The following is a 72,089-nucleotide window of genomic DNA, read 5'->3' as shown; positions in this document are numbered from 1 at the left end:
CAGGCAACTAAGGTTGCTGCAATCTGCTTTAATATCTTACGTTGGTTGCAGAAGATCATATGGATGTTGCCTGAGTCTACACGAAGAACTGTCGTTCAGGCCCTTGTGATGTCCCGTATCGACTATGGCAATGTGCTTTATCTAGGGGCTGATAAAGCTACAATGAATACACTCCAGGTTGTACAGAACTCAGCTGCCCGCCTTTTGTGCAATGTTCCACGGAGAACGTCTGCAACGCAAGCCTTGCGTGACCTTCACTGGTTAAAAATCTCTGATAGTGTGGTTTTTAAGACCTTGTGTCTCCTGTTTAAGATTCGTCAGGGTTCTGCCCCTATTTACCTGCGTAATCTCGTCCAGCCATATCAGCCTAGTCGCTTTCTCAGGTCATCAAACAAAGCCAATTTTGTAGTTCCAAGAATTCGACTGGCAAAAATGGGAGGCCGCTCATTCGCACATTTGGGACCGAAGTTGTGGAATGCTCTCCCGTTAGCGCTAAAAACAGAAACCAACCTTTTGGTTTTCCGCAAAAAATTTAAAACTTTTCTGTTCTAGTTTGGTTTCTGTCCTTTTTCTTCTCCTTTTCAGCAATTGCTTGTTTTCTTTTTTAGTCTGTCCCTGGCGCCGGGAAACCCATTACGGGTAGCTGTGCGCAATACAAATTTAATAAAATAAAATTTTTTTTTTTTAAAAATACCCCAACATGTCCTTGATATGTGATAGAATTTCGGTCCAGAAAGGCCTAATGACAGGACAGTCCCACCAGATGTGGCGAAAATCACCCAATAAGCCACAGCCCCGCCAGCAGCGATCCGAAGTCGCCGGAAAGATGCGGTGAAGTTTTGAGGGGTAGAGATACCAATCAAACATGGTTTTGAGATGGGCATCTCTCAGGTCTGCCGAGTGGTTATGGGTCTTAATGTCCCTCCAGAGACTCCTCCATTCAGTCTCCGCTATGTCCCTACCCAGCTGACCTTCCCAGTGGTCCATATAGCGGGACGCGGGGAGAGCACTGTGTCAAGCAGAAGCTTATATAAAAAGGAGATCGTTCCCTTCATCGTGGCAGTTCGTAAAAGGAAAGCCTCGAACGGCGAGGGTGGTCTGGTAGCCGCCTCTCTCAGACCGGGCGAGGTCGCCCAATGGATCAGCTGGGCATATCGGTATCGTTCCGTGGGTGGTAGGTCGTAGTCCCGCATGCAATTAGAGAAGGTAAGGGGCTCTGCACCATGGAAAAGATGCGTAAGGGCCCTACAACCACCCTCTCTCCAAAGGCGAAAGGGTCCCTCCTGTAATGCCGGCGGGAAAGCCGGATTAAAGTGTAGCGGAGTAAAGGGGGAGGGGAACGACGTCCAGCGCTCGTCCCCTGATACCGTGTCCCACAACTTCAAGACAGTGCCCGTGGGGGTGCTGATGTAAGCATTCCTAGGTCTATCTGACTTGGGTTTCCAGGCTAGGTCCCAAATCGACCTCCCAGCCACACTCCTATCCATGTGCAGCCAGTGATTTTCTGATTCTTGCTGCGACCACTCCACTAAGACTAGCAATTGTGCGGCCTTATAGTACAGGTGCAGGTCCGGGAGGCCCACTCCTCCCCCCTCCTTCGGTCGCCTCAGAGACGCATAGGAGAGGCGTGCTCGTCCACCCTGCCAGATGAATTTCAGGAGGAGGGACTTCATCCGCCGGAAGAAATCAATCTCCATCGGTATGGGGAGGGTTTGGAAAAGGTACAGGAATTTCGGAAGGAGGACCATCTTAATGGCATGGATCCTACCCAGCCAAGAAATGTATTTCGGCTTCCACTTGTCCAATTCCCTCCGCACAGCCAATAACATAGGTGGAAAGTTTGCTGCAAACAAGAAGCCAACAGAAGGTGTTAGTCGGACCCCTAAATAGAGCAGGGAGGCCGGTGCCCACGCCAATTGCGTAAGCGACCGCAATCGCTCCACTTCAGTCGGCGGGAGTGTTAGGTTCAAGACATAAGATTTATCAAAGTTAACCTTACACCCGGCCACATCTTCAAAGCTGGACAGCAGATTTTGTATATGTGGTAGAGATTGCGCCGGATCCCCCACCGAGAGGAGTACATCGTCCGCAAAAAGGGAGATCTTATGTTGTTCACCCGAAAAGGGGAGCCCCTTGATCAGCTCGTGTTCGCGCAGCCCGATGGCCAGGGGTTCAATGCTCAGGGCAAAAAGCAAAGGCGAGAGAGGACAGCCCTGTCTCGTGCCCCTGGTGTGAGCAAAACCGGCGGAGCGATGACCATTAACCGTCACCCTGGAGCATGGAGTATTGTAGTTCGCGCGGATCATGGTGAGGAATCGTGGCGCGAATCCAAAGGCCTCCAGGGTGCGAAACATGAAGTTCCAGTCCACCCGATCAAAAGCCTTTTCAGCATCCAACCCCACCAGCACCGCCGGGAGGCGCATCTTTGAGGCCTTCTCAATGAGGTGAATCACCCTCCTCAGGTTATCATGCGTTTGGCGTCCCTTAATAAACCCTGACTGATCCGGGTGGATGATGGCCGGCATCAGATCCCGAAGTCTATGTGCCAGAATCGCGGAATATAGCTTGGCATCTACGTTAAGTAAAGCTATCGGGCGGTAGGATGAACAGTGGGACGGGTCTTTCCCCGGTTTAGGAATCACGGAGATTCTGGCCTCAGCCATGGATCCCGTGGTGCAACCCGTGTCCGCCATTTCGTTAAAGAGGGGCACCAAAAATTCGCAGAGCTCCGTAGCAAAGGATTTATAAAATAGGGCCGTGTAGCCATCCGGGCCGGGAGCCTTGTGAAGCTTAAGGTCCCTGATATCTTTCAACACCTCCTCCCTAGAAATAGGGGCCACCAGTAGCTCGTTCCTATCTTTCGATACCTTTGGGATGGGAAGAGCAGCCAAAAAGCGATCCTGGGCTGCTTGATCTCGGGGGTCATTCCTGTAAAGTGCCTCGTAAAACCGGCCAAAGAGACTAGCCTTATCCGCATCGCCGTGGCGAAGCGTTCCTGTAGAGTCCAGGATGCCCCCTATATATTCCCTTTCCCGTTTCTCTCACAGTTGGCGTGCCAGATGTCTACCTATCTTGTTTCCCTGGGAATAGGAGGCGCGCCGAAGTCGGAGCAGGGTGAACTCCGCACGGTTGGCATAGTGGGCCTTCAACTTACCCCTTACTGCAGTCAATGGTCTCAGGGTAAGCCTAGACGGGTTATCTTTGTGGGCCTGCTCCAAGGCAGCCAGCTCCGCTTCCAGCTCCTCCCGGTCCTTCCGCCGCAACCGATTGAGGTTGGCGTTGAGGTGAAGGCATGTGCCCCTTATAGAGGCCTTGCACGCGTCCCAGGTGTTAAAGAGGGAGGTATCCGACGCCGGATTGAGAGTCCGAAACTCCCCTATAGCCTTGCGCAGGGCCTTGCAAGAGGTATCGTTCCTGACCAGTGCCGGTGGAAAATACCAAGTTTTCACGCCATCCCCTCCGGACGGCCATCGCAGCCCTAGTACCAGTAAGCTGTAGTCTGAGACAGACAGGGGAAAAATGCTAGCATCCCTTATATCCCCTCGGAGTGCCTGGCTTACAAAAATATGGTCAAGCCTGGAGTAGGAGTGGTGGACATGGGAGAAGAATGTGTAATCGCGCGACTGGGGGTGCAGAAATTTTCAGCTGTCAATCAAACCAAAGTCCCCAATCGTACCCTGGGTCTCAGCAGAAAACACTCCCGCTCCTGCCCTCTGGGCCCGTGAGCTGTCCTGATCCCCATCCCAGACCATGTTAAAATCACCCATCAGTACCACAAGGCCCTCCGCAAAGTCCCCCGCCCTGTCCAACAGGTCACGTAGAAAAGCATTCTGCCCCGAATTGGGGACATACACCACCACAAACGTACATGACACTCCACCAAGCACCCCCTTGACCATAAGCCACCGCCCTTCCTTGTCACCGCTAATCCCCAGGGGTTGAAAGTGCAGAGACGCTCGAAAGAGAAGCGCTACCCCTCTATGTTTGGTGGAGGCAGAGGCCCTGTAAATCAATGGGAAGTGCCTATGGCGTAGCCGGAGCTCGTCCCTACGCGCCAGGTGGGGCTCCTGGAGTCCCACAATATCTAGATGCTGATCAATCAGGTATTTCCACACTTTTTGGCGCTTCTGCGGGGAGTTAAGACCTTTGACATTCCATGTCCCAACATTAAGCGGCATAAGGGAACTCCAGCACCCACCCCAGGCCAATCAATGCAGGTACCACCCCGCCCCCCACTTCTTAGTAACCAAAGTTGCTGGGTCCGACCGACCCCTCACCACCAAGACCCCACAACGCCCCACATCATGTTTAGAATCCTGTAACTCAGGACCGAAAACAGCAATCATCCAATCATGAATCTCCCCGGAAGGCCCGACAAGCAAGAGCCCCAGGAATCTAGCCTCAGAGAGAGAAAGCACACCATACATCCATACCAGGCACCACCACTCCCCAACCCACCCAACCCCTTCCCCACAGGCCCCCACAACACCCTCTGAGTCCCTCCCCCCCACAACGAAACCCCAAGTCAAGAACAAACAGAAATACTTAGCAGTCTCAACGAATAGTCCCAGATTAGTGCAGCGCACCGTGTAGTCACTGGCAAGGGGACGGGAGACTCCATCTGGGACTCCCAGGGCCTCGGTCCGGGGTGTCTTCTCACAAAGTACTTGCATACCCACGGAACCTGTGAACAGGAGCCCCCTCTGACGCCCTCAGCCGCAGCTCACAAGTCTGGCCGCCCCGGAGCTCTGCTGCGACGCTGTCAGTGTCGCCGATGCAACGGAGGCCACCGCATCCCCCCTTTCCTGTAAGCTGGCCGCCCGGTCGGGCCGTCCGCGACTTGATGCTGACCCCACTCTGTGCCAGGAGGAGGATCGATGTCGTCATCTCGGAGATGGGCTGCCCGCCCTCGAAGTTGGAGACTCATCCTCGATGCCCAGGAGGTCCTTTGCCACTTGAAGCGAGCGTATCTGCACCAGCCTATTCTCCCAACGAAAAACTATGCGGAATGGATGACCCCACGAGTAAGTAATGTTACGGTTCCGCAAAAACGCCGTCACTGGTCTAAACTCCCGCCGTTTTTGAAGGGTCGTTGCCGCCAAGTCCTGATACAGTTGCGGGCGGTGTTCACGGAATTGCAGAGTAGGAGTTTCTCGCGCCTTCCTAAGGATTCGCTCCTTGAGCTGAAAGTCATGGACACACACTAGAATATCAGGGGGTGGACCTCCACCCCTCCGCGGCAGACCAACTCTGTGGACCCGATCCATCCGAATTTCCCGGACATCCTCCTCATCCAGGATCTGAGGGGCCCCTCGACCGGTGCCCCTCCGCTACCAGAGGGAATCCTATCAAGGCACCTGCTATCCTCCCCTGGCTCTCGCCCAGATCACCAGAGGTAGCCCCAGTTCGATTCGACAGAGTGGGTAGATCCGGTCCAGCAGAGGCTGCCTCCGCAGCCTCCGTTCCCACCCTAACAGCCTGGGATGAAGCGGCGGCCCAGTCGCAATACAGCCGGGCAGGCCAAAGGCCAGGGGAGCAGCTGACCCTCACGATCCTCCCCTCTAGAAGGCTTCTCAGGTAGTCAAATCGCAGTACTCTGGGGCCCTCTCGGCTCCATTCGGCAGTCCGATCCCCCTTGTCTTTATGCTGCAGCAAGAGTCCTGATCCCGTGTTGGGGGTAGGAGGGGGGAGGGGAACCCAGCTCGCAGCGCCTGCCACCGGTATAGCGCCAAATGGGTCCCCCCGCAGCAATTGTCCTGTCGCCCGACTCTTCGATCCCCCAAAAGCTGTGGCGAAGGCCGCGCTCACCTGTGGCCCGCACCGGCACTCCCCTGCAGCGTCGCGTCTCCTCGAGGGTCAGGCCGCCACTCTGCAGACCTCCACGCGCTCAGGGGACCAGCCAAGGATCGTCACTTTTGCCGCCTTACTCCAGCTGGTTTGCCGCAAAAGCCCGCGGGGCCCGCCTGCACCTCTCCAAATGCCAGAGCCCAGACCCACCTCAAGTCAGGGGCCAAATTCCGCCAGTCGTGTGGGCCTCGGGGTCTGCGCCAACCGCCCCCGGCGCTAGGCCGCAGACCGCGACCTCAAGTTGACAGCTCGCCGTGCCCTGGCTCTGGGCTCCGCGGATGATAGGCTCTGCCCCCACCCGGGGATCCGGGAATGCAGCACCGGTCAGGCGTCCCCTCGGCGGCAACGGCTCCCTGCTGCTCCGCACCACAGCGCCCAGGCAGACTCGCCGGCCGCCGCCGACAGCTTCACTGCAGGCTTTCTAGGTCTGCTCTCGTACGTCCCACCGGCCCCAGGCACCTCCGCCGGTCTTGGAACCGCGAAGACGGCTCCTGCTTCGTCGAGGGTCGCACCACTGCCGGCCCCCGCCGTGCTCGGTCTCCGGAGCAATCAGCAGCCCGAAGGGACTCCGGGGGCCCCCGCTAATCAATGCTGTGTAGGGCCTGGCGCCGGAGGGGACAAAAGGCACGTCCTACTCCGCCGCCATCTTGGCCACGCCCCCAGTCAACTGTTTTTAAGGCAGCTAAGAGGTCCAGCAATATCAGGAGGCAAGGGTAATCTTCCTTTGCGGTGATGAGGACATCACTTATGTTGAGTAAGGTGGTGGTCTCAATGCTACAGAGTGATTTGAAGCTATACTGTTATTCATGTATAAGATGGTTAGCACTAATGTAATTGTGCAGTTGAATATAGACCGCTTTTTCAAAGCCTGTATGCTGAATGGTAGATGAGTGGTTGGCTAGTAGTTTGCTGAGGTGATCAAGGTCCTGTATATGTTTCTTTAAAAGGGGAAGCATCTGCCCAGTCTTTAGAGACTCTGGCAAGAGAACCCTTGAGTAACGGAGACATTGGCAGGGGCAGGTAGGTTTAAGAGAGCATCCCTAGAGAGAGGATTTATGATGGGCAAGAGTAAGAAATCACCTTCATAAAAAGTGCATTTGAAGGACTTAAGTATGTTACACAGATTTGGGAGGGATAGGGCTTTGAAGACTGATCATTTAGGGGGTTCCACAGTACGGGTTGGGTGTGAGAGGTGAAGCAGGCTTGATATAATCAATACTATTGGATCTTTTGCATTTAATTCAAGACGATGTTTATAGTATTGCATTTTTCTGTGGAGTGAAAAATATAAGCTTCTGGCAGGGGGTTGATCCTGTGCTATTTTGTATTGAATAGTGTTTTGCTTCATTAGATGGCTCAATTGATGGTGATAATCTTATAGTTTGTTTTAGTGGATGTGATGGGCTGTCTCTGAGTTGCAGGGAGGGCCATCAGTATCAAGAGGTCCTCTAGTGTTCTGTTTTTCTTCCACTTTCTTTCATGTCTCTGAATGAATCATTTATTTTCAGCAAGATATTTAGAATAGCAAGGTTCTGAAGACTTTGGCTCTTACTTGTGTTTTGTAACTGGGTATGGATGCTCGCATAGATTTCCCAAAAATTGTTGAAGTTGTTTAGGAGGGTGCGGGCATCGGATGTGGAGTTGATGTGGGAGTAATATTTATAGCATTAGGTTGTCTATGGAGAAGTCTTTGAAGGATCTAAAGGTTTCATCTTTTCTTTTGGGTTGACCTTGGTTGGTTGGTAGTACGCCAAGCAGAGAGATAGCGATGGAAGAGTTGTCAGTCCGGTCCAAGTGCATAAGAGGATTGCATTGGATCTCTGGTGATGCTGAGGAGACAAGATTGACAATGTGGGCTTTGGAGTGTGTTGGTTGTGTGACATGCTTTATGACATAGAGTCTGTATCAATGAAGTTGATGATGGTGTCTCTTGTTTTTTTAGCTTGCATTTTCTGGGAGGTTAAAGCCATCTAAGAGGGTGGTGTAGGCATGTTGGGCGGATGAGTTAATGAGCATATCTCAAAATTCTTTGTTCTGCTTTGGAGGTCTATAGATGAGATGGAATGTTGCAGTCAGAGATGCGGAGAGAGGGAAATGACATGTCAGGAGCTCCATTGAAGTGAGAGGTATCTGTTTACCTAGTGTGCAGGCCCAGGATGAATTATGTTTGATAGCGAAGTCTCTTCCTTTCTCTGTGTGCAGTCCACATGATGGTTGCTTTATCCTGTGGCAATAAGGACATCAAGGATGTGCAAAGACGTGGCGGTAAACCATGTTTCTGTGATGAATAAAGCTTCAGGCTTGTGATAGGTGATGAGAACTGCAATTTCTGGTGTGTGGCGTAGTGCAGAGTGAGCATTAATGAGTGTTAGAACTGAGATTTCTGATTGGCTATGGCTGACGCCAAAGACAGGCAGAAACCACCATTCTAGTCAGGGCAAGGGGGTCACACGCCAAGATAACCCCTGCTCACCCCCTTGGTAGCTTGGCACGAGCAGACAGGCTTATCCCGGAGGCAATGTGTAAAGCATTTGCGCACGCACACAACAGCAACAACATCCTAGGCACACCACAAAAGGAACTCCACACAAGGTTATATAAAAATAACTTTTGTATTGCAAAAACACATCAGATAGTAGTCACACATGTACATTGTGCCAACCGGCACGGGCAATATTCACAAGGGATTATTTACAGGACAGGGCCACATGGGCCACTGTCAGAATCAGCACTTAGCAGAACTACTGTTAGAAATAGCACTTTGTAGAACTGAGAATAAGTGTAGCACAAAAGAACAATTATAGGTAAGAACACATTACACATGATGCATCACAACATTCAGAGGTGTAGGGAAGGAAAACACATGATGCATAAACATACATTCAGCGTTGTAGGTCAAGGCACATTATGCAACAAAACACATTCAGAGGTGTCACAGGCATAATGGCATAGCACATTACGCATAACTCACATTTGGGCCTAACCAGTATAATAACAGTAGGCAATCTCCTCACTAGTCTAAACACATTAGACCCTGCCTCCTAAGAATAAATCATATTTAGGGGCGTAACTCACATAGTGAAAACATCTCACTAGCATAAACCTACATAGGTAAAATAAACTCATAATCACATTGCGCAAACATCACCTTAGGCAATTATTATCATAAACATAGCAAAATCACATTGCGCAAAAATAAAATCACATACCAGCCCCCCTGGCCAAGTGGCCATGTAATAAAGGGACTTAAAAAGCCCTGTGTCCAGAATGTCAGGGCGCGCTGCCAATGCAGCGCCAGTCAGGGGTGCGCTACCGGCGCAAACCTAAACGTTGCAGCTGCCCACTAATTGCTAGGCAGCTGGGAACAATCACAAGGGCCTAAACGTTGCAGCTGGCACTAAGTGCTGCGCAGCTGTAGAAGGCCTGGCACCTCTGTGCCATCTCTGTCCCACACAGGGACTCTCTCTCCCTCACATTGCGCCTAAACGGTGCAGCTGCCCACTACTTGCTGGGCAGCTGTGAAGCAGAACTGCGACAGGGCTCTCACTAGCCCTCAGGGACCAAAACGGCGACAACTGGGAGCCTTCTAGGCTCTGCACATACATATGGGGGCCCCCTTGGCTTTTTAATACATATAGGCCAGTCAGAGCCACACAGGTTCTCTAGCCAACTAAAAGTGCCCCCGAACTGGAGCCACGAATAGGCTCTAGACATCCAACATATGCACACTGGCTCAATAAACAATCATGCCCTTCATCAACCAGGCATCGGCACCACTGGCCGTGGGGACCTCCACTGGGGCTCTTAACCAAAAATGTGTCCCAACGTTGGAGCCCCGCTCGGGGGACTTGAATAATGAAAATGCCCCCAGAGCCCTTGTGGACTGTACTATAAATCAAAAATGCGTCCCTGCACCGGGGAGCGGCCTTCTGCCAGACGGGGCCGCTCTACGCTTCTCCTTGGAGACCCCCACCCGAGACGCCCGCACTCACCGGTTGCCTGCTGTGAGGCGGCGTCTTCACTGGGCTTCTTTCGGCGGGGGAGCAGCGCATCTCCTCTCTCGCTGCGGCATCTCCGCTGCGTGTCACCGGACCCGGCGATCCTCGGCCCCAGCCCCGGCGGGCTCAAGCACTTGCGGTTTGCTTCCCTGCAGGCCACCAATGGCAGTGCGGCCCTTCTGTCGAGCCTCCCACGGGTGAGCCAATGGCAGCTGCGGCAATTCTTCTTTGGACTGCAATTGGCAGCGCGGCACTACAGATGAGCCTCCTGGCTCCGGTCGCGCTGCGGAGACCAACGCGGTAATCTCCTCACTCAAAGCACGGGGTGGGCTCCCGTTAGATACCGGCTCAAACCTACTGCCAAATCGCGGGTCACATGCAGGGTGGGCACCTGCTCCTTCAACGACCAAGGGGCTCATAACACAGCGTTCCCCTAGGGCCCAAAAAGCGCATAAACAAAAATAGAAGCGGAAGCGCTCCTAGGCGCTTTAGGGGCAAGGTCCCAGACTACAGTGCTCCAAAACGCTAGGGAAAGAAAATAAAGCGCCCTCAAGCGCTAGGGACCCAATAAAGCGCTTCTCAAGCACTAGGGGCACAAAAGCCCAGCAACAGGTCCTTCAGGAGTCCAGGGGCTGGGCAGGGCCCAGGGAGGCAAGCCTTCCCCTGGGTCCAAGCAGCAGCACGCCCCTGGCAGGATTCAAGTTAAGAACGAGAAAAGTTTGTAAGGGGACACAGCCCCTTTTTATACAGTGAATTCCTTTGTCTAAAGGTGCAGGGTGGGGGGAAAACCAGGCGCAGCTGGGTTGGGAGCCCCCTTGATGAGCTCAGCCACCCCTCCCATTCACTAGTCAGGCTAGGGTCATCAGTCGCACCACAGGGGGCGGAGCCAGCATTGTGTGGGGAAAGCCCAGTCCTATTCAGGACCCAGGTGCACCCCTCCCCTCACATCAGCATGCTAATATCAACACTCACCACTGGGCAGACCCATCCAGACTCCTGGAGCCAAGCTCCAGCCAATCACGTGCCAGCACACTCACTACACACGCACACCCATGTCTAGAAGTGGCACTTCCACACTAGACACATTCATGCCACATACATCATTACGCAGCATTCAATCTCACGAGTTCGCACATACCAAACTCGACCCTGCACTCCCCACACATCAGGAACTACCATGGTCACGTATATTCCCCATGCATTCCTATGGGAGGGCAGGTCACTCTCACACATACACAGAGAGCCCATGCACTTTACACAGTACCACAGTGGAAAAAGTGCGCAGAGGCTTAAAATCACCAACACCAGGTCACAGAAACAGGCTAGGAAAAAGCAAAAAGTTTCGGGGTGAACCTGCCAAAAGGGCCAGGTCCAACAATGAGCATGAGTTAAAATGTGTGTACTTTAGTTTGAAGGTGTGCAGTAGTTAGTAGGATGTGTAGGAAGTTGAGTCTGTGCATTGTGTAAAAGCTATGTGACTGTCTAGGTTGTCTACGTCTCTGTGTGATTGATTGGCTTTTGCAGTATGGGCGGCTGAGTGAGTCGCATGATTATAACCTTAACTTGTAGGCTTCAACGGAACAGAGAACCTAACGCATTGCCCTTTCAGTTTGCTGGGGACGTTCTGTTAATGGGATACCCTAAAGAGTTGAGTGAAGTAGGGAGAAAGGAAGAACTAATGTCACTTCCTGTGTAGTTGGATGATGGGAAATCCATTAATGTCACTTCCTGAGAAGATGGATGATTGGAAATTCAGTGATACCTGCTGAACAAAGGGCAGCTTTTGTACTGACTTTTTTCACTTGGAGAAAGCAAGGAGGGCTTCCCCTATTCATTCCAAGAAAGATAAGCAGGCACTAGACACAGTAGAGCAAGTTCTGACCCTGTCAGGTGGGAGCATGGGACATTTACATTGGAGAGTGGCTCAGGAGCTGAAGACAGGCCTATCGGCCATCTTGAAATTTAGGCTAATTGGTAATTTTACAGTAAGGTAAAGAGGAAGTGCTACAAAAGGAGGCAGAGTGACTGCAGGAAAATTGCTTAGATTGTGTGGTAGAATTTCTCCAATTACTGGCTAGTGCAGAGGATACATCTGACACTTTCACCACCACTTCCTCTGAATGTTTCTTGACCTGAGAAGACTCCACCTGAAGAAGGAGGTCCTACTACAAGAAGAATTCTGATGGATAACTCCTGGTTCCTGTTAAAAGAAGAGGCCTTACACGAGGACAAAAAGACTCCGGAATCCTCCATGGACTTCTCTCCAAGGGTCAAGTGATAGATCTCGTTATTACCTCCCTTATGGACACAAATGGTAGAAGGACTCCTGAATCAAAGGGATCCCAGATGACTAAAGAAGACAGGACACTGCAGGAGACCTGGCTGGGAAGAAACCTGGTGCCCATAAGAAGTAAATAGCTAGAGGATGAAGGAATTACCAAAATAAACGTTTCCAGCAATTGGTGACTAAGGGCCAGGTTTTTATAACTGTGGGAGCCTTGTTTCTCAGCCAGGATGATAGAGTAAATTACTTCATTGTCCTGCTGAAGATGCTGCTCACAAGATTTATAAATGACCACCAAATAGGCTGTCATTTCTAAAGCATTGCCAAGAAAAGCTGTCATGTGGTTCCTGTCAATGCTTTTTGGAGGTTGGTGTAGTGCTCTGTCAAAATGTTGAAGCCTTGCACCAAACTCGTTTCTTTTTATCTTCAAAAAGAAAATCCTGAAGTGGGATTTTCTTTTTGAAAATAAAAAACATAATGCCTCCTTTATGACGGGTGTACCTGGCAGTGTCAGACAGTAAAAAGTGTCTATATGTCTGCCCATCCTAATTGGGTGGATGGACATATAGGTAATTTCCGATGACCCTGCATTCAGCAGGCTTGAGCTGTCACTGCCATAGCCATACTTATGGTCCACCCACACTTGAATCAGATGGATGGACCACTGTGTTGGCGGGGAGGGTTTCCTCTCCACCAACATCTAAATTGGGTCCTAGGTCTGAAAATAAAACCTTTGACTGGAGCAAACCCTGTGCTTATCTGATCTCTGCCCAATAGTGGTCAGCATCAAATTGCACTTAGGACCTGGTGCATTGCAGACGGTGTAACTCTTATTTAATGTATTTCAAATATTTGTGGTTCTCAGTCAAGAACTAAATCAAATAAACTTAAACTTGAACTTGTATTTTACATGGTACTTAACTTTGTATATGCTATATTTGCGTTAAAATGTTAGAAATTCATATGTCTTGTTCCCCTTAACCTACTTTGATGATCTTGGTGTCTGTGACCATTATCATCTATTTTTCTATTTGGGTTTGAGAATTTTATTGTGTTCTTTACTTTGAGTTGGGGGCATTGCTTGAACTTATCACACATATCTCTGCTAATTTTGTGCTGCTTGTGCCAGGGTTTGATCAGAGGTTATCTCAGAATTGTGTTTTGATGTAACTACAGTGTGTGTATTGAGTTGGTATGGGCATCACCTTCCCAAATTATTAGCCCCTTTTCTGACAGTGTTCACAGGGAGAGTGCAGATCAGTTGGCGGCTGCTTCTGGTTGGAATGTTTTTGTGTGAGCGAATTCAGACTGATAGGTCAGCTGATGGTTAGTATAATGGTGGAAGCCATCTTCAACTGTAAAGGTTGTTTTGTTGTCTAAAATCATGGTTTGAAGTGGGTTTGAGAATGCAGAGGTTACAACTGATTATAAAGTCTTTCTCTGATCTTGTAAACTCTTGAAGGAATGATATCAGTGTAGGACCAGTGAAATGGGTTCATTGGACATATGGCTCGGGGACTCAACCAACTAGGGAGCTGAAGGTAAGTCAAAGATGCTGTTGTGTTATCCATTAGCTATTACTTGTTTATTGTGGAATCTGCCGCTCTGTTTCAGAAGAGGCAAGAAGAGATTGATGCTCAAATACTGGGAAGTGCCACTTGGTGTTTCAATGATGAGTCCGTAAAGTATATGCACCAATGATTTGCCTTATGTAGTTGGTCTCTTAAATAATTAAGTAATTGGAGAAGCTTTGTGGGCTAACAAAAATAGTCACCAATTGCCACAGTCACTGCTTTTATAGTACTTAATGATGAGGATATTTTTTAAAGAACTTTGGCCCAGATTTACTAAGATTTGATGCAACGCAAAGCTGCAAGACATCTTCCTGTCCAACTCAGCATCAAATGGAGAGAGCAGGAATTTGCCATGTTTACTAATATATGGCATATTTTGCTCTCTCTCTGCTCTGGTGCATTATGACCTGCCTAGCACCAATGCAGTCACACTTGTACCATGGTGAAAAGGTGACAGCGTCACTTGCCAGTTTGCTTTTGTGCAGAAAGCGACACTTTCATGCACAAAAACAATCCTCAAAGACATTTAAACTTGTTCTATATGTGCTGCAGAATGGAAAAAGAGGAAATAACGAGGAGTAATAAACACATTTCTCCACATTACACCTCTGTTGGGAGGGCATACCATTTTAAAACATTCCCAAGTTTAATAGTCTTAGTAAATCCAGAAATAATCCAAAATCATGGGCGGATGCATGCACCAACCATGGAATGGCTTTCCAATGCAGAGCAATGCAAAGCAGCGACAAGGTGGCTTTGCGTGGTTTATTAAATCTGACTTAAGGGCTTCTGATGCGTTGCTTGGCACAACCCCAATGCAATTGCTTAAATCATGGCTTATGGGTCCTGAGGGTGGTGTTCCAGCCTAAGTCAGGAATGCCTGCTAGTTGTAATGTCGTTTTTTGTGGTTGGCCAGTCATGTGATGTGGAGTCATGTAGTCGACTGCTCTTCCTTTTTTACAGGTCGCTCATATCTCATACCAGTATATTCAACCACCACATGGGTACTGTTGAAAGTTCGGGTTCCCCTTTTTTTTTGTAAAATGAACCCTTGTTTCAGCATCCAATTTCTTTGGGGCACATTTATGAGCCCCTTGCACTGCTGTAGCATCAATTTCTGTGATGCTCCAATGGCACAAATCATATCTATGAGGCCAGGTGAAACCACTACGTGTGGCTTTTAACCCCTTCCGTGCGGGGCACGTTCAGCGGACGTCGCGTGCACTACCTCGGTAGTGCTGCGCACGTCCGCTGAACGTTCCGGCCGCGCCCGCGCAATAGAACGTTCCGCACCAGCGCGGAACATTTGGCGCAGCGGAGGGGTTAAAGGCCTCATTGATATGGTGTAAGGCAAGGCAACGCAACGCAAATTGCTCTGTTGCCACAGAAGGTGCTACAAGGGCATTGCAGTGGGTTTTCCCACACAACATCCATGGAATTTGATTTAAATGATCTTGTAAACCTAGGGAACCCACAAATCCTTACACCTCCAGGTGTGGTTTAACAAGCAGAAATATCTTTATTTCTCCTCACACTCGTAGAAAGTAGAAAACACCTCTCAGGATTGTTGTTGTGCAGGAGGTGCCCCTTGATGCACACAAATATTCCTGCATGCAAAGGAGGCACCCTTCCAACATGGTGCAAGGGTGCCTACATTGGCGCCAGGCTGCCAATATGGTGCCAGCACAGGAAAAAAAGATAGGGATGCACTGTATTGCATACATCAGAATCTAAATCTGGTATTTGTAAAGTTCCTTTCTCTGTTGAAAGAGGCTTTCCATGGGTGTTGCTGTGGTTGTTCCCACTCAACATCCATGGAATTTTAACTTGGCTCAGATTTATAACATCTCTTTAAACATGGGGCAGCACCAAAACCTTGAGCAGGGATCGCAAGGAGAAATGTTTACATTTCTTCATGTTTTTTCCTCTTTTCACATGTGCTGCATTCTGCAGCACACATAGAACGAGGAAAATGTCTCTTATGATTGTTTTCGAGCAGGAAGGTGCCCCTACCTGTCCAAAACGTAATGGTTCAAGGGTGCTTGCATTGGAGCACGGCTGCTAATTGTGAACCGGTGCTGGCTGAAAGGACAGGAATGCACTGTATCTTGAAAATACGTTGCATGCCTGTTCTTTTGAATTGGCGTAGGGGAGTGCAGCAAAATGACTAGTGACGTTGCCCTAAGCCAATTCTTTGTAACTATGCCCCTTAGTTTATATCTTCCTTCCTTCTGAAGCAAGGGCTTCAGGGCATAGTTATGTGGTAAATAAATAAATAATACCCTATTTTTGAATGAATAAATGAATAACAGATAGCTCAATAAATAAGAGTCAAGATTCGAGGTAGTAGGAGTTTGCAGGTTTAATACAGCATAAGGACAGGAACAGGACGACCTGCACGGGAATAGGATGGCAGCTGCCGGGGACAGGATCGGGAATGACGGCGTAACGGCTAACTTTTAATAACAGTACATGAGCATATATACATAACGCAAACACATAGCATTACATTGCAATAGGCGTAGCAGTGGGTGGAGCAATAGGCGTGACGCGTAGCAGTCGCGAAAGATAAGGGTGAAAAGAGGTGTAACAGGGCGTATACATAGACATGTGATGCAAACGTAACAGAATATGTCATGAATGGGGCGGAAACCATGGAGGGGGCCACCTAAGGAGCCGGGACCTCTAACCTGATGGTGCGCGCAAACTGGCAATGACGTATCACTAGGAGAAGCTGGGGGCTTCGAACTCTGTGCTAGGAGCAGAGACTGAAATCTGGAGAGTCAGGGCGACATGTACCTAAACAGTATCTAGTATCTGATGTTTAGAGAACATGTTGATATAAACTAGAAGTCAGGAGGGGAAAGGCTAACAGACACTAAGACTGGACCATGCATTATTCTACATGTAGTGCGTGATGAAGAATATTAAATGACCATTAAATGCAGTATTTCTCTAACATGGGGCCGTAAAGGCTAGACTATGACGGTGACTATTGATGCAGTTCAGTAGCTTAGGAATGCAGAGGAAGAGGACTGTACTGATAACTGGAATCATAACATACTCTTGGCAGACTCAGAGGCAGAGCCAAGCGGAGCCGGGCACTGCGAGGCAGGAAGTAAGTGAAGGGTCGAGGATACAAGTGGGGGCTGTATCGCTCCTCAGCGAGGCTTCAGGAAACAGGAGCTGAATCTGGTGTCCAGGCCCTTTTGAGGCCTAGAAACGGGGATTTTTCAATAGAATAACGTGCACACTGAGAAACGTGGCAACGTAGCTTTACATAGGCCTGATATTCGTAGTATTCACGAGAACTGGAAACTGGCATACTAGAGGTGGACACAACTGTAATTGCGTCATTAATCGAACATAGGGAATGCATATGCATATTTAATCATGCACACATAACATATGATGGATGACACGTAGGGACACAGAACATGGCAAAATTTACTTTTCCACATTCCCTCCTTGTCACTACGTTTCCATCAGGAAACATCAATATTCATGATACCATTTATCATTTCATACAGTATCATTTGCTCGTCTCGAATTATCCTGGAACGGGATTTAGAACGGGGCTTGGGACTAGGAATACAAGAGGTAGCACAAATGCCGCAAATCGCAGGGCCACATTGTATACAGAGGCAGCAGCTGAATATGATCGCTACTGCAATACCTAGAAAGGACAAGACTTTCCATCCCCAGGCGGAAATTATATTCCAGAACCAACCGGACCATGTCCAGGTGCCTGGATCTTGGTGTAACAGATGGGCAATCTTATGGAGTCTGGTTATAGCTGAATAAACAGACGGCGCGTTATTTGGAATGAAAATGCAGCAACTAGATCCGATGACTCTACAGGCCCCGCCCCTATCGGCCAGTATGACGTCAAGGACGAGACGATTTTGCAAAACTACAAATCTCATAGCAGATTGCTCTTCGGTTAAGTTACCTAGAGCAGAGGCAGTCTCATTTACTACAGCTTCAAGGGTTCTGGTTAACCTGCGGATTAGTTTACTATTCTGGATAGGTCCTATAAAGAAAAAGAAACCTCTATTGAAATCTGTATACTGTTCTAGAGCAGTTTCAGTATAATCGACAATTGGGGACTCCCTTCTATGTCTAATGTGTACTAGATGTGTGTTTCTATGATAATCAGATGGGGCTAGGAAAACTGGTGGCAGTAGGAAGGCAATGTAACAGGTTCCCTCCCAATCGAGGGGCAGACGAACATATGCAGTTTGACCACAAATAAAATAAGAATGACGTGAAGCTTTGAAGATAGATTTCCCACTGTCACTATACTTGACAATAGTAGTACAATCACTATGTCCTACGTGTACGGAACCATTATTTCGGACACATAATTCGCCTTTGACTGGTAGTACTGAAATAGCAGGTAAGTCTGGAGTAGAATCAGACTGAACATTCAGGACCATGAAATTCGAAGAATAATTACCTAAATTGTAAACTTCATTTTCTAGATCTAACCCGATTCTGTGGGGGAGACCTTGCTTGTCTGGGAAACATGTACTGTTAAGAAAAGACATATCTGTTGAGGATGACGTTAACGTGGACCATGCTCCACACGAACCATTATGTGAAAACGGATAAGGAAAAAGTGGCAGAACTCCCTTCGGTATCTGGAAAGGGGGGAGTCGACCACACACCCAACAATTAGTGGCATTGCTGGTTTGGTGTGAGTAATGTAGCATGCGGATAAAAGAATTATTTCGCATAGCGAGGCGGTAAGAGAGTTCATGAGGAGGCAGATCACTAAACGTGTGTTCTACTGTAGCATTAGAAGACGTATTTACATGAAGAACTGGGAAATACAAGAAAAATGCATAACTGGTGCAGGAAATCATAATGCTGAGAAATAATATGAAACATAGAAAAATGATACATCGGATTGAGTTTTGACTAACTCTCTCACTATGGGGGTCTATTTTATACATGTCAGAAACAGTCTAACCGTTTCACCTAGGGGAGGACTTAGACAATCAAACTGGCTGACTTATTTTACTAGACCGGAGTTTCAGTTTATACTCCTGCTGCGGAGTTTTCTCTAACAGGGGAGGGTTTGTAGCAATGTCTTTTGCGGGACAGTCCTTGAGAACAATATTTTGGCAATCCTTCAAATCCTGGGAAATGTTCTTTGAGACGGGTTTCAGTCCATAAAACTTCTTCACGTGCGAAAGGTGCACCCAGCCTTTGCGACCTTCCAACTTCACGGCTGTACGGGTGGCGAGGAGGACCTGTCGGGGCTCCTTCCAGCGTGGCTCCAGCGGACTTGAGCGGTCAAAATTGCGGACAAGGACCATGGATCCTGGAACGATTTCATGCGGTGCCACCTCGGTATTGTCTGGAAATGCGGCGGCAACCTGTGAACGACAAGAGTTGAGGGCAGACATCAAGGAAGCTAGGTAATCTGTCAGCATATTACTTGAAACATCGGTAATACTTCGGGGTCTAGGAGTACCCCACATGTTAGGGGGGCGGCCGAAAACGACCTCATACGGGGACAGACCTGATCTGGAATGTGCGACCATGCGCATATAGAACAAGGCAACTGGCAGAGCTACTAGCCAGTCCACACCTTTCTCTTTGCATACTTTGGCAATGCGGATTTTCAGGGTCTGGTTATGTCTCTCTACGAGACCGGCTGCTTCAGGATGGCGTACACAATGGAACTTCCACTGGTACCCTAACAATAGGGAAACGTGCTTCATTAACTCAGATGAGAATGGCTGGCCGTTATCAGAATATACGACCCTAGGGAGTCCATAACGGGGGAAAAACTCACGAACCAACTGCTTGGCAGTGGTCGCAGCTGTGTAATCTGGGACTGGATATGCTTCTGTCCACCTGGACAAAGCGCATACAACTACAAGGACATACTTGAAACCTCGACATCGCTCCATCTGAATATAATCCATCTGGAGGACTTCAAAAGGGTGGTCAGGAGGCTGGAATCCCCCTTGTTCCACCGGGACACTTTTACCTGGATTAAACTGACAACATATCATACAGGTACGGACTTTCTGTTTGGCTGCAGCTCGTAAATGCTTGTTGAACCAAATGTTCTGGATACTGTCTAACATAGCTTTTTCTCCTAAATGTGCTGGACTATGTGCGGTTTTGATAATGACTTGAACCATAGAGTCGGGGAGAAACCATGTGGCTCTACCCTTCGTTAACCATCCTTGATCTGTCTGGACCCCTCCTTGTTCGGACCATTTCTTGATTTCTTCAGGAGTAGCATGTAGCTGGATATCTATGACATCTTGTGTAGGGTCTTTAACTGTCATGCATGTAGTCGGATCTGGAGTGTGTGTCATGTTAACTGGAATGTCTGGAGTCTGTGCTGTAAGCTTGGCTGTGCGATCTGCTAGATCGTTACCTTGAGAAATAATGTCAGTAACTTTCGTATGTGCTTTGCACTTCATGATAGCAATGGATGTCGGTAAATGTATGGCATCTAACAGAGCTTGAATAAGGAGACCATGCTGAATCTTGGTTCTATGAGAAGTCATGAAACCTCTCTCCTGCCAGAGCACTCCAAAGTCGTGTACAACTCCGAATGCGTAGCGTGAACCTGTGTAAACATTAACTTTCAGGTTCTTGGCATGTATGCAGGCTTGTGTCAGAGCAACTAGCTCTGCTGCTTGAGCGGACAGGGTGTCAATACGGTGTGTTTCAATAACTTCGGTGTCAGTAGTCACTGCATACGCGGCGACTAGTTCTCCTGTACTTGTTCTCATACATGAACCATCCACATAAAGTGTCAGGTCGGGGTCTGGTAACGGAATGTCTGTCAGATCTTGTCTTGGCTTTGTCGTAATGTTAACTACTTCCACACAGTCATGTGTGGCAGAATTCGAAGTAACTGATGGTAACAATGTAGCAGGATTTAAAATGTTGCAGCGTCTGATTTCTATGTGTGGCTGGAACAGTGTCAATTCATAACCTGTTAAACGTGCAATTGTCAAGTGCTGAGTCTGTGTTCGGTTTAAAAGAACTTCCACGGAGTGTGGAACTTGTACTGTCAGGGAGTGTCCTAAGACTATGGAATCACTTTGTCTGATAGCTAGTGCTGTGGCTGCAACTGACTTGAGGCACACAGGCAGAGCCTGGGCTACAGGATCTAATGTGCTCGAAAAATAAGCACATGGCTTGTATTGTCCTGCTTGATCTTGTGTGAGAACAGATAATGCTGTACCTTCGCGTTCTGTGACGAAAAGTGTAAAAGGCTTACTGTAGTTCGGTGTAGCTAGAACTGGAGCTTGACATAAAGCTTTCTTTAACTCGTTGAAACTAAGTGTATGTTCAGACGTCCAAGGGAGGACAGTCGGTGCGGCTGCCTCCTGTGTCGTTAACTGTATCAGTGGCTTGGCTAGAAATGCATACTGAGGAATCCATTGTCTGCAGTAAGAAGTAAGGCCGATAAAAGCACGTACCTCCTTCTGGGTCTTGGGCTGAGGAAGACTCGCTATTAACTGGATACGGTCGGGTGTCAACTGCCTACCCCTCTTGGACAGTAAGTGGCCTAAATAGATCACTTGCTGGACACAGAATTGAAGCTTAGAAGGGGACACCTTGTGCCCCATCTCGGCTAGGAAATACAAGACTGTAAGGGATGCTCGCTCGCAATCACGTTCAGAACGGGCTGTGATCAGTAGATCATCGACATACTGGAGCAGGGCAGTGTCAGTTGGCATGTGAATGTTGTCTAGTTGTCTCTTGAGTGCTTGACTGTAAATACTAGGACTTTCTGTGAAACCTTGAGGAGCTCGTGTGAACATATAGCTCCTTCCATTTAAACAGAATCCGAAAAGAAACTGGCTGTCTGGATGAATGGGAACACTGAAAAACGCGTTCTTGAGGTCTATGACAGTGAAAAATGTGGCTTCGGAATCAATGGCTGTTAATAGGGAAGAGATATCTGGGACAACTGGATACTGGGGAATGATACATTTATTAAGTTCTCGTAGGTCAATCACTAATCGATATACTGGGGGTGCATTTGGATCAGTACGTTTCATAACAGGAATGATCGGAGAATTGCATACATTGGAGTCAGTTTCTACAACCACTCCTTGAGCGATGAGCTCGTCAATAATTTTGGATAAGGCTGCTACAGCCTCAGGTGGTAATCTGTACTGTCTGATTCGTGGTAACACTACACCTGGCTTGAGAGTCACACGATAGGGTGTGATTTGCATGTAACCTACATCAGTTGGACCTTGCGCCCATAAATGCTGCGGAACATTGGACAATCTGGGATCAAAATCTCGTAATACATAGTGACCCTTAAAGTCGCGTAGGAACAGACGTATTCCCTCTGGGGAACAGCATATAACTGCACCTAACTCTTTCAGTGTTTTAATGCCTAATAGGTTTTCTGGACATGACTTAGTAAGTAACAGATCAGTAGTGCGGGACAATGGACCTACTTCTAGAGTAACTGGCTTTGATATTTCATTTACGATAGGTTTTCCTGAAAATCCAAGGGAAACATTTCTTGAGCCTGAGAGCGGAGCCCCTGGAACTTCGGCGTGACTAATTGTGGTCCTACTTGCCCCTGTATCAATCAAAAACTTCCTATCTTTCCCTAGTACTTGACTGTGAACATAGGGACCTTCTTGATCTACAGGTATCTCGATGAGAGGCAAGCCTACCTCCCTCTCTAGGCTGTTTCATGAATACTGCTGGTACTCTGGATACTCAGACTGTGCATACTGGTACATCTGCTGTGTAACGTGCTGTGTTGCAGCGATAGGCTGCGGAGCTGTAACTGTCTGTGGCGCATTCTGTGGCTGAGGAGTCTGTGAAACTTGTTCTTGTCTAGGCGGACGTGGTCTTTCTTTAGTCTTACCAGTAGCTATGTTATGTTTCAGAACTGCACACTCGTTTATAAAATGACCTGGCTGTTTACAATAATTGCAGTTCCCTTTAACGGGAGCTGCAGGATGACTGGCTTGATTCGGACCCCTCTTCTGACTGTCTTGAGGAACGGATTGTGCAACTAGTACTTTCATTTTCGTGTCTTTCATACGTTTTCTCTCGTGTTCTTGTTCTTCCCTGATCCTATTCTGGTGGTATTGGAGCATCTGCAACATCTGGGGCGGGGTATTAGCTTGCCAGGTACTTTCAACTTTCAAAACTCGATTTTTAATTTGTGGACTTGAATTCTCGACTAATTTAGTAACAAAAAGGTGAGGGTATGACTCACTACTTGTCTTGAGGCCACTGTTGATGCTAAAACATTTCTCAAATCTAGAATAAAAATCACTAATATCTTCATCTTGTTTCTGTTTACAGGCTGAGATTGCATCCCAGTCTTCTTTTCTAGTTGTCAATAATCTAGGTAAAACTTGTATTAATAATTCTGGTAATTCTTTACATTTCGCTCCAAGACCGGTACCTGGTACTCGTGCCTTGTCTTCAGCTTCTAGAACTGCCCAATCGATCTTTTTCTCTCCCACCTCCCATTCTTTTTCCTTGAGCTTTTCATACACCCCTGCGGGCAGCAGAACCTTTAACATTTTAATTATATCTAAATACGTGTATTCTCCCATACGGAGCATGTCTTTTAATTCTCTATGGAACCCTGCTGGATCTTTGTCATGACAGGGAATTAATTTCTTCATCTCTAGGAGTTCCATCTTTGTAATCGGAGTGTAAACAAACACTCGTTCTAGTTCGCCACCCGTTCCTCTAACTGGGTGGACTTCTCGTAACGGGTTCTGTCTCTCCATGTAAAATGGTTTACTTTCTGGGGGTGAGACATGAACAAAATGCGGGTTCAAAAATGTTCTATATTTGTGACGTTGTTCTAGAATGACACTAATTAAGTCTGTACCTAGACCTTTCCATCTATACTGGAGTAGCTCGTTCAGGATATCATGTAACGGGCCTGGATCAGAGTGCTGACCCTCATACAATGTAATGAGGTGCTGAATCATATACATACCCGCCAGTCGTTGCTCGGCTGGGGGCATTTTCAGAAACATTTGTGCCACTATTTCGTCTGGAAAAGTGGTAGAATCAGTAATCCATCGGACTGCTGATCGGGCTAGTTCTTGTTCATGCATGGTACTCAACTCACTGTAACCGATTCGTGATTTCAGAATGTGATCGGTAGCTTGGAATACTTGTTCTAGAGAACCTTGTTCTGGTGCTGGATGATGAAAAATAGACTTGTGTTCTAGGCGTAAATGGCGATCTGGAAATCTAGATTTTCCTACATACGCTATTCTGTCAGGATTCTCGTCGTCTAACTCTTCAGGATCAGAGTTACTTTCTTTCTCGCTTACTTGTGCTGCTTTACGCTGTTCGTGTAACTTTATTATTTCTTTACGGATTTTCTTGTACATACTCTCCATAGCACCTACGGTCTTGTGCTTACCCTCGGCTATATTATCACTCCACCTTGTCAGGGTTTTCATTTCAGCCGGATCTTTAGACGGGTAATCTTGTTCTCTTATTAGACAATTGATCAGAAACTTTAATATCATGAGCTGGGTCTCAGCTTTCCTTTGAGACATGGCCTCGCCAATGCTTTCTGGATCATCCCCTGTACGGATGAAACGATATATTCTGTCTAGATCTTCTTTCATATTCGGTAAGGTGACTAGATACTCGGCTACCTTTCTTACGCGGAATGAATATAAAACCATATTATCCTCGCCTGGGACTGGATCATAGCCGCATTCGGCAAGGGATTTTCTTATTTCTGCTACAGTCTGATGTCTGGGCGTACGCTGTGATGCTTGTATATGTAATTCGGCTGTCGTTAAACGCTTGTGTGGCGGCGGGGTTTGAGGAGTACCTCCCCCTGCTGCCCCTAAACTAGAGTCGTCTACTGAGGCTCTTCGTCCTGGCAGAGTGGGAAATGGAAATGTAGGCTGAACTTGTATGGCGGGCTGGACCGGGGGTACCGTAACAGGTACTCCGGTGTCTGGAGGAGCGGGAAGTGCCTGATTTACAGGGACTGGCGGAGCGCGAACAGGATTTGCATATTCTGGGACTGTGTCGTCCAAATAGGACGAAATAAAAATATCAGCTGCGGTCTGTTTGTGACGTAGCTTGGTCGGAACTAATGGTGGCGGGAAATTACTGGATGCCTCTGGGGTCGCTTTTGGCAAGCCCTCGGCAAGGAGAGGATACATACCCCTAATAAGGGCATGCCTCTGTCTGTCTGACTGTTCGGCTTTAACTTGTTCACCTATCTCGATTAATTCTTTTTCATGGGCTCGTTCCAAGGATTCTCTACTTAATTCTGACTTTCTGATTTCTTTTTCAGTTCTTTTATGAGCTTCTTTGCGCCATAACTCGATGGCATCTTTCTGTGACTGTCTGGCTTTCTTTTTCCATAATGCTTCTTCTACTCGCATGATGCACTCGGCATCCCATGTACCCGATACGGGCCATCTATACTTTTCTTCTAACTGTTTGGTATACTCTACCCATAAATCTAGATACAGTATGGCGCTTATGCCATGCTTCTGATACATAAAATGACCTGGACTGTCCCTAGGCGGGACAGGAACTGCTGCTTCCAGCAGACCCTTTCTAGTTTTTAACTGGCGTAACTTAGAAAACAAGGGCATGACTGGACTGTAATCTAGACACAATACAATACACAATAAACACGATACTTATTCCCCATTCATACCACGACATTAAAATACATGAAGAACATTTAAAAATAACAGTTCGAACAGAATACTACCTGGAATACGGAACACAGAATACATGAATTTTCTCGAGAACAGAACTGACTAGAACAGGAACTAGATGCACTGCTGAAACAGTACGAAACTTACCGGTCTCATAAAGAGACACGTCAGGACCCGCATCCACCGAAGTGGACACTTCGTTTGTGGGTCTGTGTACCACCAACCCATGGACCAGAGTCAATTAAATTGACCCTGTCTAGATACTACCCCAGTAATGGTACTCACCGGGCAGCAAGAACGGAAGGCCTCGGACTGGACTGGACTGCTACGACGACGGACGACGAACTTCGGACTTCAGTTACGGGTGGACCTCCGGATACCTCGGACCTTGGACTCTCGGCTTGGGCTCTGGTCGGGACTCGCCGCGTTCCTCCACCGTCTCGTCTGGATGCTGGACCGCCTCCTCCGTCTCCTCCGTGGGCCTGAGGGATACTTGAAGCAGAAATATCTGCCGGTGCGCAGAAGAGTTCCGTCACGACTGCAGAGGGTCAGGGGGTCGGCGTGGCTTCACCGACGCGTGGGGAAAGGGCAAGTCCCTGTTCGGGCGCCATTATGTGGTAAATAAATAAATAATACCCTATTTTTGAATGAATAAATGAATAACAGATAGCTCAATAAATAAGAGTCAAGATTCGAGGTAGTAGGAGTTTGCAGGTTTAATACAGCATAAGGACAGGAACAGGACGACCTGCACGGGAATAGGATGGCAGCTGCCGGGGACAGGATCGGGAATGACGGCGTAACGGCTAACTTTTAATAACAGTACATGAGCATATATACATAACGCAAACACATAGCATTACATTGCAATAGGCGTAGCAGTGGGTGGAGCAATAGGCGTGACGCGTAGCAGTCGCGAAAGATAAGGGTGAAAAGAGGTGTAACAGGGCGTATACATAGACATGTGATGCAAACGTAACAGAATATGTCATGAATGGGGCGGAAACCATGGAGGGGGCCACCTAAGGAGCCGGGAGGTCTAACCTGATGGTGCGCGCAAACTGGCAATGACGTATCACTAGGAGAAGCTGGGGGCTTCGAACTCTGTGCTAGGAGCAGAGACTGAAATCTGGAGAGTCAGGGCGACATGTACCTAAACAGTATCTAGTATCTGATGTTTAGAGAACATGTTGATATAAACTAGAAGTCAGGAGGGGAAAGGCTAACAGACACTAAGACTGGACCATGCATTATTCTACATGTAGTGCGTGATGAAGAATATTAAATGACCATTAAATGCAGTATTTCTCTAACATGGGGCCGTAAAGGCTAGACTATGACGGTGACTATTGATGCAGTTCAGTAGCTTAGGAATGCAGAGGAAGAGGACTGTACTGATAACTGGAATCATAACATACTCTTGGCAGACTCAGAGGCAGAGCCAAGCGGAGCCGGGCACTGCGAGGCAGGAAGTAAGTGAAGGGTCGAGGATACAAGTGGGGGCTGTATCGCTCCTCAGCGAGGCTTCAGGAAACAGGAGCTGAATCTGGTGTCCAGGCCCTTTTGAGGCCTAGAAACGGGGATTTTTCAATAGAATAACGTGCACACTGAGAAACGTGGCAACGTAGCTTTACATAGGCCTGATATTCGTAGTATTCACGAGAACTGGAAACTGGCATACTAGAGGTGGACACAACTGTAATTGCGTCATTAATCGAACATAGGGAATGCATATGCATATTTAATCATGCACACATAACATATGATGGATGACACGTAGGGACACAGAACATGGCAAAATTTACTTTTCCACAGTTATTCGGCTGATAGCAGAACGTCAGGGAAAGACAGGCATCTTCTCAGCAGGCTGTATCATCCATCTTTGCAGCTGTTTATTATGTGCCATCACTAAGCAGAGACATGTGGTTTGGAAGCAATTACTGTCATAAAATTTCCATACGTGTAACATTCACCGCAATAGACTGTTACTGGTATGTGATGCTTCGAAATAAGCGCTTCTTACATTTTGAAATAAGTGTAAAATGCACCTGAAAAACCGCAGAATGGCTGACGATCTTTTCAATGTAAGGGTTCAGTCAAAAGAACTACGCAGTCAGGTGTAAGGAAAAAACAGAGGGCAAGGAGTAAAAAGAAGCAATGTAGCGTTAAACCACTTTCCATACATGTTTATGATTTCTGTAAGATGTCGCTATGGAAACAATACTTTCCTTTTGGAAGCTGTTTGAAGGGAGGTAGCTCTTTCTTCAAAAGAGTCATATTTGCTGCACTAATGTTCATTTAAACAGTCTTTGTTCAAGTGAAATCTGCTTGACTCTCTTACACGACATAGAGCATTCAAATAAATAAAAGCACCATGTAAAGCAGTAAAACAAAAAACTGCATGTAATTTGAAAGCACTTTAGCCTGCGCTGCCTACAAACTGTGTACAGTGATTAGTTTTACACTTATTGTTTAGTTAAGATATAATCACATCTGGTGGCATGCAGCGGGCCCCAGAAGTTTCATTCTGTGAGGGTCAAATTCAGGTCGCTACTTTGGCGCAATTCCCCAGCACTCAAGGGGGCATGGGCCTCATTTATGAGCCTGTGAGTCACTTTTACGCCGCCGGTGCTTCACTTTTTGTGATGCATCAGTGGCGTAAAAAATGCGCCTTTTTGCGCCATATTTACAAAGTGACGCACTAGGTACATGCGTCACTTTGTAAACCCCTGCGCCACATTATACCTGCGCCAGGTATAATGTATGCAAGGGGGGCGTATTGACGCAAGAAAGGGTCATGGAAGTGACGCAGTGAAATCTATGAGATTTCACTGCGCCGCTTCCAGGACTCAAATGCGTCAAAATCTTACGCCTGCCTCACAGCAGTCGTAAGACTGACACAGGCCCTTTCACATGGGGCAAGGTGTGAAAGGACGCATTGCTGGAGTTGCGTCACTTTTGTGACACATACCAGCAATGCGCCACTTTTGCACCTACAGATACGTCAGAAATACTGACGTATCTGTAACTCCTTGCAACATGATGTGTCATACTGTAAATATGACGCATCTTTGGTGTCGCAAGGAGGGCGCAATGAAAAGTGATGCATCGCTGTTTTCACGCAGCGATGCGTCACTTTTCATAAATGAGGCCCCATGTTTACAAGAAAATGTCAGAGCCCAGAGCTGTGGCAAATTTGGCAGCACCGCGCTCCCACATTTTCAAAACACATGGATGCGCCGTATTCACAAGAATAAGGCACACCTCTGTGTTTTCTCTAGCGCTGGTGCAAAAAAAGCTACCTAGCCCCAGTGCAGGCACCTTGCCACCATATTGCAAGGGTGCCTTGCTGGCTGCAGGGATGATTGTTTATGTGGAGGAAGGAAGACCTTCCTGCACATAAACAATCAATAATGAGGATTTGCACCTTCTATGTGTTGCAGCACACATAGAAAGAGCATAAAATGAGGAGAAATTCCATGGTGTTAGTCTTTGACGCTGCCTCAGCCTTGTAAATCTGGGGCTGTGTCAAAAAGCAATGGGTCTTGCGATGGAACGCCCACAGCAACACCTGTTGCACGCCCCTTTGCCACAGAGGACTGTGGTGGAAAGGGGCATATTTACAAGGTGGCATTAAGCCATGCAAAGTGGCTTAACGCCACCTTATACATATCTGAAAAATGGCTCCGTGCCACCGGAGCGTCAAAGAAAGTGATGCTCCGGTGGCTGTGAGGGCTTGTAAATATGCCCCAAGGTCGGCTTGCGCCCAGTCAGGCTACATCTGAGTCACATGTCTGGAGACTATCACAATGGAAAGACAAAGCTGAGACAATGATAGCATGTGAGCCACATGTCTAATGAGTAACAAAATGGTGGACAAAGCTAAGACAATGATGATATGCAGAACTTTCTTCCACCCACACATACTATTTTGAGACACCAAACTGCAGCTTCCCGCCATGGCTATTGCAAGTACATCAATGTATTGATAAGACATGCTTATGGTCAGAGATGAGGATCAATGCGAGGAATTTGTGATATACCCTCCTTGACCAACTTTTGCTTTACGTTGTTGTGCATATATGTAAATCTACCAGCGGTAATATTGGAAAGCACGTTTCCTTGTGGCTGTGACAAATGGAGTGGGTTATGAAGGAGGTGCATTACCCATAGTGACATGTGAAATAATTCCTGACTACTATAGTCTCCTGCCCTTTTCTGCTATTTGATTTTTGCGTTTTTCGATGTTACTGAGGGCCATATGTATCAAGAACACGATTTGCGATTCAGAATTTGCGAATTTTACCGAATCGCAAAATCAGAATCGCAAATCGGCATGTATAAACACATTCGCAAATATTTAGCGATTCGCCCAGAATCGCTAAATATTTGCGCGATGGGCAATAGCAATTCCCTAATCGGTAAAATCTCGCAAAATTGATGATGAAAATCGCAAATTACCGATTTTCCCACGGAAAAATTCGCTAAATAGCGATTTTCTGGAACCTTCCAATCGCAATCCTGATGCTTTATGATGACATCACCATCCAGGAAGTGAGTGATTTCCCATGGTGCAGCAGTGTTGCTTGGGAGAGAGTGTGGGAGTGTTGTTTGCTACTCAGGAGCCATGGCAGGAGGTGGAAATAAGGATGTTCCAGCAACCCAGCAGGAGCAGCAAGATGGGGAAGCAGCCAGGAAGAGAAAGCTGAAGTTCTCTGAGGCAGAACTTGAAACCCTCATTACAGAGATGGTCCCAAACCATGGCATTTTATTTGGCAAGACCTCACACAAGGTGCCTGAAACCAGGAAGAGACGGATCTGGGAAGGCATTCAAGCCAAAGTAAATGCCCTTGGAGTGACACACAGGACTGTAGATGTGTTGCGCAAGCGCTGGTACGACCTGCGCCAGCGCTCCAAGGAGAAATTGGCTGCCAGACTAGAGCAGTCCCAGCTCACCGGTGGGGGAACCTCCAATGTCACAGACTCAACACCACTGGAGGAACTGGTAGAGGGCACACTGCCCCCACAGAGTGTTGCGGGCGTGTCCGCGCTAGACAGCTCAGCCCAACCAGCTGCAAGACCAGGTAAGAAGCATGCATTCCCACCCTAAACCACCCCAGCAACCCCCTGCAGCAACCTAGGGATTAGGGGTAACACATGTCAGCCTAGAGCAAGTACACAGGCAGTCACAGCAATGCATTATGGGACATGTAGTCACAATAGTTAGTAATGTTGGAAGTAGCATCCATCTAATGCAATTTCACATGTGCAGATCAGGGAAGGTGAAGGACACAAGTAAAGTTAGGGAAAACTGTGAAATAATTTATTTAAACATCATATGACAGGAACAAAAAATTGATGTGTGCTGTTCTATCCATAGCACCTGCAAGTGGAAATGCAACAGCCAGTGCAAGCAACACAGGACCCCAAGCCTCTGGAGAAGCTAGCCAGGGCCAGGACACAGATGGGGAGGACAGTCCTTTCATCCCACCACAGGGACACAGAAGGAGGATCGTGAGGCCATTGAGAATCATGGAAGAAGAGGATGGGGACAACAATGAGTCAGTGCAGTCTGAAGCACCAGTTTCCCAGCAGCAGGAGTCAAGACCACAGGGCACAGGCAGGTGTAGACCCCGCACGGGCTTTAGCTCCAGGGGGCAGCAGGATGAATCTGCTTTTGCAGGGCTTGAACTGCACATGCTTCAGGTACACCGCCTACAAGCCAAAAATATGAAGGCAATTCAGTGAGAGATTAGGGCAGGGAACAGGGCAATTTGCCAAGAAATCAGGGGGGCTGTGAAGGAGCTAACTGCAGAGTTGCGTGCAGAACGCGCAGCCAGGCGCAAAGAGATTGCCCGCATGGACCACTACACTCGCGCAATTAACCGGCTGGCCTCCTCCACCAATATGCTGGCAAGGCGTACCATAGAGACCCAGCGTGAGTTCTCTCACGGAATTCAGGATATCGCCACTGTAGTAGTGCAGTCAACTGCTGCCCTGGATGAACTGCGTGCCATGCGTACTGCTGGTGAGAAGGACTCCCAGTCAGTGCGGAGCTCCAACATCCCACCACCCACTGTTGAGAGGCGCCGTAGTGGCAGGAGCAACAGGCCTGCCACACACCAATAGGAACTGCTGCCAAATGAAGATAACTCACAGGGGTGAAATAGGGCCAGCAACAGTGTAGCACTTGCTGTTAGTACACCAAAATTGTTGCACTTGATTTCAACATGTGCATTGGATTGGGAGAGTTAATTTTTGTTTATTTGGATGTGTGACATTGTTGCTATTGGGAATTAAACACATTAGCAAAGGCTTAAGTTGTCATTGTATCATTATTACTCACCTACAAGTAGTTGCGCATGATCTCATCATGCCTCTGTCGCCCTGCTGCAGCAACAGCTACGCCAACTTCCATGTGTACAGGTCCAGGTCCCTCCACGTCAGAGGATTCAGAGTCACTCAGCTCCATTGGTGTCCCTTTCCTGGTTGCAATGTTGTGCAGCATGGCACAAGCTACTACAATTTTGCAGCACGTTTCAGGGCTGTATTGGAGGGCTCCTCCGCTTTTATGTATGCATCTGAATCGGCTCTTCAGAATGCCGAATGTTCTCTCGATGGTTCCTCTTGTAGAAATGTGTGCCCGGTTGTAGCACCGCTCCCCAGCAGTGGCAGGATTTAGGTAGGGTGTCAGGATGAAATCCCGGACTGCATAGGCACTGTCCCCTGTGGGTGAAAATGTTTAAAGGTCAGTCACTGTAATGCACATGCTAGTCATTAGAAATGTGGCCTGTCATTGTGTGCTTTTACCTAGTAGGTATCCCTCTCCAAATTCACCTCTTGACAGTCTACGGTATAGCCCACTGCGACGGAATATAAAGGCGTCATGTGTGCTTCCAGGATACTTTGCCACTATGTCGGTGATTATGTTTTTGGCATCACACACCATCTGTATGTTGAGCGAGTAGTAGCATTTCCTGTTCCGGAATACATACTCTATGTTTGAGGGGGGTGAAATGGCAACATGTGTCCCATCTATACATCCTATTACGTGGGGGAATTGGGCAATGTTGTAAAAATCCTGCTTGGTCTGTGCTAGTTCCTGTGGGGTGCTGGGAAGTGGATGTGGTGTTGCATCCTATGTGTCATGGCGTCGAGGAACGCATGAAAGAAACGCGACAGGGCACTTTGTGACACCCCTCCTGCTGAGGCTATGACCCCCTGAAAACTACCTGAGGCCAGCAGGTGTAGTCAACACAGGACCTGGATGTGTGTGGGTATGGCTTGTGTCCTGCGGGTGGGGTGTTCTAGGTGGGGCCTGAGTTCCTCAATTAAATCAAGTATGCTCTCTTCCTCCAGTCTGTAATGGGTGTATATATCCTCCTCAGTGCGCTGGAAGATGGTGGTGCGAAAACGGAATATCCTCTCCTGCCGCCGCCTCCTCTGCGCAACAGCTCTCAGTCTTCGCCTCCTCAGTATCATGTAGAGCCCAGACATTGTGGAAAAGAGTGTGTTGCATTCTGGGCTTCATTTTATACTTTGCACCTAGTTACCACCTGCTCCCACTTGATGGTAATTGCGATTCCTTAATTTGCGATTTTGCTTAAATCGCTATTTGCGAATGGTTGATACATACCATTGCGAATTCTTAATAGCGATTTCCAGAATAGCGAATTTCGCTAACAGGTTTCAGCGCAATTTTGGAATTCGCAATGGAAATCGCTATTTAGCACTTTCGCAAGGTTTGGAACTCGCTAAATAGCGATTCCTTCTTTTGCATGCATTTTCGCATTCATACATTGGGATTAGCGATTTGTTATGTCGCAAGCGCTATTTTTAGCAATTCGCAAGATTTGCGATGGGATTTTCGCTTCATACATATGGCCCACAGTGACTTGTTATGCGGTGTAAAATATAACATTACACCAAGAAAAATCTTTGAACTAAGAAGTCATGTAAATTTGTCCATTTCTGAGCCATGCATTACTTGTAACGGATATTCACATCTATTCCAATGATGCTTGCTGATATCTTCCTGAAATGGCTAAGGAGAGAAATGAGACCTCCGTGAACTTCATAGAGGGTGGAGTTGAGCTTGTGAGAGAAGGGTCCTTCAGAAATGTCCTCAGCTCTGTGGGTGAAGGTGGCAAATACAGCGGGGCCAGAAGACACACTGAGAGCTAAGAAAGGACATTGCAAGAAAGTGAACTGCTCTTAGAGGAGTCACCAGAAGAGCCCAGTAGGTTTGTAAATGCTTGGAGGATCTCTGGTGAAGGTCCATGCTGTAGGTTCTGGGCAATCTTGGGAGATCTTCCTTGGTATTTGAGAAGACCATCTACTAGCTCAACTCACTGCAAGAGGAAAGTCCTAGAGCAGAGCTTTCTGCTCTACTGAAGAAGCGTGAACAGCAGGGCAGTGATCGGTTTGCATATAAAGTCTATCACACTGTGTGCATGTGACTTTTTGTCAATCTCCGGTACCTTGTGAGTGTGTTACTTTAGGCTCTTATTACAAATGGTCCATTTTCTTATGCAACATTGCCCCTGTAATTATCAGGCATTTTTCTCCCTTTCTATTTTTGAAATCTTGACCTACTGAATTTTAACAGGGGGTGTGTTTTTTATTGAACCCGGTATATGCTGAGTGCTATAAAAAAATGCAAAGGTCATAATTCTGGTATGTGTTGTGACAGGAGTTACTGCACATTGGTAAAACTTGGACCACGTGATATGAAGGGCTTTATTTGTAAGAATGGTGCTCTGCAAAATTGTTGTGTATAGTCAATCGAAATAATCATGTAAGAGACTGATGAGAATTACCCAACTAGTCTGATAAGCACGGCATGTCCAATACACCCATCAATTTTAAAATCAACTCTTTCTACAACCATCGATAGCAAATTAATTTTAGTTCAGCCCAATTTGCTGAAGGACAGAGACACCTGTGAACAAGGAATAACCCAATTTCGAAGCACAGATGAAGTGATATATTCAGGTTCATCTTTAGGAATAACACCATTTTCAAGCACAGTTAAAGTGATTTATGTGCTTGTTCCACTTTACTGAAGATCATATATACTAGATGTGGAATAAACGTGGCAGTGTGTTTATGTGGCATTGTCATCCACCGGTGTGTGCACCCTGAATATGGAACCCACGTTATCGGTGGGACAGAATATCATCGAAAAATTATCCCCAAAAAAGATGTTGGCTGGAAAGTATATAAAGATTTTCTACACCTAATTACACATATACATTCTTACGTGGTAAACATAGCTTCATAGTACATAGACGTGGAGTTAGCAATAGTAAAAATGTACTGGTCTATGTGCAATTACCTTCTGATGTTTAGTCCCCTGATATTCTGCCCTCGTTATTTTTGTACCACGATGTTGTTGGGGTTAATGTTCAGTACTACGTACATCCACTGTCAGTATGAGAAAGAGACATGAGGTCGGTAGATAAAGCCATGTGCATTTGATTTGAGGATTGTCAATAATTGTTGTTCCCAGATTCATTTATTGAACGATCAAGAATGTGACAGGGAACATTTTTTTCTACACGAGCCCCTGATCCCTTTGATGGAGTTTTGTCTTTTATAGCCAATTTTACACTTTAATATAATCCTTAATTCTTCTGTCCCAGGCTGTGAATCCTTTTAAGGCATTTACCATATTTTGTTGTACAATATGTATTAACTCTGTCAATTAGCAACACCATATTGCAGAGTCTAGTGTCCTGAAAACATGACATAACGCTGCCCTCTCCCATGCGTCACTTTTCACTGCATCCTCCTTGCGAGACCAATGATGCGTCATATTTACAGTATGACGCATCATTGCGCAAGGACTTACAGATACGTCAGTATTTCTTACGTATCTGTTAGCGCAAAAGTGACGCATTGCTGGAGTGTGTCACAAAAGGGACGCAACTTCAGCAATGCGTCCTTTCACATGGGGAAAGCCCCATGTGAAAGGGCCTGCGTCAGTCTTACGCCTGCTGTGAGGCAGGCGCAAGATTTTGACGCAACAGCGTCCTAAAAGTGACACAGTGAAATCTCATAGATTTCACTGCGTCACTATAACAAGGCTTTTTGCGGGGGTACGCCCCCTCGGCATACATTATACCTGACGCAGGTATAATGTAGCGCAGGGGTTTACAAAGTGACGCATCTGCTTAGATGCGTCACTTTTCAAATAGTGCGCCACAGGAGGCATGTTTTACGCCGCCGATGCGTCACAAGCGCAAAAACTGCCGCAAGGCCTCATAAATGAGGCCCCCAGAGAGCTGGCCGTACACATGCATGCACCAATCCACTCACAGAAGTGACCATTGAGCCGACCCTGCTAGATAACTGAGCTGGGCGCATGTGTCCTCAATCACCTTACCGCCAGCATTCCAGTCTCTCTTTATTGCAATGCGGGCCATAGGCCCCTAACAGTACATTAACAATGGGGAGTGTTGGAATGCACTTGACATTGGAGACCTGGCTCTAATGAAACTCGAGACAAGTTGCGATGCTGAAGCTGCCGCAACTCCGTGATGGTTGAGCCCACTAGTGTCATTGGTTGGTGGAGATTATGGCAGCTGTTGATCTATCCATAGGAGGCCTACCACACCAACACAGCCACCCACATGACTGGGCATGTTGTTCAGCAGCTGCACTGTAGCCTTTCCCCTAGTTTGTACTTTTCAGGCAGAGAACTCATCTTACTCCTTGTAAGTACGCTAAGGGTGGCTATTTAGAGAATAAGGAAGAGTGGTGTACTTAGGTGCACCATTGCACCATCCACACTGCTTCGAGGAAGGTTTTGAGCAGCCCCAAGAGAATACCAAAGATTAGCAGCTCACAAATCCACCCCACCTCCTTCCAAAGGAGCAAGTCGATTGTTTCACCAGTGTTCCAATACATGTCAAATAAGCAACTATCCAAGAGAAGAGCACCCTGTAGCTCATTCCACAAGCAGTGCTAACCATAAGCTCACACATCTACCAGCTATAATGGAGAGAGAGAAAGAAACCTACCTCAGCTTTTACCACACTGGCTTTTCTGCCTGAGGAGAGGAGTACTACAGCAGCACTCCCCTGATTCCTCCCAGTAATACGGAGACGTGCATCTTGCCTCAGGAGCCTCTGAGCCTCTGAGCCTGTAAGCCCCCAGCCCATCCATCCTTGTTTGCAATGAAAGACATTCTCCTGGCTTCAACTCTTGCGGCTCCCCTACAGCTTTCCCTGCCCCTCATTTCAATCCCTCGAACGTCTGCAAGCAGAGAGGGAATTCTCATGAGGCACAAATAAACATTCGGTCTTCCCACCTAATTGGCAGCTGCTGTGCATCATGGAGAACAAGTTCCTGCTTACCAAGCAGCTTATCCTGTTCCCTACATTCGATATCAAGCTGGCTGTGCCTCACCAGCCAAAGGTTGTAGATACTACAGGAAGAAGGGGTAACAGCAAGAAGACCCAGCCACACCTAAACTGGAGCTGGGAAGCAAGTCAGCACCAGCATCACACCTAGCTCTCTTGACCAAAGACACCTTAGGGGTGAAACATGTGATCCAGCGGCCTATAGAAAATATATCATAAACTACACTACCCAACTTCATAACCTATAAACAAAATTCTATACTAAATATGGACCCATTTATAAACCTGACATATTTTGGGCCTACTGAATCAGGTGGTCAAATTAAATCTATATACATATTATTTACAAACTATATACAATTTTATACATCTGCGGAAAGAATGTTGTCATTAGAATAAAACTATACCATTTAAATGACCACCATTGGCGACGTGATCTAGCTAGTAGTAACCTACACTTCTGAATAACCAAGACCAGCTTGTTTGTCAAAAGTAAGATTTTATTTACTAAATTATGGTATATAAATTGATAGTTTTATAAATGAATTTTATTTGCAATAAAGCAAGCATGATTGTAAAGAAATATGAGAAAAATACAATTAAAGCAAGTGAATCAAGATCAAAGTGAAAATATAAAGTTTAACATTTCTAAAATCTAATTCCCTAACTAAGCTAAATAGATAGAAATTAAAGTAAAGTTCTTTGAGGATTCTTACGTGCTCCACGCAAAGTCCAACAGCACATCACCCTCATCGGAAAGTCAGAAAGCAGCAGCCAGCCCATCCCTAAGGGCATGACTTTTTATACCTTTCTACGCTAACTAAACTAAGCAAAGGAAAGTTTTCAGAAATCTTCGACGTCCCATTGGCTGAGAGTGACAAGTGACATGTCACCCAGTTTTCAAAAAGTTCCACTAAGTCATATTTCATAGAGACCATTGTTCCTTCCACGTGAAGCCAGAAGCTTCCTCATGTTGCAACAAATGTATTAAGTCATTCTCGCAGCGTCCATTGACTTTCATTATACTTCCGCGGATGCCAAGTTAAGGATTGACAAAATGTTCACTTTCGACCTTGGCCATGTCCGACAGAATGATGACAGCATTAGTTTTTGCTTTGTGAACGCAGCTTTTGACAAACGCTTTATTTCAGAATGGACGTCGTGACTTTCTGCAGAATTATATGTCAGCTCTTTTCTGCGACTCAAGTGACTAGGCCCAAAAGCAGGCAACTTATGATTTCTAATATAAAACAAACACAAGAAAAGTATTAATGTAAGAAATAATGTAGATTCTGTATCCACCCCTTGGTTCACTAATTAATTTACCCACCCGATTAATCAAAATGTTACCTAGCCTTTGCAAACAAATAAAGCAGCGTTTATATCTACCAGTCTCCGTTATTCCATGAGACCCATATGCACCTAGAATAGTAGAAATGACATCACACAGACAAGGAAAAGCAAAACAAGCACATGCTTCTTTTAAGTTTGCAGCAATTAGTAATGACAAAAACGAAAACAATAAATTATTTTATTATTTTGCACGAACAAAAAGATGCAACATTTATGCACGTTTATGAGCACACATGTTAGTCCCCCCACGTGTAAAGTTTAATCTAAGTTGTATTAGCACGACATATCACAAATCATTAATATTTTAATTCATGTTATGGAAATGTGACTTCGCGAGTTTAAACAAAATTTTGTTTTCTATCTCGCTCCATCAACTCCCTCATCTGGTGATTAACAAATCACCACACCAGCACTCAAAATTTTGGTAAATAATTATTATTTTTTTTTTTTTTTTAAGAAATCGATTCAAATTCATTTGTATCAGTAAACCTAAAAGTCTGTTTCTGCATAATCTTTGCAATTAACATGACGCTCTCTATGTAACTCCTGTAATTCGATCTCTCTTTCTTCTTCTTTTCTGAGTTTATAGATTCTTTTCTTTTCTTTCAACTGTTTCTTTCTTTTATGTAACAAACAACCTAATTTGGTCAAAATAAAAATGAATACTATTATAATCAAAGGTGCCAGAATCTTGCCAAGAATTGAACTTCCGATATTATGAAACCAGTTTTTAATTGCTTGAAACCTTTTTGAAAGTTTCCCTGTAAAATCTTCTTCTTCTAAAGGAATTATCTCTGAATGCATTTGTGTAATATTCTTAATATACATTTCAATATTCTTACTTTCATCAGGTATATATGTACAGCAATGTTGGACATGTAAAATGCCACAGACTCCTCCCTCTTTTGCTAAGAGTATGTCTAAAGCAAGACGGTCTTGAATTACCATAGATCTAATTGCAATAACTTCAACATTCACTAATTGAAACCCATCAGCTGTGTCAGTTGATAATCTATCAACTATAGTGGACAATTTTCTGATTCTCCCTGCATTTAGGGTTATACCAACAAAAGGTATTACAGCTTGAAAAATATCTCCCAGAACTTCAGTAAAAGTTTCTCTTTTAGCTCTATTTACATAATTATGAATTTTAAACAATCCTTCTGAATCCCTGTCAACATGAAACACTTTAGGAAAAACAATTCCCACATAACAAGTTCCATACCAATGGTCTGGAAGGTTGTAGTAGGCTTTGTCACCACAAACAAAATAAATCCCAGGAAAGATAGGATCTTTTCCACCTTTAAATCCCCAACCTCCCATAATCTGATAAGTATCTTCACAGTTACTTGCACCTACAAAGTAATAATCAAAAAGTGTATTATCTCTTCTAATGCAAAGTTTTCCACTAACAGGTTTGTCTATGTGAATTGCAATATTTTCAAGCATTTTGCCATTTAATCTCTCGTCCTCTTTCTGCCAGAAGGCTGACTTAGTCTGCTTGACTAATTCATTCCTCTTATAAATTGCTCTTCTCTCTTCGACCATATTCAAAAATTTCTTTCCTTCAGCACTTAATTTACATGTTAAATTATTCTTGTAAGCATACTCATATGTGAGTTCATTAGTAACAAGGAAAAATTCTCTCATTTGTTTTGCTTTCTTATGCTTATTTAAAGCGTTATCAATCTTAATATTAGCAAAAATCTCATCATAATTTGAATAGTAATATTCTAAACGTCCAGTTTGATAAAATAAACTAGTTAATACACTACATGTTACAGCATAAGTGAGAGGAAGCATATTATATGTTACTCCCTCAGAAACAGAAGCAGGTAATTTAACACAGACATAGCAGTCTTTTGCATCCATTACCTTAACATATTCACTCAATAGCTTTGTGAATGTATTACTTGAAAAATCACCTATAGATTTATCTTGATGAATGTTAGGCTGATGATCAATAACTTTTGCAGACGCACTATGTTTAGTTTGGCTAACCAGAGCTTTGCTTGTTAAATTAACTTTGTGTAATTCTCTATTCATTTCTAAAGGAATAATCACAGCTAGTACCAACCAGAGCAGAACTAAAATGAGCAGACATACCAGAGTCATCTTACAGCATCTTTTAAAAACAGAACACTTTGAAGTGCTCTCTTTAACATAAGGCATTTTTGGTTAGTTTTAGTCTCAAAAATAAAAATAAATTTTAAAATTTATATACACCCCCCTTTTAAAATATATTTTTCTTTTATAACCCTAAACAAGATTTCTTCGACCTTGTGTCATACATAAGTTTTCTTCAACTAAACAGTTTTTCTTCGACCTTGTGTCAACTAACAAATTTTCTTCAGCCTTTTGCCAATTTAATAATTCTGTACTTCAATCATTGTCACTAATTTCTTGGATTTCGTTTTCTTCTTCACTACTATCATATATGTCAATAACAGGTGGAATTACTAAGTAAGTCCACTCAGGAGACTTGTATTTCTGGTTTGGTCTTATTATTCTCTTCCCTTTTCTCGATATCACTTCAATTTTTCTTCCAACTCCAACTTCTTTTCCAGGACTCTTTTGACTACTGATTTCTTCTACTTGTTCTATTGGCTTTTTGATCAATCTGACTCTCAATCTTCCACCTGGCCAGTAGTCTGCTTTTCTCACGTACTTCTTCTTCGGTTCAGAATTATTTGATTCTGACTTCCAAGTCCTTTTCTTTCCGTTTTCACTTTCACCTTCCACGTCACTTTCTTCAGTTTCGTAGTCTGAAATTTCAATTGACTCAGGAATTTCTCTATTCGGCAATTTCACTCCTTCAGGAACTTCACTTTGTCTTCCATCACTGGTACTCGGTAATTCGTTCTCCTCCTCTTCCTCAATTACCTCCAACTTCCCAGATTTCGGATTTTTGTTCCTTATTTCAGAGTTTGTTCTCTGCCTTTCGATACTCTCCTGGTCTAAAACTTCTTTTGGTTCAGCTTCTTTATCTTCAATAGAGACAACCGAATCTTCAGTTATCTTTCCTTTTAACAGATTCTCTTCACCTTCAGAATCTATTTCAATTATTTCCAAGTCTTTTCTTGTCAGATTTCCATTCACTGGCACAGTTTCCAGATGTCGACTTTCTTGTCGATCTTCAGAATCTGGAATTACTTCACCTTCTGTTTTGTCTTCTGCTTCAGAATCAGAATCATCTGTGGTATCACTTTCAATATCAGAACTCTCAGGAGTTGGTACTGGAATAGTATGACTAGGATGTATCCAACGTTTTAATCCTCTGCACTTTACAGCATTAGTAGTGATCAAGATTATCTGCCTAGGTTTCTGCCATCTAGGAGCTAGACAATTCCTTCTCCGATGTACTTTCGTTCTGACCCAATCGCCAGGTCTCAGATCATGAGTCAAAACTTTTTCATTTGATTGAGCTTCAGTTCCCACCTGATTAGACACAGAAGTTACCATATCAGATAACCTTTTACAGTAATCCAAAATTGCACTGTCATTTATGCTCAACAGTTTACCTACAGGTACAAAAGCTTGCCTCATAACTCTTCCCATTAAAATTTCATGAGGACTCAAACCTGTCTTTTTATCTGGTGTACTTCTTAATGACATCAAAACAAGTGGAAGAGCATCGGTCCACTTAATACCTGTTTCAAGACACATTTTTCCAATTCTGTTTTTGATTGTTCCATTTATTTGTTCAACTACTCCTGATGCCTCTGGTCTGTATGCACAGTGTATTTTCTGCTCAATGCTCAAAGCTTCGCAAATTAACTTCATCAGTTTGTTATCAAAATGGCTTCCTCCATCACTCTCAATAGTGACTGGAAAACCGTACCTTGGGATGATTTCTCTGAGCATTAGTTTTGCTACTGTAATTGAATCACAGTGTCGTGTAGGAAAAGCCTCTACCCATCGTGAAAATAAGCATACAATTACAAGTACATATTTCAAACAATTGTGTAAGGGCATTTCAATGAAATCCATTTGTAACCTGGTAAAGGGACCACCTTCTCGACCAATTATTCCTGTCCCCACCACTGATTTTCTGTTTGGATTCATTTGTTGGCATGACAAACACCTTTGACAAAAAGATTCAGCAATAGTTCTAAACTTGGTATTGAACCATGTTTCTCTGAAAAGTCTGACCATAGAATCTCTTCCTAGATGTGCTGGACCATGATATAATCTGGCCATGTCAGCAATTAAGCAATTTGGTAAGACTACTCTGCCATCTTTGTAAACCCACACTCCATCTTCTTCACGTGGTCTACAATCTGATCTTAACCATAAGTCTTTTTCATCATCTTCTGCTTCATTTTGTAAATCTCTAATCTCATGCCATGTTTCTACAACAGTTGTTAGCATTAATGAATTTGAATCAGTTTCTTTACTCCTCTCCCGATTGTATGAATAATTTTTCCTTGCGCAGTACTTTGCTGTTTCGTCTGCGAAGGCATTTCCCTTGGAAATATAATCAGTTCCTCTAGTGTGTGCTGCACACTTAACAATGGCAATTTCTTTTGGCAATTGTATTGCTTCAATTAATCTCCTTATGAAAACTGCATTTTTAATTGGTGATCCTGTTGATGTCATGTATCCTCTCTGTGACCAGAGTTGTCCATAATCATGCACAACTCCGTACCCATACTGACTATCAGTAATGATGGTAACTCTTATATCCTTTGATATTTCACATGCACGAATTAAAGCAATCAATTCAGCTACTTGTGCTGAACGAACTCCTTCAAGACATGATGCTTCTTCAACATCTACGACTGTACAAACTGAGTATGAAGCTTTCAAGACACCTCCTTCGGATCTTAAGCATGAGCCATCTACAAAGTAGACAAAATCCGATTCAGACAAAGGTCTGTCTTTGATGTCTTTTCTTGGTTTTGTGCAGAATTCCATGACATCTAAACATTCATGTTCTGTTTCAATGTCATCAACAATTTCAGAATCAGGCAGTAATGTAGAAGGATTCAGATTCAAACATCTTGAAATCGAAACATTATCTGCTCCCAGTATGATTTTCTCATACTTTGTCAATCTGCTACTTGTTAAATGTTGAGTCTTACCTCTTGTCAGTAATATTTCAACTGAATGAGGCACAAAAACTTTCACAGGAAATCCCATAATGATTCCTTCACTTTGTTCGAGGCTGATACTTGTAGCTGCAACTGCTTTCAAACAACCTGGTAATGCTTTTGCAATTGGATCAAGAACTGCAGAGAAATATGCAATAGGTTTCTTTAAATTTCCATGTCTCTGAATTAACACAGATAATGCACATCCTTCTCTCTCACTGCAATACAGTTCAAAATCTTTCTCATAATTTGGCATACCTAAAGCAGGAGCTTGGCATAAACTCTTTTTCAGGTTCTCAAAAGATTCCATCTCAGCATCATTGAGAATAATTGGATCTTTTACATCTGACTTTGTCAGTCTTTGTAGTGGTTTTGCAATTACTGAAAATCCACTTATCCATTGTCGACAGTAACCTACCATTCCCAAGAACATTCTTACCTGTCTTTGTGTTCTTGGTGGTAACATTGCTTGAATCATTTTTATTCTCTCTATTGTTACTTGTCTTTTTCCCTTTGCAATTCTGTGACCAAGATATTTTACTTCTTGTTTGCAAAACTGTAGTTTCGCTGGGGACACTTTATGTCCTTCTTCTGCAAGTCGATTTAACAGAATTATTGTGTCTGTTACACAATTTTCTCTTGTCTTTGCAGCTATTAACAAATCATCAATATACTGCACTAGCGTAGATCTACCAGGTAAATCTAGGTCTTCTAATGATCTTTTTAACAGTTCGTTAAAGATTGAAGGACTTTCTGTATAGCCCTGTGGGATTCTTGACCATCCGAGGGTCTTACCTTGGAATCTGAAAGCAAATATTTCATAACTGTCTGGATGTAAGGGAACAGTAAAGAATGCATTGCAAAGGTCGATGACTGTATACCATTCAGCATCATGTGGAATCTGAAATAGAATTACTGCTGGATTTGGAACCACAGGACAACATGGAACGACAATTTGATTAACCTTTCTCAAATCTTGTACTATTCTAAATGTTCCGTTAGACTTTTTAACTCCCATAATTGGTGAATTACAAGAGCTACTCTTCATTTCCTTTAATACACCTTGCTTAATTAATTTTTCAATTATAGGTGTAATACCTTCAATTGTTTCTGTTTTCATTTTATATTGTGGAGTATTTGGAAATTCTATTCCCTGTTTCAATGTAATTTTCACTGGATCTACGTTTTTCATCAGACCCATCTCATTTCCACTAAAATCCCATATTTCAGATTTCACTGTTTCTTTGAGTTCTTCAGGTAGATCTTTTTCTTCAAATGCAGGAAACAATTTTGTTTCTTCTGCTTCTATCATCATCATTGTCATTCTATATAAACCATCTTCCTCCATTGTTTGTAACTCAACTCCATCAGGAGAACAATATATTCTACAATTCATTTTACATAGGATGTCTCTACCTAATAGATTTACTGGACTACTATTACAAACCACAAATCTGTGTTTATCTCTGTAGTTTCCAATTTCAACTGGTACAGGATCAGTTAAGTCAGTTTTAATTTGCTGATTACTTACTCCGACAACTTGGATGGTATCCCCAGAGAGAGGTAGGTTTTCAATTTCTACTGATCTAACAGTAGAACGGGTAGCACCAGTGTTCACTAGAAAAGTGATGTCTACATCATTAACTTTCCCGTTTACAAAAGGACCAGACTGGTCAACCTCAAGAGTGGCTCCAACAACACACTCTTCCTCCTCTCTCGGGCACCTTCAGTAACAATCATCAGAATCACTGTCTTGACTTTCTGCTAATAAAAATTGTTGTGAAGCATTTTGCATTTGAACCCTTTGCTGCTTTTGCTGTTTTTGTGGTTTTATTACCTGTTCACTTCCCTGAAATCCCACATTTGGATTATATTTTTGAACTCCCCCACAATTCGGAAAAGGTGGTTGTGGCAATTGGTCTTGACGATTATTCACCTGTTGTTGTTGCTGTTGCTGTAATTGTCGTTGAATATTAAATTCGTTTAACCCCTGTTGCATCTGTAGCTGTCACTGCAGGTCAACACCATTCTGCATCTGTGGATTCAATAAGGGATTCTTTAAGTTTTTAGAAGGATGAGGACACTCGTCCCTCCAATGTCCAATTTCGCCACAATTAAAACAAGGTAATCTTTGCTTCAGCTCCTCAATCTTTGGGCTAAATTTCTTTGGGAAATTATTACCTTTAAACTTTCCTTGTATCTGGTTTGTATTTCCAGTTTGAACAAAATTAGTGTTCTTATTTCCCATGCTGGCAATCTGTTGCTCAGCCACCTTTACCTGAGCCCACATGGCTTTCTCCTTCAGCTTTTTCTGTTTTACTTCTATTTCATCGCTACAATACTTTGCTTTTCTTAGAATATCATCTACAGATAGTGATTGCCATCCGACAATACTAGTTCTGATCATTTCTCCAATTTCAGGTTTTAGTCCATAAACAAATCTATAGACAAAGTGACTCATGTCTTTTTCATCTAATTTTTCATAACCACTGTATTGTTTAAAGATTAACAGTAGTCTTTCATAAAAAGAATGAACTGATTCTTTTGTTTCCTGTTCTGTTCTTTCTATTTTAACCCAATCGACTTCTTTGGGTGGAATTTTGTTTTTCATCCAAACAATTACTTTCTCATAAAAATCCATTACAAGTGGATTAGGAGCACCTGTTTCTTTAATTCGCTCAGGTTCTGCTTTTGGCCAACTAATCGATATTTTGCATTCTGTCCAAAGATCAGATGGAACAACAATGTCAAAAAATCCATCTAAATCAATCCACAGAACTTTTGACACTTTGATAAATCTATCAACTTGCCTGTACCACTCAACTGGTTTTTCCCTTAATTTTGGAAAGTCATTTGTAAATAACAGAATGTCCTGTCTCGACCACGGGATATGAACATATCCTCCACCTGCAACTTCTCTCATTGGAAATTGTTTTGACAATTTATCCAATCTTTCATCTTCCTTCTTTTTCGTCCATTTTACTCTCCATTTATTCAGTTCTCCTAGCTTTTTGATATAGACAATCAAATCTTTAATGTGAACTATTCTTCCCATTGAGTTCAAACTCTCAATGTCGCTTTCTGAAAAGTCTAATCTGTAATGCTTTGCAAAATTCTTTTGTTTACTCACATCGATTTCAAGTTCTGCTGCTAGATCCTCTAATTGATCATATTTATTTTTAGTTTTCCACTGAATGCTTTTGCAAATGAACAGTAGTTCATCATCCCGATAGTAATTTAAACTATCTGGACCAATTGTTCCAATTATTAATTCTTCGATATTCACTTTTAATTTGGCCACATCAAGTTTTGGTGTTGTTACCCTGACTTCAGGACTCCCTATATCTGATATAGCACCCATTGGTGTTTTTGGAGATAAATCCTCATTAAAGGTTAAATCAGGCATTCTTGATTTAGAAGTGTTTATTTCAGATAAATCTGAATAAAATTTTTCAGCAGCCTTTTGAATTTCTGTATTTAAAGGAATAGTTAATCCAGTATTGCTTGTTTCCCTTTGGTCAAATACAGGCTGAACAGGACCAATTGTTACTGGAACTGTCACAGCTTCCATGCCTTTTGTCATTCTTTTTATTAGTTCTTCCTTTGATCTTATATATTCATTATAATCAACATCTTCAACATTTCTTGCCTCTCTTGTATAATCTTTTGGAGGTTCCCTTGCTCTTGGAGTCATTGAAAAATGTCTACCTTCATTTCGAGCATTCTCGAATTCTGGTCTTCTAGGAGTTTCATTGATTTCACAATTATTTGGATAAAGTTTAGGAGCTTCATTAATTGGAGGTGCACTCGGTGAAGTTTCAGTAGAAACCACTGGAGTAGACCATGATCTAGGAGGTCTCAAAGGCTGATTAGGCTGATTCTTTCTAGCAGTTGTATATATTTCTTCCATAACTGCATCCTCAGATTCACTTTCCATAGATTTCCCTGTAGGAGTACCCATTACCATTTCATGAATTAAATACAATCCTTCACTCGTGTTTCCCTGTCTCCACATTCTCAATCTATCTTCATGAGTTTCTCTTTTCCAAGATGGATTTTTAGAAGGTCTTTTAATTCCACTAGCTTCTCTTTGTAACTGATACATCTCGTCTTCCCACTCAACTAAAGCTTCAAATTGAGTTGGTCTCGGTTTTGGAACAAGAGCATTCATTTTCTCTCGTAAATTTCTTAAGACTCTTACATTAAATGAACCTTCATCAGGCCAAGTTAAAACACCGTCGTTTTTAGTATAACGTTTCCAACTGTCAAACCATAAGACAGTATGATATCCATATTCACCTTCCATGTACGCTGCAGGTGTTTTATACTTATGAAGTAGTTTACCACCTCGCGTTTCGATTTTCTTGTCAGGTGAAAATAAATTCTTGAATTTCTGAAATAATGTTGTCTTTTTCTCAACATGTTTAAAATGATAACTCATTTTTAAGAGTTAAATCTAATTCACAAATTCGTTCGTAAAATATTTCCGGGATGTTCCGCAAAACAACCAATCCGTGCGCGAAACACACCAACAAGCCAATGACAGTTGAGCTACGTCACTTTTCTGCTCAACCAATAAATTTAGAGTTTTTCCGAAAAACCAATCAGCTCACAGGTCGTCAGAGACTCAAGAGCCAATCAGAATATAGCTTGTGACGTAGGTCACCCAATCCCAGCGCGGCTCTGTGACGTACACAGCAGCTGCGGTTTCTCGTTTCTCACTCCTGGCGCTTACCCCTCCTTCACAAAATCTTTTCACAGCGCCATTTTAAGAACACTTTTCAGTGTGAATTAATTTTTAACGATGACTATAAAGACAACATCTGTTCGTTTCACTATTTAGGATAGTTTACATACATTCAAGTATCCACACTTCGGAATAGACGGCGCTATTCACACTAAGGATAATATTCAATTGTCAGTAGAGTAACCCTTACCCCACCCTTCTAACACGTATAATTATGAACTTGCTTTGCTCTGAACCCACCGCGAAGTGAAAGTTCTAAGAGTTCCACTTGAACATAAAATACAATTCAAACTCGCACTTTCACACTGAAATTTCCCTAATTTCAAGCACACATGAAATCCGTACAGGACTCTCACCTGTTTATAGAAATCATGCACCGTTAGCAAAACAACGACGTTATCCGTACAGGGCTCTCACCTGTTTATAGATATGAAACATGTACCCGTACAGGACTCTAACCTGTTTATAGATAATCATGTACCGACGTTAATTTACCCTTCACTCAAGCTCGGATATAACTAATACTTTTATCACAGTGAGTTTTATGGAAGGCGCTTTGTCCCTATTCTCATGCTGCTCTAATTTCTTAGAAAACCCTCACTATACAAGATTCAGACCTAGCCCTAAAACTGTGCTGCTCGGCGACAACACTATGGTACACGGCGATACCTCTTGTGATACTCGGCGATATCACTACAAACAGAACAGATGGCTTGCGTGACTAATTTCTCGCCACACAATCTATACCGGTATAGCTTACAGATAGCACGAAAAACGAACTCAACAAGTGTTAAAACATCGATCCTATTTCCATACCATAACGCAACCCTTAGCAACCAACATATTACCTTGGTTACTCCTTAGCAACCATCAATTTCTGCTACCAGAGAATTGATCCAGCGGCCTATAGAAAATATATCATAAACTACACTACCCAACTTCATAACCTATAAACAAAATTCTATACTAAATATGGACCCATTTATAAACCTGACATATTTTGGGCCTACTGAATCAGGTGGTCAAATTAAATCTATATACATATTATTTACAAACTATATACAATTTTATACATCTGCGGAAAGAATGTTGTCATTAGAATAAAACTATACCATTTAAATGACCACCATTGGCGACGTGATCTAGCTAGTAGTAACCTACACTTCTGAATAACCAAGACCAGCTTGTTTGTCAAAAGTAAGATTTTATTTACTAAATTATGGTATATAAATTGATAGTTTTATAAATGAATTTTATTTGCAATAAAGCAAGCATGATTGTAAAGAAATATGAGAAAAATACAATTAAAGCAAGTGAATCAAGATCAAAGTGAAAATATAAAGTTTAACATTTCTAAAATCTAATTCCCTAACTAAGCTAAATAGATAGAAATTAAAGTAAAGTTCTTTGAGGATTCTTACGTGCTCCACGCAAAGTCCAACAGCACATCACCCTCATCGGAAAGTCAGAAAGCAGCAGCCAGCCCATCCCTAAGGGCATGACTTTTTATACCTTTCTACGCTAACTAAACTAAGCAAAGGAAAGTTTTCAGAAATCTTCGACGTCCCATTGGCTGAGAGTGACAAGTGACATGTCACCCAGTTTTCAAAAAGTTCCACTAAGTCATATTTCATAGAGACCATTGTTCCTTCCACGTGAAGCCAGAAGCTTCCTCATGTTGCAACAAATGTATTAAGTCATTCTCGCAGCGTCCATTGACTTTCATTATACTTCCGCGGATGCCAAGTTAAGGATTGACAAAATGTTCACTTTCGACCTTGGCCATGTCCGACAGAATGATGACAGCATTAGTTTTTGCTTTGTGAACGCAGCTTTTGACAAACGCTTTATTTCAGAATGGACGTCGTGACTTTCTGCAGAATTATATGTCAGCTCTTTTCTGCGACTCAAGTGACTAGGCCCAAAAGCAGGCAACTTATGATTTCTAATATAAAACAAACACAAGAAAAGTATTAATGTAAGAAATAATGTAGATTCTGTATCCACCCCTTGGTTCACTAATTAATTTACCCACCCGATTAATCAAAATGTTACCTAGCCTTTGCAAACAAATAAAGCAGCGTTTATATCTACCAGTCTCCGTTATTCCATGAGACCCATATGCACCTAGAATAGTAGAAATGACATCACACAGACAAGGAAAAGCAAAACAAGCACATGCTTCTTTTAAGTTTGCAGCAATTAGTAATGACAAAAACGAAAACAATAAATTATTTTATTATTTTGCACGAACAAAAAGATGCAACATTTATGCACGTTTATGAGCACACATGTTAGTCCCCCCACGTGTAAAGTTTAATCTAAGTTGTATTAGCACGACATATCACAAATCATTAATATTTTAATTCATGTTATGGAAATGTGACTTCGCGAGTTTAAACAAAATTTTGTTTTCTATCTCGCTCCATCACATGTATTAGGTAAAAATGTGTAGGCCTTGCAAAGGTTTATTTTGACAGGTTGAAATGGCAGTTTAAATCTGAGTTACAGGCTGCAGTGGCAGGCCTGTAATATTTTTAAAAGGCTACATTGTTGGGTGGCACAATAAGTGCTACAGGCCCAATAGTGACATTTAATTTACAGGCCCTGGGTACATGGAGTACCACCGTACCAGGATCTTAAAAGGTAAGTAAATGTGCCAATTAGGTTTAGGCCAATTGTACCATGTTTAAGGGAGAGAGCTCAAGCACTTGAGCACTGACTAGCAGACTTCTGAAGCCAACAAAAACAAATTCATCAATACAGGAGAGTTGAAAGCAACATGTTTGGGGGGCCCCCACTCAAGGATGTCTAGCCAAAATATACATTTTACCCAAACCCTTTCCAAATTATTTAGTCAGTAGGTTTTTTACATCAATAACCATGTATGGTTGCATGAGAACACCCATGCACCACCCATGGAAGGCCACCTTGGCGCTAAGTAATGCAAAGCAGCACTAAGAGCTGCTTTGTGTTACTTTCAAGTGAATTTCCACTGCCGCAGCGCTTGAGGTTTTGATGCCCAGTGGTTGTTGAGAGGCTTTTTGGGAGGCTGCAAGGTGACCTTTACTCCCCTGAATACAGTGGACTAAGTGGGAGTAGCGAAGCGCATACCTGCCCTGCTGAGAGACGCTTCAGTTTTTTTGGTGGACTGCAAGTCCCAGGATTTCTTGCTGCCACACACCTGGACCTGGTTTCTGACACGCCCACAGCCCCAGGCGCTATTTAGTACCTCGCCGCACACGCTTCGCCTGTGCCACAGCGCTTGAGGTTTTGATGCACAGTGGTTGTTGAGAGGCTGTATGGGAGGCTGTGAGGTGACCTTTACTCCCCTGAATGCAGTGGACTAAGTGGGAGTAGCGAAGCGCATACCCGCCCTGCTGGGAGACGCTTCAGTTTTTTGGGTGGACTGCAAGTCCCAGGACTCCTTGCTGCCACACACCTGGACCTGGTTTCTGACACGCCCACAGCCCCAGGCACTATTTAATCCAGCTATTCCCCCTGCGTCATGGGAGCATCACGGGAGAAGCCCGGGACAAGGGTGTGACCATCTGTGGCCGTCAGAGGCCAGAAGAGGCTGGGCTGGGCCACCCCCTAATACCAAAAGTACCCTATGCACACACACAAAATATCAATAAAAAGTTATAAAACAGTCATGTAACAGTGTACAAATAAACAAAGCAACAGAAAGTTGTAGGGATCTCCTGTGGGAGAGTGGTCCGATGAAATGCTTTATTGTGTTAGACAGCCAGCCGACACGTGTTTCATCGCCTATGCGAATCCTCAGGGCTGAAATAACAAATAAGTAACAATGGAGCATCTCGTATGTAGTTGTGCAGTAATATTGATCACAACATCTCATGGTGTGTGAAAACATATCAAAGCTTCCACTGAAGTGAAACAAACATTATATTAGCAAATGAGTGCACCCAGACGTATTTGTGGCGATTGTGCGCTTACTTAGCGAATCACGGTTTGTGCTGGTAGTGTTTTTGTGAAAACGTGAAAAAAATCCAGGTAAGGAGTGTCTAGAGGAAAATTCTTTGAAAATGCTTTGAAATGACATGACGTAGTCAGTGTCTCCTCCTAAGATATAGAAGTTTGGTATATACATATTGTGTAATCTATCGTGCAAACGAGTGCAACTAGTAGTGATCGGTTCATTCACACATAGTGCAAAACAAACATTGATCAAGGTGACGTGAGGGTGCGACTTCCTCGTGGAGATAACACATACCTATACGTGGCTGTGGCAAACCAGGAAGTCTGTATAAATGAAACATAACGAAGAAGGGAGGAAGAACTCATAAGTCACAAATTCTCTATGAGAGCTGGGGCATATATGATAAGAATCAAAATAAATAGGAACAATTCTCACCGCTCTGCTGGTGATATTTCCGACCCAGCAGGGCCCGTGACCTTGGTTGTAAGTCTCAGGGAAATGACGTCCACACTGTACAAGGGTCAAACAATGTGGGTAATGAGATAATATAAGGGTAAATAGCCAGAGTCTCGATTATTTGTTAGAGTTAGAGATTAATAAAAGGGTTCAAAACAACAAATAATTAAATTGCTAAAGGGCACGAGAAAACAATGTGTCAATATCTAATAGTGAGAGTGTCCATCACAGTATGAATCCTGAGTAGTTAATCTATGATTCAAAATCTGTTCTTCTGTTACGTATAGCAAAAAAGACTGCGAAGGCACCGTGTTGTACCTGTAATCTGAGTATACGATTAGTACTCAATATAAATAGCTGGGTGTGCATCAGGAGATTCACAAGTATCCTAAGAATAAAGTAAGAGAATTACCGATCATAAAAAATATAACAAACGCCATATGCGGCATTGACAAAACTTGAAGAGCGGTGCTTACCCCTGTGTCCAGGAGTGGGTGATCACTAAGCCGAGTCTCAGTATAATGCGTATGCAACGTGTAGAAGAATCATGAAAATCGTGCGATTCCGTAATGTTAAACAAACATAAGGATCAGTGCCCTTGAGTTGGGCGGGAACAAGTATGGAAAATAAAACATAGTATATCCCAGGGATCACATTATTGATGACCCTGGACCCAAGCTCACCATCTTACCTATAGATGGTGTAAAGATGTGTAGTGCCCAGGAGTCGTGTACGAACTTGATAAAGTTCCCAATTGTCTCCGTAATGTCTGGGAACAACAAAGACAAGGTACTGTCAGTACTAGGGCTAAGATCGAAAATACAGTAAAAATGGCAATCGGAAAAACGATTGTAGTTAAGGGAACAAGAATCTTACCTGCTTCACATAAGTGCAGTGAGGCCGCATACTCCCGGGTCGCCGTGTTCCTGTATGGACATGTGACCCGGAAGTCGCGTACGTTAAATCGGAAACGTAACGTAACAGACGTCCATTGGAGACTGGGCAGCTAAACGTATTGCGTGAGACTGGCATATAGGCGTATAAGGAAGTAGGAGCAGAGCTGCTCATCATAATCCCGAAGGACTGCTTGAATATCAGTCATAAAAAGCCGAGATCGTACGGAGTAACATGGTGAAATTACTCCAAGAAGATCGCTTATTAAGTCAATTCCCTGACAAGAAAACCAGGACTACGGAATGATAAGCCTACTGTGATATACAGCAATCATGCAAAACTGTGTGTGTACGAGTATGTGCATGCGTGCAGGTCCCACACATACGTGGCTAGATACAAAACATTTCAAATTGACCAGTAGCTAAATCACAGATATATAGGTCATAAATATATATAAGACATATCCTTCATAATGTCCTAACATTTCTGGAGGTGCATACTTTCTTTTTTTTCCAGAGTTTTATATAGCGCGAACTAGACCCGAACCGAATCAGTTAACAGAGCGCTTTACATAGCAGCAGTTACGTTACATGAGGACGGACACACATTCATTTTAGGCACGGGGAGATTAAGTGATTTGACCAGAATCACAGGAGGTTTTGGCGTCGTTACCGAGACTCAAACCCAGATATCCAGGTCAGAGGTCGAGCGCCCTAGCCGTTAGGCCAACTCCTCTCACCATATATTAACAACATAAGTCTCAGAATGTGACTAGTAAAAGGATCTTATTTATAGATGAAAAGGGATATCCAAAGTCATGTAATAGCATATAGTACAGAACAGTGAGGGATCCTCCCAATATATTATAATCGTCTTAAGTGCATTGTACATCTTGAACTCAGTGGATTAAAACGCTGTTATAGTATTGATATAAATCATCACACTGAACGGAGAAGAAGCTCAAAAGATGAACATCAAGCAGAAAATATAGAAAAGGAGAAGTATGTACAGATAGACATATGTATGAAGATCAGTACTTGAGTAATGCTCTGTGACAATCTGATAGAGAGTTCATCAGCCAAGTTTTAGCCTCATTGACCAGTAAGACGTGTATCTAATCACAAGCTCACATTTCTAACAGGAAATTATACAGAAACATATAATCTAGTCCTGAGTGTATTGCCTTTCCTGAAAGCAATCTGTGGTTTGTCAGAAATAAAGTCTCTAATAGCTCTCTCAGGTTTCAAAAGTCCCCAATGTTTAGTCACGCTTTTGCGTAACGCACCATGGAGGGAATTAAAATCAGTGATCAGTCTCAAAGTATCTTTGCGTGGTAGTCTTAATGTTTGTGAATGCAATATGTCAGGTCTGTTTACTTTCCCAACTCTTTTTTCAGCCTTACGGATTACATTCTTTGGGTAGCCCCTTGTAGAAAATCTGTCTTTCATACTGTTCAGACATTTTTTAAACTAAAAGTCCTCAGTGCAATTCCTTCTTGCCCTCAGAAATTCTCCATAGGGTATGGAGTTAATTTGGTGCAGAGGATGCGAACTAGAAGCATGAAAGATCGCATTGCATGCAGTGGACTTTCTAAAAAGCCTGCTCTGTAAGGCATCTTTGGAGACATAAAATTCAACATCAAGAAACTCAATGTGTGTCCTACTGAATTCCATTGTAAACTTGATCTCCCATGAGTTATTATTCAAGTACGGATGCAGATATTAACGATAAAAAGCGGAAAAAATCCGGACAAGTCGAAATTGAAAGCCATGCGGAAAAGATACAAGACCATGCTGAGTAGCGCAAAAACTACATATCAAGATGAAATCTGGACATAATTACTAATTGCTGGGAAATACAAAAATGCCCGAACATTTTGGGGTATCATCAACAAACTGACAAAGGGTAACACCCTAAGACAGGAGGCAGGCATTGGAGAATGTAAGAGGATCCAGCATGTCAAAAACATGTTTATCGACAGGGCAGATGGTCAAAACAGGCACTATATATCAGAGTGCAAATCATGCACTAGAAACTCCAAACATGCAGTTACTATCTTAGGAACAGGAAACAGACCACCAGAAGAAACTCCGAAGCTAACTGCGGGTTGTGACCATTGGAACATAAGGAAATCTGAAAACACTCTCGCTAGTAAACCAGAAAAATTAGTAGACATGGTGCCCGACACCCTAGTAACAACCGACCAGCTAAACACAATAATAAATCGCCTGAAAAAAGAGGGGGCAGCGGGTCCTAACGGGCTTCCAAACTCGATCTTCAAACACTCGCCTGAATTCTGGGCAGATTATTTAACACCACTCTTCAATGCAATTTACGACCAGAATAAACTGCCCAGATCCTGGAACTGGAGCATAATGCACCCCATTTTCAAACAAGAAGATCAAAATGAGCCTGGGAACTATAGGCTGATTTCGTTGATGGATGTGGAGGCAAAATTATATGGGTCATGCTTACTATCACACCTTCAAGACTGGATGGAATACACAAATATAATACCATTGTTCCAAATGGTTTTCCGGCCAAGGACCGGTACACTTACAAACTTGATAACCCTGGCTCTCCTGAAGGAAAAAGCTGAAAAAAGGAAGACAAGACTGTACGCTTGTTTTATAGATCAGCGATCAACCTTCGACACTGTAAACAGAACCCGACTATGGGAAAAACTAAGATCTTGGGGCCTCCCGAAGAAACTACTGGAGGCAATTATAAGCTTTTATAGCAACACCTGGGCTCGAGTTGAATTGGGAGACGGTACCAGCGTCACGGCCGAAATTACAACACAACAGGGCCTAAAACAAGGCTGTGTACTGGCCCCAAGCTTATTCAACCTTTATATGGCAGACATCATCAGTCACATGGAGGTCGGGGAAGGCCATCCACCATACCTGTCAAAAATCTCAATCCCCTTCCTGCAGTATGCGGATGACATTGTCGTTTTGAGTCAAACGCCAATAGGCCTGCAAAGGATGATCAACAACTTGGTAACTTATTTGGAACACGAATACTTGGAACTGAATAAAGACAAAACCCAAGTGGTCCGCATCGTGGGTCCGAAAAAGCCAACATTCAAATGGTACGCAAACAGCACCCTAATAAAGGAGGAAGCATCATATAAGTACCTAGGCCTGAAACTAGGGTGAGGCCAAACGAATGAAGAACATAAAACAGATCTAAAAGCAAAAGCACAGTCCTTGATCTACGCATACCGGCAATTACAAAAAAAACTAAGCTGGCCAAATTATACACATCTTCTGAAAGTGATAAAAGCACAAACCCTACCCACTTTGTCATACGCATTGGTTACCTGGTGTGGCAAAGAAGTGGGGCTGTTAAACAGCTTACAAACAAAGATATACAAAGCAGCCCTAAACCTCCCAAAATCGGCTGCACCGGCGCAGGTTCGACTAGAATTTGGCCTGCTGAATCAGAAGTTTCGCAGTATGGGAACCTTTGTGAAACTCTGCCATAAATTACGCATGTCAGAAGAAGGCTCACTGAACACCCTGTGTTGGGAGGAAATTTCTAACCAACAAAAACAATACGTGCCAAACAGTTGGGGAGATTTCCTGTCCCAATCCTTGAATTGTATAGGAATTGAAGAAACTTGGGACTTGATGCCAGATAGAAATACCTTCGACAAAATCACAAACAACGCGGTCAAATGGGAATCCTATCTGGAAGACAAAACAAGTACCGCAAAACGGCGACACGGGTGGACCGTGATAAACTCATATTCCGGGATAAAGCCACAGGTGTATCTGGAAAGTCAATATGTTCCTAAAACGAAGATATATAAAACATCGATTAGGCCTTCAGTTTTCAAAAGATTTGTCACCATCCTGGCAAAATTGTCACATCGACCCTCATTGTCGTCTATGTGGATATCAAAATGAATCATTAACTCACTTACTATGTGTTTGCCCGGCACTGAAGGATTTGAGGAGACGGCTTTTGAAGAATATTTTTAACAAATTGAACATTCAGACATGTAGGCAAGCCGTAATTCGATGGCTAGATGGATCATCTCCTATGTTGGCTAGCAGGGGGGTAAATATATGATGAAAGCACATTCTCTCCTACAGCAAGCCGAACAGGTAATTACAGCACCGAACTGAAATACATGACATTTTAATTGTTCATGTGGCCAATAGACTCTAATAGTTAATAGTTACACACGTGCTTTTAATTTTTAACGATGACCAAAATGTATTTTGTAATAATTTTTAATAATTTTATACAATAAAAATTGACTTGACTTGACTTGACTATTCAAGTGTTGAAAAAAGCTGGTCAGAAGTTCCTCTGAACCCCCCTAATACCTGCACTCTATGCTAGGACATTGAAGAACACCACGAGGTACTCTTAAGAAAGAAAAAAAAAGGGGGACATATTGTAATCAGACAATTTTTGTCTTGAAATATACGTATGCGATCACAGGGTTGTTTGCTCTTCCAAAAATCTTTTTATCGTGGGGAGGGAATTTTGCCTACAGTGGATCTTGCCCCTTAAATCTCTATTAATGGCTGATAAGGGTAAAAATAACATGTCTTCTGCTTTCCGCCCCATGACAAGGCACCGGGCTGCCACGACTCAACCCCTCTCGAGTTTAACAGCCATTGACAAGATGCTTCAGAAAACTATTGGGGTAGTGGCTACAGCCATAGAAAACACAGAGAGGCGATTATCAATTACTCCTGCTGGTCCTCTATTACCGCAAGTGGGCGAATTATCTGTAGCTATAGTTAATCCTCCCGACTGTAGTTTTTTCCTTACGTCCTCTTTTGCTGAGCTGCCCTGTGCACAGGTTGTTACTGATGTTATTGATGTTGTCGACAGTCCGCCTGTTGTTAAATCCCCACCACATGTTGTAGGGAAAAAAGCTCGTAAACCCCGCACCATAAATAAGAATTCTAAACTTAAAAAAAAAACAATTAAAAGAACTGTGCCTATTGATGATTCTATAGCCGATACTGTTGGTTCTTCTTCATCCCCTGTAGGAACGCCTGTCTGGGTCACTCATCTACTCGTTGACTTCCAGGCCCACATCGAACAGATTATTGGCACACACATCAAACCTCTGGTAATTAGGTTGGATAGATTGGTTTCTACAATCAATAACATAGGTCTGGGGAAACTCCAGCCTGCTAGCCCACAGGGAAAACATGCTAATAGAGCGACTTCTAGTACTGCCAAGCCTAGCCCCTGTCTTAAAACCACCCGAGTCAATAATTGTGTTGCAGGGAACCCTGTCATTGGGCTGACTCCTGACACCACTAAGTTAATTTCGTTTGCTATGGGCCCGCCTGACAGTAACAATATCCCAGCTCTATCTGGCCAGGCAATTGGCAATTCAACATCGGATACAAATTTGCCACAGCGTAAGGATGGGAAAGTAGCTGGCGGAACAAACATTGTGCCAAGGGAGCGTCTGATGGGGGGACAACCCATTTAGACCAACAATCCCTAGCTAGTAGAAACACCGCAGCCAGGGGTTCCACAGTGGATTTGCCCTCCATTGATCTCCCCCCTGAGTCTTTGCCATATATAGTGGTGCTAGCCGGGGTTCCTGCCCTAGGTCATGGAAAGAGCGAGGATCACAGTGACCTTAAAAATAAATGTATACAATGGCTTAACACCTTCAGGCCTTCTCCCCCTAATGCCTGAGGTGAAATATTGTCCGTAAGAAGAGTGGAATGGATTGGGTCTGGAGCTAAAACTATCGCAGGAAATTGTGTGATAATTAACTTTAGGCATAGATGTGCTGTAGAACATATCTGCAGTGGGCTGCCATTCTGGTCGAATACACAAATCCTTCCACTCCATCTGTCATACTTCTACCCTACTCCTCAGACGAGAATCGCCCAGAGAAGAAGTTTTCAGAATCAAGGGGCCCATAATAAATTTTCACATAGAATCCAACAGGGGATTACAACCTGGGAGGGTTCTCATTCTCATATCCCTTTACTCTAACTATTCCCTCAAAGAAATAGGTTCAGTTGCCTGGAGCAGGTGAACGGACTTCCAGTGGGGCAGAACCTTAAACTACTAACAGATAGTAATATAGGCATCCAACCAGTTTTAATGGAGGGAAACACTGCTCCCACCGGTTCTGAAAATACAATAGCAGATCAGCAATTGTTCACTGAGGGTAGGACAGAATTGGGGGAAAATACACAACATGCAGGGCCCTGAGCTCCTTACGAGGCGCTGCCTACTGGTGAGGCAAGTGAAAGGTTATCCGAGCCTAGAACGCTAATTTCTGGTTCTGGGTCTGATGCAGACATGGGCAAACCATCACCTAGCCTAGCGCTAGCTGATGGAAGCATAAAAATTCTGTCTTGAAATGTAGCCGGTTTAAAAAATAAATTACCCTTGCCCGAGTGGGGTTCCTTTATGGCAATGCATGACATTTGCCTGATGCACGAAACATGGGCATTGGAGGAGAGTGTATGGCCTGGTTTTGCGACCTTTAACATCCTGGCAACAACCGGGGGTAGGGGAGACCAACGGGAGGGCGTTCAATATGGGTGGGCACACATCAGGGTGCCCAGGCTGCCCATATACCAACTAATTCCCCATATGTCCAGTGTGTACTCCTAACCCCTCAAAACATGCCGCAGGTGGCCATATTAAATATTTACTCAAGGCCAGTCAAGAGTGGGCGGGAATCTGACACAATCGATGCACTAAAAAGTTTCATTCAGACACTTGACCCTTCAATTGTTCTAGTGCTTGGAGGAGACTTTAATTGTTAGTTTTAGCGCCTTGTGACCTCAGAATTGGGTGACCAGGATGATGAAGATCAGTTCTGGCATGTGCCTGACCCACAGATCCCTCCTGTCAGGGCATGGACTCCATTGGTTCTCCAAATAAAATCATTCTCCCTTTCAACATCTCTGCGGGCTTGTAATGGGAGGTTGGAGCCTGACAGACCGAGGTCAGATACATTCAATAGACTAGACCAAACTTCCATCATTGAATATATTATGATGGGAGTTAGACACTGGGACAGGTTGCTGGAATTTAAGGCTCACCCAAGACAAGATAGTGACCACAATGCCCTCGTTCTAACACTGAAACCTAGGAGCTTTGGGTTGTCAAATCCGGCACCTGAATCAACTTGTGAAACTCTGCCTCTTATGACATCTAACAATAGGCGAAGGATAAAATGGCCACACCTCCAGGATTCCCCCACTAAACTTGCCAAAATATATCAGATAGCTATACCGTTAATCTCTGATATGAGGGATGCTGGCTCCCAGGGTAGAGCTGTGGAAATTCATAACCAACTGGCTGTCGAGCTAGTGGATGTGTTTTGCTCTGTGGGTAGGAAAAACCCCCTGCAGGCCAGGACACATCCCTGGTACGATGCATCCTGCAGGAAGGCAAAAAAAGATCTGCTATCAGCAATTAAAACCAAAGATAGAGCAGCCATTAAGAAATTCCGTCTGCTCTACAAAAAGGCAATAATATGGGGAAAGAAGGACTGGGAGGAGAACTTGTGGGCCGAGCTCAGATTCGCACTTAGACGTAAGGACTTCAAGTCATTCTGGGCTATTGTTAGCTCAGGTGTGAGTTGTGGCGGTCCAGCACTAGCCCCGAATATAGTATCCTTAGTGTGGGAAGCACACTTTGGAGCACTATATGCTAATGCTGAGTTAGAGATCATATCCCTTCCAAGTCGTGAATCTCTAAAGGAGGATAGATTGGTGGGGTTGGCGGACCTGGCTCTGGGGAAAGATGTGGTGCCTCCTCTGTTGGCTGCCCCAGGATCCCACCATGAGTATCGATTGGTGGGGACCTTGGGCGACCGGCGGCCGCGGGAGTCCATGGGTGGTGGGGACGTGTCCCACCTTGAATGGCATGAGGTTATCACTTTGATGGAGGTTGAGTCAGCAATAGCAAGGCGACTTCCCAACAAGGCCCCCGGCCTAGATAAATTGCCTGGGGATCTTTTTCGCTCCCAACCCAAAATATGGGCACCATATTTGGTTGTCCTATTCATTGAGATCTTAGCGGGGACTGATCCGCCAGACACTTGGCTTGGAGCTGAGATTGTCCCCATTTATAAGAAAGGATGTCCGTTAACACCTTCAAACTACAGGCCCATTAGTCTTATAGATACAACACAAAAACTAATGGGCATGATCATCTTGGATAGGATCCTGGCGTGGATGAAAGAAAATGAAATATTGACCACACCCCAGGCTGGATTTTGGGCAGGTATTTCTACATTGGGTCAAATATTCCGGCTGCAGGTTTTATTTTGGAAAACCGCATTTGTGGAGGGTGGCAGCCTCTACCTTGTCTTTGTTGACCTGCGAGCGGCTTTTGATCTTGTTCCTAGGGCAAAGCTGTGGAAGGTCCTGGCAGACGTGGGTCTCCCGCCCTATCTATTGTCTATTTTGATCAGACTACACACTGGCAATTATGCCCAAGTAAGGTGCGGGAGGCATGGAGACTTGTCAGGACGTTTCCCTGTTTTGCAGGGAGTTCTCCAGGGGTGCGTACTGGCTCCAACGTTATTTTGTCTTTACATCAATGGTCTTATTGACCATTTAACTGGTGTAATAGACAATGACGCTCCTAGGTTGGCCACTGGGAGAGTGCCCGCTCTGATGTTTGCTGATGACACTTTGTTGTTATCCAAAACATCATCGGGCATTCAGCGTATTGTGGACGGTTTTGCATCGTTTCCCGTGGATTAGAGATGAACTTGGACAAGACCAAGGTTATGATTTTTAATCCACCGAAGCAGACCCGCCCAAACCCTATTCTTAATGGTATTCCCCTGGAGAGGGTCAAGACTTTCGTCTACCTCGGTATCACTTTGACAGAGAATTTTGATTGGGGCTTTCAAATTTCCAAATCAGCCCTCAAGTTATCCCAAGTAACTGGAGGTAATAGTAATTTCCATAGAACATCTGACTTCAAACCGGCAGCTCCGGTTCTTGAAATATACCGACTCCAAGCTAGAATGGCCACAACGTATGGTGCTGAACTTTGGGGTCACAAAAATATATCCAATCTCCTGAGGGTGGAGCATAATTTCATGAGGAATCTGGTAGGTTTACCACAAAGTACACCACTTATTCCTCTACAATTTGACTCGGGCTGGAGTCAATTGAAGAACTGGTAGCTGCTCGGCCTATGCTCTACTGGAAGAGGTTGTGGTCAGTTCCCGAACTGGCTTCCTATAGAGGGGAATTCTTGGAACTTTGGCCTCTTTTAAAAAGTAAAAATATCCCATGGCTGCTTCATATTAGGGCTCTTAGTGCACAGATAGGTTTGCCACAGCTCTGGGAGTCTCCTGAGCTGAGTTGCCCGGGGATATTTAAATCGGACCTACAAAACCAGTTGAGGCAGCAGAATTTACTAGCCCTTCAGAGATCAGCAACCTTGGGTAGGCTGTCAGTAGAGTTCCTCCAAGTAAAAATGGATTCACGATTAGAGGAATTCTTAGATGCAATACAACCATCACCTGCGAGAAAGTTATACATCCAGCTAAGGCATGGCAATCTAGTGCTCAGGGCATTCGCTTGTAAATGGGCAAATCCGGAAAAGGAGGCTTGCCCGGCATGTAATTATAAACGTGAAGATGTCTCTCATGTTATGTTCTTTTCCCCTGCGTACGTTACGATGAGGAAATGTTGGCTGATCCCGTTATGCAGGAACCTTGGGCTTAGAAACTTTATCCAGGCCTGTCGGGTTTTAACCTATGATACCCACCCCCCCATTGTTTTTGCTGTATCCAGCTTCCTGTTTGGCATGTGGTGTAGAAGGAAAAGTTTTGTATGATATACTTGATTAATTATGAATTTTATTATTCCAGGTCTTTGATAACTGTTCGAGTTTAATCTGTTTTTATATTCACATCTGACTTCTTCATTATTTATTGTTTTAATGATCTGTGCTCTTGTATGTATTTTATCTGTACTTTTATGGTCTGTCGAACGAAATAAAGTTATCAAATGAATGAATTTCCAGTACAAAACAAGTTTTGAGCTGGGAAATAAATTTGAAAAAAAGATTTTGTGTTGATATATGCCATTTTTGTGACACAAACACAGCCAAAAATCTTAGTGAATACACCCCTCAAAGTGGATTTGAACCAAAATACACATGATACCTTGTTGTAACTAACAAGAATAAAATATGTTAGTTACATCATTTGAAAACTGGTTCTGGTAGGCTTTTATGATTTATTTTTTAATGGCCCCACAATGAAACAGAAGAAGAATTCCAATCTTTCACAGTCAGAATTTGAGGCTTTGAACATTACTATGGATGATTCCATCATAATTAAACCCTTTATGGGGGAAATATTATTATGCTAAGTTGAGAACAATATCTGGCTGATTCACTTAAAATAGTGCCACTGGCCCTTAAGAAATCGTTATTTACCATGAAATACTATCTCATGGTAAATAACGAATTCCTGTGTACATGCACATCTGTGCATGTACACCTGTGCCATGTGGCACTCACACATGCCCTAAGGGCATGTATGTGTGTCACATTGCACACAAGCCAGAATCAGGGGTGCAACAGGGTGTCAAAGTGACACCCTGTCCCCCTTGTTAAATTCGGTAATTTTACCGAATCGGTATTTAGCGATTCGGTAATTGACATTGATTCCTATGGGCCTCAAGGCCCATAGGAATCAATGGCAATTACCGAATCAGTAAATATCGATTCGGTAATTACCGAATCTTACCGATTCGGTAATTGATTTGGTAAATATACCTACATCCCGATTGCCAGTTCTGAAATACCAAATCGGTATGATTCGGTATTTAAGAATTGGTAGTTGGGGATTACCTACATCTGGCCCTAAATATCGACATACATCAATTGCAGAATGACCTATGACACATACTTCATTCAATATACATCCCAACTCTCATATGTGAGCGGTAAACTAAGGCAACCTCGAGTACGAATCTCTGAACACACTGGAACCATCAAAAGGGCAAATGAAAGATACATTATAGCTGCTCACTTTATACCTTGTCAGAAGGTTATTATGCTACCTTCAAAATTGCAGGGATCTGAGCTCAACATCAACATGCACAAGATGGAAATTGTGAACCTCATCTAAGCCATTTTGAATTTAATATTATCATCATAATATCCACCTTAAAACTTCTGGGCCTGAACATGTATTAGAAATTGGGTTATGATTGGCAGACGTATGCATCCTTTCCAAGCAGGAACCACAATCTTAGTCATGGTAAGTGCAGCCCATACGAACAAGTTGTCTGTGCTCAGCCTCTGGTAGCTTGGGACAGAGCAGTCAGGATAAACTAAAGAGGCAATGCGTAAAGCATTTGTGTACACACACAAACACACACACACACACACACACACACACAGTAACACTTTGAAAACAGCACAAAAGTACTCCACAACAGTATTGGAAAATAGCCAATATGTATCTGAGTAAAACAAGAACAAAATAACAAAAATACATCACATACAAGTAAATATATACATTTGGGAGATTAAATCAAAAGGCAGTTCTTAGAAATCAATAGCTCCAACGTGGGCTATCTGGTCGTGTTTGGCCAGGGCAAATCCATAAATTTAGTCCAACCACAATGGATCGTAGGCTGGATACTGAAGTCACGCAGACCCACTGACAGTACCTGGATGCATCGATGCTTGGGAACAAGTTGATGAAAAACCGAGGTGATGCATCGCTGTTGCAGACAATGCATCAGTTCTGAATTTGGGCAAAGTCATTAATGCTACTAAGTCAAGAGCACCATGCGTCAGTTATGAGGCATAGATATTCAACTTCTGAGCTGTAGGCAATGCATTGGAGTGAAGCTGTGCACGGTGAGGATTGCATCAGAGCCAGAGATGGGGCGTCACAGATGTCGGCCATGCATTGTCAGAGACTCACACAACAGCAGTGATTTGGAGGCACTGCATCAGCACAGTCAGGGGTGCATTGTAAGTTGAGGTCTTTCCATTGTGTACTCGTCAAGCGTTGTCCATGGCTTCAGTGCAAGCAGTGGCATTGAGTCGATTTTGCAAGAAATGCACATGTTCCGAACTATGCTTCAGTGTCGATGCATTGGATTTTTGGGTTGCATCACCAACTACTCACTTCCAAAGGCCCAGGACTGGATTTGGCACCTCTTGGCAGAATCGGACTCACAGCAGAGAAGTACAGGGGTTGGAAATGAGATGCAAGTGAAGTCTTTGATAGCCCGAGACTTCAGAAACAGAAGGCAGGCCCAAACAAGCCATGGAGAGCCTTTAGACATGCAGGAAGTAGAGTTCATTCCTCCCAAATCCAGGCAAGAAACAGCAGGTAGCAGGCCAACACAGCAAAGCTAGCAGCAAAGGGGCAGTCCCTCCTGGCAGCAGAACAGATTTTATTCCTGGCAGAATGTACTCAGTCTGTGTTCTGAGTGTATAGTGTTGTTGATCCAGTGCATATACCCATTTTAGCCTTTGAAGTAGGTCTTTGTAGTGTAGAATGCCGTGACCTTCCATGGATCCAAACACACTACAGGGAGGTATGTAACTCTTTGTGTGGGGACATTCTAAGCCATTTTCAGGTGTAAGTGTCAGCTCCTTCCTTTCACTCTAGTTTAGGAAGATCCATCAGCTTGGTGATGGGCCATCAGGATATGCAGGGCACACCTCAGCTCCCTTTGTGTGTGACTGTCTAGAGGTAATGCACAAAGACCAGCTGTCACCCAAACCAGATGTGTATTCTAGGGACAGGCAAAGGCACATAACTGTTAAAGTAAGAAATACCAACTTTCTAAAAGTGGTATTTTCAGATCTGCAATTTAAAAACCAACTTCGCTAGTAGAGGTATTTTTAAATTGTGATTCCAAAGACCCCAAACTTACTCTTTGTATCTTTTCCCAATTGAAAGTTCTACTTGTAAAGTATCAAAAGGCAGCTCCATTGCTAACCTATGGAAGGGATAGGCCTTGCTGTAGTAAAAAACTCCTAAGTCCATGCTGTGCAGTAACGTGGGTGAATGCAAACAGGGGGCGCATATTGTGCCCCCTGCATGCACCCCAGCGTGCAGAGGTACCTCTTTGCCATGGTTTTCATGGAGGAATCTCCTAATCTGGTAGTCTCACCAAGAAAATTGATGCCACCTGACCACTGCACCACCACCTGGCAAGGGCGGTTCCCTGCCGCCTGTGGCGGGGCAATGGCGGTCCGACCACCCTAATCATAATAGTGGGGTCGGGAGAACACCGCCACTGCCCCCCTCACAGTGTGGTGGTCTGTGGACCAGGAGACTCATAATCGGCCCCTACATTTTTTACCTCCGAACGATTCTGACATGCATGACCCTAAAGTCTGAACTATTTCATTCAGGAGTCCTGAATCCAGAACTCATAGGCTTTCTTGCCATTCTTATCATGTAGTAGTAGATATGTTAGGGAAGCCTCAGAAGTCAGAACCTTCCAGAAAGAATCCCAGCAAATATATTGAATAGGATATTAGTTTCTATTTGTGGAGTGGATCTTGGCAAGCTCAAGCGTTATTTAGCCGTCTTCTTTTCTAGTGCCTGGGGACTTGACCAGATGAGCAATATTGTTGAGTAGTCAGTACGAGGTGATCATTCCTGCCACCTTGATAGCACAGCAGAAGATCGTATCTCTTAACAACTGAATGTCCAAATTTCCTCCAAGTATTCTAAGACTATGTGATGCTTTACAAAAACTATCCAATAAAAAGTAAAATAAATCATGATTTCTCCCTTAAAATGTTTCGGCTTCATCAGCATTACATTAATGTCATTCTTCTTTATTTTTCTAAAACAACAGCAAATAATGTTTTCCTTCCTGACAGGCTTATTTTGCCTTTTGTTTAATCATTTCATTGTTCAGTGCTGAAGCAGCTGTCTCTTTTATGTAGGACTTGGCTACAAATAGTACCAACATCTGTATCCTTTGTTCCACCTCCCTGTTGGACCTTGCCTTTATCACTAAACGTTTTGCCTTCAGACCTCCACTTTTGCTGAATTCGTTTTTTTTGGCCTTAGGACTCTGTGCCACTTACCACTGCTAACCAGTGCTTGCGTTCTAGCTGGAATCCTGGCGAAATTGGCTTACACCCAATTGGCACATTTAATTTACTCATAAGACCCTTGTAAAGTGCAATACAAGAGCCCTGGGCCAGTACATTAAGTACTTATTTATTTGTTGTCTCATCTTATAAAGATAAGCTATACAATGTGCAAATGATGAAATTAATGTTCTAATACATCAATACGATAAAAATGGATAAAAACAATAAGTCGACACCATTCACTGATAAATGATCGAAGGATGAACAATCAACTTGGACAAATTCCAAACTCTTCCTAGAAGACTGGAACATCTGATAAAACTTACAAAGTGCTTAGTGCAAGTGGTAAATACAATCAGGGCACTTTTGAGCATCAGGGGTACCATAACAGGGCAGATATTCAAATAATTGCCCAAATTCAGTAAGAACAGCTCTTGTCCCAAACAGTCCCCAAGAGCCCTTGTTTAAGTACCATGGATGTTAATTTGTTATTTGTAGAACGTTTCAAGAGAAACTTGTTTGCGGCTTTTAGACAGCACAGATGGAACAACGATAGTCAGTGAGCCGTTGCTCAACTTAGATCAACAAAAGAAACTCATAAAGTGTACACAACCTAGATATGATGGCAAGGTGATGGCTATGCACTCCGTAGATACAGAACTCTCAGGTGCATAGACTTTGAGTACACACATAGGGGTAAAAACACTAGGCTGAGTCAAAATAGTTCAAAGTTAAAAATAGAAAATTACCATTAACAACCAAAGTGCACAAGACATTCTATGATTGAGGCAATACAGTACAGTGATGCCAATGGGGTTAGGTAGAGTACATTATGTGGAAAATTGCAGGTTAATCAAAGTACATTTTGAACTTTCGAAATTGCTCATTGATTTGACAACAGTGAGCTATTAACGATTAGGCACACCTACAACTCAGGCATTATGCTTTTTGCTTTCTAGTAGACGGTCGCATGATTTTCCATGCTGCATCAATGTGAGAAGCCACTGAGTGAGTCAATATCAGTTCTTAAACATAAGTACATGGCAGCATTGCAATATCTGATACCATACTTTTTAAAAAGAGGGTGAAGAAATCTTCTCCCATCTGGCAAAGAAAAGTAGCATAGCAGCATGAAACACATGAGAGTCTCTTCACCGCCCTGCGGGCAGGGGCAGATGCAGTTAACCTAGAGTTGAAGGACTTGGCAGGGATACACCCTAGCCTGTGTTATATAAACAAAGCTCTCTTGAATGGTGGGAAAAAATGGGCAATGTAATACTCAAAGCCAAATACGAGTTTAATTTCCTGTAAGTTGTGCAGCATTTTGCCATGGAGCGGAGTACCGCAACCAATAGTTCCATTTTAGTGTTTTTAGACTAGAGGGACCATAGCTTTTGGGTTGGTCCAGTATTTATAGCAACCAATGCTACTTAAATTAAATACTAATAGTGGGCCTGCAGCACTGATTGTGCCACCCACATAAGTAGCCCTTTAAAATGCCTCAAGCCTGCCATTGCAGAGCCTGTGTGTGCAGTTTTAACCTCCCATTTGGACGTCACCCCCTGGGAAGGTCCTGGGCAACTTAAAGGGCAGGGTGCAGTAAATTTAAGTGAGCTTTTATGATTTACACGTCCTGGTAGTGGAAAACGACTAAATTGATTTGTCATTGCTGCAAGGTCTATCTCTCCCATAAGATACCATTGGAGTTGTCGTATTCCATGTTATAGGTATAAATTCCAAATGTGAAGAGATAACTGGTTCATGTTTTGTGTCTCTGAATCCTAATTTACAATCCTAACTTATGGTGAAGTCAGATTTTAAATTAGAATTCTGAAAATGCCCCTTTTAGAAACTTGGCATCTTCCTGCCATAGCCATTTGGTGTCTGCAGCCTGTCTCTGGTCATCTGACTGGATATAGTTGGCAGTTGGGGATTCTATGTATTCCTCCTAGACAGCCATAAACACTGGAAGCTTAGGTGTGACTGGATGGGCCATCGCTGGCAAGATGAGGGGTGAGGTGGGCACAGCCATGCTTACACTTAAATAGGTTGTGTCCTCTCTCTACACAAAGGGCTGCATATCACATATTAGCTAGTCTGGAGCTACGGCAGGGAAGGAAGGGCACCTGTGCACTTCAAAAGCGTGCCTCTAGAAGCTTCTCTCCACTTCAAAGGCAAAAAAGAGTTTAAAAGAAGGACCTCAGACACCATCAATTCAGTACACTTCTGGACCTATGGATTCTCCTGTGCCCCTGAAAGTACTGCCACTCTGCTGGACTGCTACTCTGAAGGAGCTACTGCCCTGCTGTGCTGTCCTACTGCCTGCTGCCCTCTTGCCTGGGGAGGATGAACTGGACCAGTAACCCATCTTGATCCCAGGACCCCAGAGTGACTCAAAAGGGACATAAAAGCCCCCCAACAGCTCCTGAACCCATCTTCAGCAAGTTCCTAACCCCCAGGTGCTGCCCCTCATGTCCTGGATGTTTGGTGTGGCTCAGTAGACTCTTGAATCAAGCTTTTGGGATCTTTGCAACCACAAATGTGTCCATTTGCACTGGAACCATGTCACTCACTCGAAAAATCAGCATGAGCCACAGCCTGATTGTTTCTTTGCAAAGCAAGCATCAATCACCTACATAGACTGCCAATGCAAAGCTTCAGCCCGACAGTCCGCGATGCCCAACTTGCTCTTTGTGCCAGGCCGACCACCGCCTGCAATGCAAAGCTTCAGCCTGACAGTCCGTGATGCCCAACTTGCTCTTTGTGCCACGCCGACCACCGCCCGCAACACTCTCCTTGCTTTTAGCAACATTATCAATGCAAATGGAAGTCTTGGCACACAACTTGAAAAGGTAAACCTTCAGCAGGACTAATCAGACTGTATCTGACCCACATCCCATTGCATTCCCCCTGAGCTTTTTTTTTTACCAGGTCCAGCGTGACCATATAGCTGTGGTTGGTGATATAGGCTTTTAGGTGCTATATTGCAGTTTATTCTTTATAAATTCAAAACTCTGGCCCTACTGATTGCAATTGTGTTGTTCTGGTGTTGTCATCTCTGTTAAATTAACCACTTGGCTGCTAAGGGTGCTCGATGAGCTCCATTGACTTTCCATTGAAATCAATGGAAAGTCCATGACGAGTTACCCTTGTCATTAGCGCTGAAGGGGTTAAGCTCTATTTTAGTAACCTGGAGTGGGATCTTTTTTGCGGTGTTGTCACTTTTTTACTGTTTAAAGTGTGGCACAAATACTTTACACATTGCCTCTAAGTTAAGCCTGATTGCTATGTGCCAAGCTAGCATGGGGTTGAGCACAGGTAAATTTGGGGTTTGCTTATGTCTTACCCTGACTAGTATGGTGGTTTCTGCTTGACCAGGGCTCACACCACAGTCAATCAGTAACCCAATTTCCAACACTCTCAAACATTATTTACAGGTTATGTCATCAAAGCTGAAACTGTGATTAGTCATGCTCAGACAATGCCTTCTTGTGAGTTGCCAAAAATTCCAAAATTGCTCATTTACACTGAAGGTCACCATATCCTTACATCATTTTCAGATTGCGTTCGGCACACATTCATTGCTCCAATTCAGGACTCTGTAGTAAGCCAGTCAGCCACTTCATTCCCCTTCCTGAGGGTAGCCAGTGGCTCTATGTTTATATTTGGTTCTGCAGTGCCTAGAGCCACAATATATACATCAGTGCTTTTGAGCCACCTTGCGATGACCTTTACATGAAGCCATGGGTTTCAAGTTTTGGAGTTGCTGCCCTTTTTGTTCTGGAGGCTTTGTTTTCATCACTGATTTCACAATGCATACTAGAGAAAAGGTACTACATACCTAAAAAAAGTCTGGGCTGTTATTGGGTTCTAGACAGCAGTTTCTGATTGGCTTCCTATCAACTTATCTGAAAATGCCCCCTCTAAAGACTGTTGGAGAAAACTTTATTACTCTGTGATTTGGATGCGCCTGTGAAATTTATTTATTTTTTACAACAATGCTGTGATCATACAACAATCAAACTGAGTTCGCCCCTCATTCAAAGCGAGTGATTCCAATTACTTTATTTGTAAAGCCTAGGAAAAGATAGCTGCAACAGGTTACGTGATAAGGCTGATGATTATTTTGTTTTCAGAAGACTTAAACTTGGTGGTAGAGCCTTAGGAATCTAGGACCAAAACTGTGGCCCATTCTTAACCCAAGGCTCCGATCTGAGGGCTAGCATAAATTCCGGAAAGTCTTGAAAAATGAACTGTTCATGTTGCATTCAGTTAGAGCATACAAGTGGAACTATTAAAGAATACTTGTTTAAGAATAGGATATTTTATTGTGGCAGTAATCCCATTTTTTGTTTTCAGTTTCGGATTGGTCTTTGAGTACTCAGAACTGAATTAGGTAAGATGTCAGCGCAACCTACAACCTTATGGGGCATATGTATCTAAAAAAACATACTGCGAGTCCTTAATTGCGAATTTTATCGAATCACTATTAAGGACTCGCAAAATGAACTGTATGTAGGGGTCGCAATATTAATTGCGATTCCTACGTATTCCTTAATTGCGTATCACAAATTGCGATTTGCAATTAAGGAATACCTTCCCATTCATTCCGATGGGCCTAGAGGCGCTTTGTAATAAATGGGAAGACGTTCGCAAATTGCGAGTACCCATTAGGTACTCGCAAATTGCGAATGCATTTTCAAGGGTGGAAGGGTGTCAAAAAGACACCCTGTTGACCCCCTGAAATATGCATGTTTTCCCTTAGGGCATGTATGTG

This window comes from Lissotriton helveticus, chromosome 6 (assembly GCF_964261635.1).
Source record: "Lissotriton helveticus chromosome 6, aLisHel1.1, whole genome shotgun sequence".
NCBI lineage: Eukaryota > Metazoa > Chordata > Amphibia > Caudata > Salamandridae > Lissotriton > Lissotriton helveticus.
Note: the sequence above shows the minus strand (reverse complement) of the source record.